We start from the raw sequence: 71,210 nt of genomic DNA, 5'->3' as shown, positions 1-71,210 counted from the left end.
CGGGTCGTCTTCTCCGTTCTGGGGGTTCCTTTGAGCTCTTTCTCGATTCGGTTCGATTTGTTGGCGGATAAAGCTCCCAGCCTGCGACTCTTCGTGTTTTATTATTTCAATCGGGAAAAAAATCATCCTTTTTTCGATTCCTAGCTGAAATTTTCGTTCATCGTTCTCGGTTTGTTGATCTTTATTGTCTTAATTTTTCTGGCTTCAGATTATCCAAAAAAAAATCTCCTTTTTCTTGTTCCCGCTTCGATTTTCGCCAGAAAGTTCATATTTTTCCCGATCCTTAGTCTTAAAAATCTCTTTTTTCTACGATTTGTAAGACTTTCTGGTGTTAATTTATATTTCTGTGATCCAGTTCAAACTTCAGTTCCCTTCGATCTGTTCTCCTTTCGAGCTATAAATTTTTGGGATCTTTTCTGTCTACTTTAGAGCAATCAAATGGCTCGAGAAAGCTGTAATCTTAACAAAGATGAGGCCGAGATCCTCAAACCCTCGTCATCTTCTTCCCCTTCTCCTTCTCCACCCTCCCCTCCTCCGTCCTCATCATCGCCGCCTTCTTTATTCGTCAAACCTTGCGAAGAATTACCTCTTCAGAGGCCCGAGAGGCCGGAGACTGCGGCCACCGAGGCCTCGGCAGCGGCCGCCGTCGCCGTGGCCTCGGCAGCGGCCGCCGTGGTCTCGAGCACACCAAAGCCCGAAGAGGAATCTCAGTCGCCCGTTCGGTTTTGTAACCGGTGCTCCACCTGCCGGAAAAGGGTGGGGCTGACTGGATTCCGGTGCCGATGCGGCGATCTCTTCTGCGGCCGCCACCGATACTCCGACACCCATAACTGTTCTTTCGATTACAAGGCAGCTGGTAGAGAGGAGATTGCGAAGGCCAACCCTGTTGTCAGAGCTGCTAAGATCATCAAGATCTAAGGTCTAAAATTTTGTATTCCTAATATTTTTTTTTCTTTCAGTTTCGATCCTTAAATCAACTTGTTTTGCTCTGTAATCAGTTGTTGGGATTAGATATCTAGCTGTTTACACATCAACTATTAGCTTGCAGTAGCAGTTAAATTTGGATGTATGAATTTTAATATGTGCTTGTCTCCTTGAATTATATTGGCAGTTGGATTATATAGATTTGATGTTAGTTGAATTATTGTTCCTGGAATTAAGCCTTTTTCCCCCTGTTTGTTGCATTTTTTAAAAGTTTTGTTTGGTTGAATTAAGCTTTTTTGTTGCACTGTTTTTTTAAAATCTGTATAAGTTTTGTGGATTGATCTCTTTTTCCTTTTTGCTATCATCTTCACTGTTGGGGCATTGAAGCTTTGAAAGAGGATGTGTCGGAAAAGATGCTGTGGCTCAGGTTTCTGTTGTATGGTAGAAAAGATAGCTTTGTTATTGTGGAGGAACCCTTACGTCTTTGCTAATTCCTTCTTGGCAATATTTGGCTTTGGATTCTCTGTGGGTTGTGGGATTGGATGTCTCTAAAGGTTGCAGTTTTGAAGCTAATATTCTGATAACTTTTGTTTAGGCGATTGCTTTCGAGAGCTAAAGGTTGCGGTTTTGAAGCTAATATTCTGAAAACTTTTGTTTAGGCGATTGCTTTAGAGAGGATTGGATTTTTGGATTGCTTAAAATAGTCAAGTGGTGCAAGGGCTTTGCGGTTAAACATTTTGATGGAGATACAAGATCTTGGTGTGATATCTCTCGCAAGAACACTTAATTTCGTCACTTTGCAGAAGAATATATGAGTTTCGGGGTGAAAGGAGTAATTGATTTGATGATCCACAGACCCAGTATCGTCAATTACTGATCTACAAATGAAATTGTTTTAACGAACAAATGAATATCTGTAATCTCGTTCTGTAGTTGCTGTTTTTAATGCTTTTTCTGGGTTTCTTATGTGTGTCAAGAAACATAATTCATTTGATTACAAAGAGTTGCTTGTTTTTACCATAAAGTGATCCGGGCATTTGTTTTGAAATGTTCTTCAGTCCATTAATCTGATTTATTGGCAAAGCGATGTAATTTTATATCAGTTATTTATTTATTATTCAACCAAGATATATCTTTTCTCATCTTTCTTTCAGTTTTGCTGAAGGAAAGATTCATTAGAAACTCTTTCTTTTTTTTGCATCAAAACTGTCTTAAACACAATTAGGAGAGTGGAGTCTCTGCGCGTCCTTCAATTAGTTTGGCTTGCATGGAATTGATGCTGTTTCCTCTAATCACGAAAGCATTTGTAGATGTTTTACTATAATCAAACAATACAAATGATTTGTTGAGTTCTTTGGTCTGTTTTCTTCACCTTTTCAAGGGTGTAGCTTGCATGGAATTGATGCTGATTCCTCTAATCACGAAAACATTTGTAGATGTTTTACCATAATCAAACAATACAAATGATTTGTTGAGTTCTTTGGTCTGTTTTCTTTACCTTTTCAAGGGTGTAGCTTGCATGGAATTGATGCTGATTCCTCTAATCACTAAAACATTTGTAGATGTTTTACCATGATCAAACAATACAGATGATTTGTTGAGTTCTTTGGTCTGTTTTCTTCACCTTTTCAAGGGTGTAGCTTGCGTGGAATTGATGCTGATTCCTCTAATCACTAAAACATTTGTAGATAGTTTTACCATAATCAAACAATACAAATGATTTGTTGAGTTCTTTGGTCTGTTTTCTTCACCTTTTCAGGGGTGTAGCTTGCATGGAATTGATGCTGATTCCTCTAATCACTAAAACATTTGTAGATGTTTTACCATGATCAAACAATACAGATGATTTGTTGAGTTCTTTGGTCTGTTTTCTTGACCTTTTCAAGGGTGTAGCTTGCGTGGAATTGATGCTGATTCCTCTAATCACTAAAACATTTGTGGATAGTTTTACCATGATCAAACAATACAAATGATTTGTTGAGTTCTTTGGTCTGTTTTCTTCACCTTTTCAAGGGTATAGCTTGCATGTAATTGATGCTGATTCCTCTAATCACGAAAACATTTGTAGATGTTTTACCATAATCAAACAATACAAATGATTTGTTAAGTTCTTTGGTCTGTTTTCCTCACTTTTTCAAGGGTGTAGCTTGGAATCCAAGCTTTTGTTGATATTGCCCATCTTTTGCATTTCTTATGATTATGTAGGTGGGTATGTGATTATGAAGTTTGTGGAAGGCCAGTCTGGAAATGTCTGCAGGTGGATACATGCATGAATCTGGTGACCAAAACAAAGGCTTTTTAAAAAGCATGGCTTCTAAGTGGCCCCGAGATTAGCTCTTGTTTGCAGTCCAATATGGAGGCTTTGAGAATGAGAGCGACCTTCTGGTCAGCAAATGCTCTGTCAATCTAGTCCATCCATCTTCAATCTCCCTTATTGGATTTCAGATTATTCGCACTTGTGATAATTGAAGTCATTGCACTTGGTGTGTTCTTTTCATTAGCTTTTCCTTATGTTTTCATTAGATTTTCCTTATCATCGGCTATATTGTCAATTCTGCAACATAATCAAATACAGTTACTGGATTATACTCTTTTTTCTGACTCCTAACAAGGTTTTAATATCAAGCACTAGGTGACCTTTATGATTATGCCCATGATGTTGTTTGAGAGGTGTTTGATCGAAGAGAAGAAAAGGTGGCATCAAAGAGTGGTCCGTTCTTTTGGTGTATAAAAAATTTATCCGGAAATCTGTTTTTCTTTGGATAAGTGTTTCCGAAGTAACATTTATACAGAAAAATAATTTATTCATTTTTTTATATATTGAAAAATACTTGCAGAATCTATTATTTATATTTTTTGCATCACTATTTGTGCTCGAGTAAATTACTAAAATCTATTCATTTTCTAATATATAGAAGATAAGTCTCTGAATATTGTTATATATAATAATAATATATCATATTGTATGATATTATATTATATACAACATAGTATATTGTGTATAATATATATTATATTATATTATTATTATAGGATTAGGAGAATTTTAGGAATAAAACAAAAAAGTTATTTTACTGGCCGGTGAGAAAATAGTTTGTCCATCTTGTAACAGAGTAACGTCGAGAAGTATAAAAATATGAGCGAGTTGGTCGATGAAATAGTTGACTAGTTTTTTCATAATAATTCTGAGGAGCAGCTTATTGGATTAAACTAGAAATTTTATTGGGTGTTTCCTTCAGAGAATTTGTGTTGGGAGCTTAGAAAATTAATTGAGGGCTGAGGTGTGGCATTGATCATGATAAAAAGAGTGCATTGCCTTCTGGCTTCTTCTTAATGGATTGTTAATCATGTCTATTGCCCTGTGACTGATAACAATCAGAATTTTTTAACAATAAAGGAATTGGTTCATGTTGCAAATTACACCATTCATGAAGCTATGAAGTCTCCATTCCTCCACCAAAATCCAAACATGAGAGCTGAGGAACATCCATTGGAAGAAGAGAACACATGGTTCCAGAGATCAAGCTATTTTTCTTGTTCTTTTCTATCTATGTACATTTTCCCCCCTTCAGCTCCCTGCATCTTAACTAGAGTCAAAGCTGTGATGGATTCAGTTGAAAACAGTCAACTGTAGATGTTATGGTTGTGCTTGCTTGTTCCTCTGCAGCAGACTGAATAAGTTGTGCTTTGAGCAGTTGTAAGGTTGAAATGGAATTGGATATTAGAATATTTGTATCTATATTTATTTTATTTAACAAATATAGATATAGATACGTTGGATTATTCATATTTATTTTAAACGGATATGAATATAAATTGGATATCGAAAATATGGATATAAATACGGATATAAATCTGATAATTAAATTTTATGAATACGAAATTAAAGATATTATTAAGTGGATAATAAATCAAGTTAATAGCATACTAATATGGTTATTTATTTTTCTTAAAAGTCCATGAGTACTACATAAAATTAAATAGAGATATAAATGGAATCAGATATTCAGATATGGATTGGATAGTTGTCTATCCATATTCATATTCTTTTTTTTTTTGACAGATATGGATACAAATATGAATATTAGTCGGATGCTAAAATTTTTATCCATATTCGGATAATTTCGGATACGAAAATGAATTGGGTCGGATATTGTCTGATCCATTTTCACCCCCTAGCTTACAACAACAGTAACAACATTAACTACTACAAAAATATATGGGAAACAAAGGACAAGATTATAGCAGCATAAAGCTTATTTAGATCTTCCATATGATGATGATTAAGGAACAAACAGTCCCCTTATGGGTACTTTACATATAGTGCGAGTATCCTTTTGCATATGAACAGTGCTAAATAATGTGCCTCAATTTGGATAGCTGAAGGGGCAATATTGGTTTTGAAGCCCTGATGCAAAATTTAGATTGATTTCGTTATTCTTAGGTGGATTAACCATAGTCACAGGATCCACAACAGGGTACAGTTCAGCTAGAGAAAAAGATTCAGAATTGCCAAAAATTTAGGAATAATTTGGATAACTGAAAGATTAGAAGATATTGATAAAATAAAGATTAAAATGATACTGGCATGCTTGTATGTTTGTTCAAACAAACATGTAAAAGAAAACAAAATCTGGGAACAATAATGACAAACACTACCAACATCACCAATGGATACATCATTTACCCACTAATCCATGATCCCTCGTAGAATAAGTCCTAAATAATTCATGAATAAATCATAAAGTTGTGAATTATCAAACACTTTAAAATAATTGGCATGTGAGGGAATAACGTAGAATTATTTGTCCCAAAAAAACTTAGAATTATTTGAATTTAATATAGTTGGTTTAAGACTTTTGAATTTAGAAAGAGAGGTTATTAAAAGTCCAGAGATTTGTTTATAATCCACTTTTTAGTATGTCCAGAGAGAGAGAGAGAGAGAGAGAGAGAGAGAGAGAGAGAGATAGTGATATGAGATATATCATGAATTGCTTCTAAAAGAATAAAAAGGAGAATGTGACCCAAAAAAGGGTTTATTAAGAAGGGAGGGCATCTTCCTTAGCAAACTGAAAACATGAAGGATATCAATAACAAAAGAAGAAAAAAAGGAGAGATAACTAATGGAGAAAGGGGTATATTAGAAACTTACTTTTTGGGTTAGGGTGGGGATGGGGTGAGGATAGAACTTTTAAATTACGACACCTATATTTACAAGAGAAAAAGTTCAACAACAAACTATAAAAGATCAAGCATAATATTTTTCAAAGCTTGTAGTTTTGGGAGGGAGAGAGCACCCTTATTTCTGTTAAAAAGATAATATCATCTTCGTTCAGAGAAAAATATAATGTAATTAAGGAGGCAGAGGGGAAAAATAAATGGAAGAGGTCCTAGCTTTGTAATATAGAAGTAAGATGGCGGGAAGGGGGAAGCTATGACGAGGATAAGAAGAAATGATCGATGAACAATATTTGCACCAATTTTAATTTGGGTATACATTAAGAGAATGATTGTTGTTACGGGGGAACTTAGCCACCATGCCCCACGTGACCAGCACGCGCGCCCAGGAAGACTACGGCTGCCCCTTGATCCAGCAATCCGACCTCGGGTCGGATATCTTCGGCTCCGCAGCCCGACCCCGAGTCGGCTGCCCCTTGGTCCAGCAATCCGACCTCGGGTCGGATATCTTCGGCTCCGCAGCCCGACCCCGGGTCGGCTGCCCCTTGATCCAGCAATCCGACCTCGGGTCGGATATCTTCGGCTCCGCAGCCCGACCTCGAGTCGGGTGCCCCTTGATCCAGCAATCCGACCTCGGGTCGGATATCTTCGGCTCCGCAGCCCGACCCCGAGTCGGGTGCCCCTTGATCCAGCAATCCGACCCCAAGTCGGCAATCTCTTGACAACAACAGACTGTTCCCCTGAGGCACGCCGCGGCCCCCTGCTCCACTACTCCCTGCAACGGCCGAATCCGGCGCTGCCCCACGATCCCCTGTAACAGCCGTACAAAGCGGAGCTCCACTACGCCCTGTCATGGCCGTACCCAGCGCTGCCCCACGACGCCCTGTAACGACCATGTCAGTGGCAACCCCATCGTGCCACACGATGACCAATCTCCAGAAAAACCCCCCAGCCTGATATATATGCGGCTGGGGGGGAAGGGGAGGGTAAGCAAGATTTTCCAGAGTATTATCTTACCTGCTACCTCTTCTTCTCCTTCGATCTCCCCTAACTTGATCGTCGGAGGGCCCCCACTACCCCGGTGGTGGTGCGAGGCTTGCTTGCAGGTTTTCCGGCGGAAGGTGGAGCGCAACCGAAGTAATTCCAAGGGAACCCCGTTCATACCGCTGTGCCAATCGTTCTCGGTTTGGACCCCCAACAACAGTTGGCGCTAGAGGAAGGGCCCGGATCTCAGAGCGATCGTAATGGCACGGCGAGGTGGTCGTGGAGCTTCCAATGCTTCCGGTCGCGGGGCCTCTCGCGCCTCTGGCCGGAGGGCCGCTGCATCTCCAACACACTCTCAGCAACACTCCACCTTCCCACCGCCCGTTCAGACGGTCGAAGCCGCCCAGTTCGACCAGCTAACCCAGCAGGTTCGCACCCTCGCGGAGGCAGTGCAGAATCTGCAGGGTGCGATGTCCCGGGCGCCGCAGCGGGTTCAGGAGCCGCCGCTGCCTGAGCATTCGCCTGTCCTCCTCAACCCGCGCTCCTTCCTCTCCCATGGGGAGGAGCGCCGGCGCGAGGAGGATTCTCGAGCACGCTCCATTCTGCCGGGACCTTCCCGCCGGAGCTGCGCGGGGTCCGAGAGGCGGGCCCGGGCGCGTTCCCAGACCCCCCAGTCCTCGAGGAACCCGCGCTCCAGTCGGTCCCCCTCTCGCCGCCCCTTGTCTCCCACCCACCGGTCGCGCTCCCTGGACCGGCGGGTGGACGATCTCCACCGACAACTCCAGGTCCTGAAGGGCCATTCCAAAGATCCCTTCGCCGACTTAGAGATCTCCTCCCAGCCGGCGCTTGCCTCGAGAATCCTGCGGACCCCGAATTCGCCGGGGTTCAAAATGCCGGCGATCGAGCCCTATGACGGGGCGGCGGACCCGCGGGATCACGTCGAGAGTTTCAGGACCCTTATGCTCCTCCACGGAGCATCAGATCTCCTTCTCTGCAAGGCTTTCCCGGCAACCCTCCGTGGCCCGGCGAGGGCGTGGTTCGCCGGGCTGGAGGCTGACTCAATCCGGTCCTTCGACCAGTTCACTCGCCTCTTCGTCACTTATTTCGCCGTCAGTAGCCGGCGGCGACTGGTCTCCGACTCCCTCTTTGATGTCCGGCAAAACGAGGGAGAAAGCCTGCGGGATTATCTTACCCGATTCAACAGGGTTACGCTGGAGGTCCGGAACCTGAGTCAGGAGGTAGCTCTTTCAGCCCTGAAGCGTGGCTTCCGGAAAGGCAGACTCACCTTCTCCCTGGACAAACGCCTGCCGCGGAGCTTTCCAGAGCTGTTGTCCCGGGCGAACCAGTATGCGGACGCCGAGGAGGCGGCCGCCCACCGGAGCAAGGAGGCCGCCGAGATCCCTCCAAAGCTTGGGAAGAAAAGGCGGAAAGAGGCACGCCAGAGGAGGAGCCCGACGCCCCAGCGTCGGCGCAGAAGCCCGTCGCCGGCGAAGAACCACGGTGCCCCACGCCCTCGTTCTCCGCCCCGACGTTTCAACCGGTACACCCCTCTCCTGACTCCCCGGGCCCAGATCCTTATGGAGATCAAGGGGCGGGAGGACCTCCCGGCCCCGAGACAGATGCGGAAGATCCCTGGAAAGAGGCCCTCCCGGGCGTACTGTGAGTACCACCGAGACCACGGCCACGACACAGAAGACTGCTTCCAGCTTCGGGACGAGATCGAGGCTCTCATCCGCCGGGGGCGTCTCGGTCGATATGTGAGCGACCGACGTCCCCCCGCAGACCCGCGTCCGGCCGACCCGGCTCCTCCGGAGCCTCGGGAGCAGAATCGACCCGTTGCGGGCGTGATCTACACTATCACTGGGGGCTGCCCCCGGCCCGTGAGGAACGCAGGGGGCTCGACGGAGGCGTCAGGTGCGGCCGTCGCAAAGAGGCAGAGGGTCGGCAATGTAATCACCTTTTGTGATGAGGATGTAAAGGGGGTTCAGACCCCCCACGATGACGCCATGGTAATCTCCCTCACTATGGCAAACTATGATGTAAGGCGTGTTCTTGTGGATAGTGGAAGCTCAGCTGATATCTTGTTTTACGAGGCCTTCCAAAAGCTGGGCTTGTCCAGACAATCGTTGCGCAAAATATCCACCCCCCTCATAGGATTCACCGGCGACGCTGTCCCGGTGGAAGGTGTCGTTGAGCTGCCTGTGACTGCGGGCGTCGCACCCGCAGAAGCCACGGTGCGACTCAGGTTCTTGGTCGTCCGTGTTCCCTCGGCCTACAACGCTATCCTCGGACAACCCGGGTTGAACGCCCTTCGCGCGGTGGTCTCCACGTACCACTTGCTCATGCGGTTCCCCACGACGGTCGGGATCGGGGAGGTCCGAGGTGACCAACCGACCGCACGGCAATGTTTCTTAGCGACCCTCAAAGGGAAGAAGCCCGCAGAAGCCCTCAACGTCGAGTCCCTTGATGCCAGAGACGAGGTGGCCTTGCGGCAGGGGGAGCCGGCCGAGGGTGTGGTCGAAGTTCCCCTCGAGGAAGGCCGCCGGGACCGGGCGGTCCGGGTCGGCGCCAATCTCGACCCGGGAGCTCGGGCCCAGTTGGTGGAATTCCTCCGAGCCAATGCCGATGTATTTGCCTGGTCGGCGGCCGATGTACCTGGGATCGACCCGGAGGTCATTTCTCACGCCCTCAATGTCGACCCGACCCACCGGCCAGTGAAGCAGAAGAAGAGACACTGTGCCCCGGATCGGATCCGGGTGGTCGAGCAGGAGGTAGACAAGCTCTTGGAGGCAGGATTCATAAGGGAGGTGAGTTACCCCGAGTGGCTGGCAAATGTCGTACTTGTCCGAAAGGCGAGCGGAAAGTGGAGGATGTGCGTCGACTATACCGACCTGAACAAGGCGTGCCCTAAGGATAGCTTTCCGCTTCCGCGGATAGACCAACTGGTCGACGCGACTTCCGGATATCAGCTGCTGTCTTTCATTGACGCCTTCTCCGGTTACAACCAGATAATGATGGCCCCACAGGACGAGGAGAAAACTGCCTTTATAACAGACCGGGGCTGTACTGCTACAAGGTAATGCCCTTCGGTCTGAAGAATGCTGGCGCCACTTACCAGCGCCTCGTCAACAAAATCTTCAAAGAGCAAATCGGCCGGAACATGGAGGTGTACGTGGACGATATGCTGGTGAAGAGCCGCCAGGCAGACCAGCACATCGTGGATCTGGAGGAGACTTTCACCACCTTGCGGAAGTTTCGCATGAAGCTGAACCCAGCGAAGTGCGCCTTTGGCGCTTCGGCCGGGAGGTTCCTCGGTTTCATTGTCAACCAGCGGGGTATCGAAGCCAACCCGGATAAAATCAAGGCCATCCAAGGTATGTCCCCTCCGACCAAAGTGAAGGAGGTTCAGGAGCTCGCTGGAAGGGTCGCCGCGCTTGGACGATTTGTGCCAAAATCGGCCGAACGCTGCCAACCATTCTTCAAGATGTTAAAACGCCCGAAAGACTTCCTCTGGACGGCCGAATGTCAAGCAGCATTCGACCAGCTCAAGGAATACCTGGCGTCTCCTCCCCTGCTGTCCAAGCCGCAAGAAGGGGAGATGCTCTACCTCTATCTGGCGGTCTCCCCAACCGCGGTCAGTGCGGTGCTGGTTCGGGAAGAGGCAAAGCTCCAGAAGCCCGTGTACTACATCAGCCGGGTCCTACGGGATGCCGAGACGCGGTATACGAAGGCTGAAAAGATCGCCTTCGCGCTGCTGACCGCGACCAGGAGGCTCCGCCCCTATTTCCAGGCCCATTCTGTCACCCTCTTAACTGATCAACCACTACGACAGATCCTCAGCAACCCCGAGAATGCGGGACGGCTGGTGAAGTGGGCAGTAGAACTCGGTGAGTTCGACATCCGCTACCAGCCTCGACCCGCCATCAAGGCCCAGGTGCTCGCGGACTTCCTCGCTGAGTGCACGGTGCAGGAGGCGGAGCCTAGACCGTCGGAAACGCCCAGCCTCGACCTCCCGATCTGGACGCTTCACATCGATGGGTCGTCGAACCCCGAGGGTGGAGGAGCCGGGCTGGTCCTTACCAGTCCTGATGGAGTGATAGCCGAGTATGCCTTGAGGTTTGGATTTCCAGTGACCAACAACGAGGCGGAGTACGAGGCCCTAGTCGCGGGACTCAAACTCACCGGGGAGCTCGGCATCCGGCGTTTGAAGGTTTTCACCGACTCCCAGCTGGTGGTCGGGCAGGTCCGTGGGGAGTTCGAGGCCCGGAGCCCGACCATGCAAAACTACGTCCGGAAGGTGCAAGCACTCATTCCCGACCTCGGCAGCGTCGACCTCCAGCAGGTCCCCAGAAGCGAAAATGCCAGGGCCGACAGGTTGTCCCGCTTGGTGGGCGCAGAGGCGCACAACTTGTCGAGGGCAATCTACCTGGAGACCCTGGATGCCCCGAGCATCGGCGAGGCTGGAGCGGTGATGGCGATTGATCCGGAGCCGTCTTGGATGGACCCGCTCGTCGCCTACCTCGCCGAAGGGATCCTCCCTGAAGACGAAGATCAAGCTCGGCGACTTGTCAGGAAGTCCGCCCACTACGTACTCTATGAAGGGAGGCTGTATCGGACCTCGTTTACCGCCCCCCTCTTAAGGTGCCTCCGCCCCTCGGAGGCGGCCTACGTCCTCGGCGAAGTCCACGAGGGCGTCTGCGGATCGCACTCGGGGGCTAGGTCCTTGGCGCACAAGATCATGAGGCAAGGCTATTATTGGCCTACCTTGTTGGAGGACTCAAAGGATCACGTACGGAAATGCGACGCCTGCCAGCGCCACGCCAACGTCCAGAGAGTCCCTTCTGTCCCCTTGGCACCAATCACCGCACCCTGGCCCTTCGCACAGTGGGGAATGGATATCCTCGGACCATTCCCCGTCGCTTCCGCCCAGCGGAAATTCTTGATTGTTGCAATCGACTACTTCACCAAGTGGGTGGAGGCAAAGCCGCTGGCCACTATCACGGAGGCGCAAGTCCGGAAGTTCGTGAAGAAAAACATCATTGTCCGATTTGGGGTACCCCGGGTCCTCATCTCGGATAATGGTCGACAGTTCGACAACAAGCATTTCCGTGACTTCTGCGAGGAGTTCGGGATCGAGCATCGGTTCACATCTGTGTCGCATCCCCAAACCAACGGCGAGGCCGAGGTGACAAATCGGACAATCCTCCAAGGAATTAAGGCGCGAATCGGTCGGACGAGGCAAGCTTGGGTCGAAGAACTCGAGAACGTCCTTTGGGCGTATCGGACCACGCATCGGACCCCTACCGGGGAGACGCCTTTCAGCCTAACCTATGGCACGGAAGCGGTTGTCCCCGTGGAGCTCGGACTCCCCTCGCCCCGGGTGGCCGCGCACCGACCCGAGGCCAATTCGGAGCAACTCCGAGGGAACCTGGACCTCTTGGAAGAAGCGAGGGAAATGGCGCGGTTCGGATGGCGATGTATCAGCGGAGGGTGGCCCGATATTATAACTCCAAGGTCCGACCAAAACTTTTCAGAATCGGAGATCTGGTGCTAAGGCGAACCAAAGCATCTCAACCCGCGGAAGGTGGGAAGCTGGCGCCAAATTGGGAAGGCCCGTATAGGGTTCGCTGGGTAAACCGACCTGGCTCCTACCAGTTGGAGGCCCTAGATGGTCGAGAACTAAGGAGCTGGAATTCCGCTAACCTGCGGGTATATTACCAGTAGAAAGACAAAGCCAGAAGGACAGTTCAAAAAAATATATAGTTCTTTTCATTTCAATAATTCCTGGTTACAATGGCGTGTTCGTGTGATTACAAAGAATTCCCAGAGGGGGATTGGGGAGTAAAGAAAGTAAGGAAGAGGTGGAAACTCCGTGGAGCTGAAGATCTGGGATCCCGAACCCTCCGCCCGAAGCAGCTACAATCCCACTGGCCGTGGGTGCTTCCCCCCGGAGGCGCCATCGACGCCTCACGCAAAAGACGAAGAGCCGGCACGGACGAAGAAGAAGTTCACACTGCTTCTAGAGGAACGCCACCTCCAAGGGATATTCCGGTCTTCCCCAGGAGAAGGGGAGGAAAGGAATACAAGGGAGAAGAGCGCGAGGAGGCGCGATCCCGGATGAAGCGTCTAGCGCAGAGCTCAATCTGGAGGTGGGACTGAAAAGAGGGGGGATGTGATCCCGGATGAAACGCCTAGAGCGGAGTTCCACCGGGGAGAATCTTCCCGTTGATCCCAGATGAAACGGCTAGTTGGCGGAAGTCGCGAGGGGCGCGCCTCCCGTTCCTCTGGCAGGGATTTCTCAGCCACGCGCCGGAGAGGAGGTCCACGACCCATGGCAACCTGAACAGCTCCGGCTTGGCAGGCTCCACCGCACCTACGCTTATATTTATAGCCAAACTGTGGCCCCCCGGTCGTTCCGATGCGGGTGGCTCCAATAAATGCGGGCACATCGAATCCGGAGCCGTTCCGGCTCTCGAGGCTTATCCCCCCACGATCTCCTAAGCGTCGTTCTCCTTAATTGTATTCTTCGTGCAGGACACTCCGGACGGCGTGTATCCCGCGGCCCCCGTATCTCCGCATGCGCCCAGGCCGCATCCGCCTCGAAGAACGCGCGTATCGCGGCCGCTTAACTGGCACTCCTCACAAGCAGCAACTGGTCGGTCCGATTTCCCAGGTAACGCCTCAATTAGCATTTAATGGCCTTCTGGTGTTCCCCAGGTGACACTTCGAGAGGAGGAGAAACACGATCGCAGCTGGCCACGGAGAAACCCCGTCGAGCGGCAAGTGATAGGCGCGCGACCAACGAGCGGAATTTCCTGAGGCTCGGCCCTCGGATGCCAGGCTAACCCGATGATCATCCCGGGAGCAGACTAGCCTAAAGCCCCGACCGGTCGTCTCGGCTTGCGCCAGCCTTGGCCGACCAACGAGCGGAATTCTCCGAGGCTCGGCCCTCGGATGCCAGGCTAACCCGATGATCATCCCGGGAGCAGACTAGCCTGAAGCCCCGACCGGTCGCCTCGGCTTGCGCCAGCCTTGGCCGACCAACGAGCGGAATTCCCCGAGGCTCGGCCCTCGGATGCCAGGCTAACCCGATGATCATCTCGGGAGCAGACTAGCCTGAAGCCCCGACCAGTCGCCTCGGCTTGCGCCAGCCTTGGCCGACCAACGAGCGGAATTTTCCGAGGCTCGGCACTCAGATGCCAGGCTAACCCGATGATCATCCCGAGAGCAGACTAGCCTGAAGCCCCGACCGGTCGCCTCGGCTTGCGCCAGCCTTGGCCGACCAACGAGCGGAATTCCCCGAGGCTCGGCCCTCGGATGCCAGGCTAACCCGATGATCATCCCGGGAGCAGACTAGCCTGAAGCCCCGACCGGTCGCCTCGGCTTGCGCCAGCCTTGGCCGACCAATGAGCGGAATTCCCCGAGGCTCGGCCCTCGGATGCCAGGCTAACCCGATGATCATCCCGGGAGCAGACTAGCCTGAAGCCCCGACCGGTCGCCTCGGCTTGCGCCAGCCTTGGCCGACCAACGAGCGGAATTCTCCGAGGCTCGGCCCTCAGATGCCAGGCTAACCCGATGATCATCCCGGGAGCAGACTAGCCTGAAGCCCCGACCGGTCGCCTCGGCTTGCGCCAGCCTTGGCCGACCAACGAGCGGAATTCTTCGAGGCTCGGCCCTCGGATGCCAGGCTAATCCGATGATCATCCCGGGAGCAGACTAGCCTGAAGCCCCGACCGGTCGCCTCGGCTTGCGCCAGCCTTGGCCGACCAACGAGCGAAATTCTCCGAGGCTCGGCCCTCGGATGCCAGGCTAACCCGATGATCATCCCGGGAGCAGACTAGCCTGAAGCCCCGATCGGTCGCCTCGGCTTGCGCCAGCCTTGGCCGACCAACGAGCGGAATTCTCCGAGGCTCGGCCCTCGGATGCCAGGCTAACCCGATGACCATCCCGGAAGCAGACTAGCCTGAAGCCCCGACCGGTCGCCTCGGCTTGCGCCAGCCTTGGCCGACCAACGAGCGGAATTCTCCGAGGCTCGGCCCTCGGATGCCAGGCTAACCTGATGACCCAAAGATTGATTCATAGATTAATTTTGATGATCACAAAACCTTGAAGTATAGATACTAATGTTTATGTTGCAAGGAGAAAGATATTTATTTTGCAAGGAACATAGCAAGTTGGGAGAACACAAGAAGGCCTCCAAAGCTCTCAAGTTGGAAGAAAGCTACAATTTATTGGCCCAAGCTTAAAGTTCAAAGGATTCAAATTGGAGGAGTAAAATCAAAGAAAAAAATTCAAAAGAATAGTCTTCGAGTCGACTCCTGAGGAATTCGAGTCGACTCCAATGTTTACCGAGTCGACTCCGGGGAAGTATGAGTCGACTCCTAGGAGTCACAGGCAGAAAAGTTAGAGAGCAGTTTTCGGGTCTGAGATTTGAGTCGACTCCAGTGGAACGCGAGTCGACTCCGATGGTTGGTAGGGTCGACTCCAAAGAAAGCAAGAGTCGACTCTCAGCGGAACACAAGGAAAAAGTCAGAGAGCATTTTTGGGACTCTGAGCTTCGAGTCGACTCCCGCATTGCACGAGTCGACTCCGAGACTCCGCGACCATCAACAGACAGAAAATCAAGTTACTGCCTCTGAGATTCGAGTCGACTCCCAGACAGCTCGAGTCGACTCCAAGGCAGCGCTACACCAAGATGGCAGAAGGCTGTATTTCGCAAACTGAGAGCCGAGTCGACTCCAAGGAAGTTCGAGTCGACTCCAAGACTGGACGAGCCAAAAGACAGAGGATCGGAAGTTCGGGCTCTGAGATTCAAGTCGACTCCCAGGACAGTCGAGTCGACTCGAGAGGACAAAATTCAAAATTGGATCCACGGACTTCAGTGGATGAGCCGACTCCGAAATTGCCAGGTCAGCTCCAGAAGTTGGCGAGTCGACTCCAGGTTAAGCCGAGTCGACTCCCAGTCAAGGCATGCACTTTAATTCAAATTTGGAACAGTGGGCGAGTCGTCTCCGGTAAAACACGAGCCGACTCCTGCAACAGGCGAGCCGACTCCTGATCGCGTGAGTCGACTCCGATCCCAACGGTAATATTGTCAGGAAGTGCAGACTGTGTCCAACGGCTCTATTTTTGTCTCTAACGGCTATATTCTTGTTTCCACGCCATCTAAAGCTATAAAAACAAGAAGAGAGCTAGGGGAGAAATCATGGAAGTGGGAGAGATCATCTAGGAAAGAGATCTCAAAGAGATTACAAAGGAAATCTCCCACAAGCACAAAAGGGCCATCCAAAACGAAATAGAGAGAAGAAGAGCATCCAAGTGAATCCGAAAGCTTCCTCTCCATCCGTGTGCTGCCTCGGGGATCCTCTACTTCATGCCAAATCAGAGGAGGATCAAGTAAAGAAGAAGCCGAGCTCCTCCATCTTCAAAACTCGTTTGAGGGCTTCTCTTTACTCTATTTGTTTATATTGTCATATCTGCTTGTTTAAGAAGCTTTGATTTGTTTTTATTCTTTGTTTTAATATCTTGTAACTTGATTCAATCAAGGGATTGAATCAAGGGGTTAAAGGTTTGTTGGTGAGCCAAAGGGAAAACCAACGGGGTTAAGGTTTGTTGGTGAGCCAAAGGAAAAACCAACGGGGTTTAGGTTTGTTGGTGAGCCGAGGGTAAAACCAACGTGTAAGGGTTTGATTGTGAGCCCGGGAAAACAATCGGGGTTGGTTCTAGTCGGTGAGCCTGGGAAAACCGACCGAGTTCGTTGTACGCTCGTAAAACAACAAGTTGGGTTGTGAGCTTGTAAAACAACCGGCTGTAATCGGTAGGATTATAGTGAAATTCCCAAGAGGTCTCGGGGAGTGGATGTAGGTGCTGGGGTGCACCGAACCACTATATGTCCTTTGTGTTTGTAATGCCTCTAGTTATTGTCTAACTAACACACTTACTTACTTAGATAAATTGCTTGCTTAATTCTTATCCGCACATCCTTTAGTTGCAAGCATATTTAATCAAGTCGAAGTCTATACATCAAACCCTTGCTAAGTTTAACTTTCACTGTGCATCTATACAACTTAGCATAGTTAATCATAAAGTTTTAGAAGTAGCATAAAAGTTTTAAAAGACCCAATTCACCCCCCCCTCTTGGGTTGTATCTACTGGGCAACATAACCCGATGACCATCCCGGGAGCAGACTAGCCTGAAGCCCCGACCGGTCGCCTCGACTTGCGCCAGCCTTGGCCGACCAACGAGCGGAATTCCCCGAGGCTCGGCCCTCGGATGCCAGGCTAACCCGATGATCATCCCGGGAGCAGACTAGCCTGAAGCCCCGACCGGTCGCCTCGGCTTGCGCCAGCCTTGGCCGACCAACGAGCGGAATTCCCCGAGGCTCGGCCCTCGGATGCCAGGCTAATCCGATGATCATCCCGGGAGCAGACTAGCCTGAAGCCCCGACCGGTCGCCTCGGCTTGCGCCAGCCTTGGCCGACCAACGAGAGGAATTTCCCGAGGCTCGGCCCTCGGATGCCAGGCTAACCCGATGATCATCCCGGGAGCAGACTAGCCTGAAGCCCCGACCGGTCGCCTCGGCTTGCGCCAGCCTTGGCCGACCAACGAGCGGAATTCCCCGAGGCTCGGCCCTCGGATGCCAGGCTAACCCGATGACCATCCCGGAAGCAGACTAGCCTGAAGCCCCGACCGGTCGCCTCGGCTTGCGCCAGCCTTGGCCGACCAACGAGCGGAATTCTCCGAGGCTCGGTCCTCGGATGCCAGGCTAACCTGATGACCATCCCGGAAGCAGACTAGCCTGAAGCCCCGACCGGTCGCCTCGGCTTGCGCCAGCCTTGGCCGACCAACGAGCGGAATTCCCCGAGACTCGGCCCTCGGATGCCAGGCTAACCCGATGACCATCCCGGGAGCAGACTAGCCTGAAGCCCCGACCGGTCGCCTCGGCTTGCGCCATCCTTGGCCGACCAACGAGCGGAATTCCCCGAGGCTCGGCCCTCGGATGCCAGGCTAACCCGATGATCATCCCGGGAGCAGACTAGCCTGAAGCCCCGACCAGTCGCCTCGGCTTGCGCCAGCCTTGGCCGACCAACGAGCGGAATTCCCCGAGGCTCGGCCCTCAGATGCCAGGCTAATCCGATGATCATCCCGGGAGCAGACTAGCCTAAAGCCCCGACCGGTCGCCTCGGCTTGCACCAGCCTTGGCCGACCAACGAACGGAATTTCCCGAGGCTCGGCCCTCGGATGCCAGGCTAACCCGATGATCATCCCGGGAGCAGACTAGCCTAAAGCCCCGACCGGTCGCCTCGGCTTGCGCCAGCCTTGGCCGACCAACGAGCGGAATTCCCCGAGGCTCGGCCCTCGGATGCCAGGCTAACCCGATGACCATCCCGGAAGCAGACTAGCCTGAAGCCCCGACCGGTCGCCTCGGCTTGCGCCAGCCTTGGCCGACCAACGAGCGGAATTCCCCGAGGCTCGGCCCTCGGATGCCAGGCTAACCCGATGATCATCCCGGGAGCAGACTAGCCTGAAGCCCCGACCGGTCGCCTCGGCTTGCGCCAGCCTTGGCCGACCAACGAGCGGAATTCTCCGAGGCTCGGCCCTCGGATGCCAGGCTAATCCGATGATCATCCCGGGAGCAGACTAGCCTGAAGCCCCGACCGGTCACCTCGGCTTGCGCCAGCCTTGGCCGACCAACGAGCGGAATTCCCCGAGGCTCGGCCCTCGGATGCCAGGCTAATCCGATGATCATCCCGGGAGCAGACTAGCCTGAAGCCCCGACCGGTCGCCTCGGCTTGCGCCAGCCTTGGCCGACTAACGAGCGGAATTCCCCGAGGCTCGGCCCTCGGATGCCAGGCTAACCCGATGATCATCCCGGGAGCAGACTAGCCTGAAGCCCCGACCGGTCGCCTCGGCTTGCGCCAGCCTTGGCCGACCAACGAGCGGAATTCCCCGAGGCTCGGCCCTCGGATGCCAGGCTAACCCGATGATCATCCCGGGAGCAGACTAGCCTGAAGCCCCGACCGGTCGCCTCGGCTTGCGCCAGCCTTGGCCGACCAACGAGCGGAATTCTCCGAGGCTCGGCCCTCGGATGCCGCTAATCCGATGATCATCCCGGGAGCAGACTAGCCTGAAGCCCCGACCGGTCGCCTCGGCTTGCGCCAGCCTTGGCCGACCAACGAGCGGAATTCCCCGAGGCTCGGCCCTCGGATGCCAGGCTGACCCGATGATCATCCCGGGAGCAGACTAGCCTGAAGCCCCGACCGGTCGCCTCGGCTTGCGCCAGCCTTGGCCGACCAACGAGCGGAATTCTCCGAGGCTCGGCCCTCGGATGCCAGGCTAACCCGATGACCATCCCGGAAGCAGACTAGCCTGAAGCCCCGACCGGTCGCCTCGGCTTGCGCCAGCCTTGGCCGACCAACGAGCGGAATTCCCCGAGGCTCGGCCCTCGGATGCCAGGCTAACCCGATGATCATCCCGGGAGCAGACTAGCCTGAAGCCCCGACCGGTCGCCTCGGCTTGCGCCAGCCTTGGCCGACCAACGAGCGGAATTCTCCGAGGCTCGGCCCTCGGATGCCAGGCTAATCCGATGATCATCCCGGGAGCAGACTAGCCTGAAGCCCCGACCGGTCGCCTCGGCTTGCGCCAGCCTTGGCCGACCAACGAGCGGAATTCCCCGAGGCTCGGCCCTCGGATGCCAGGCAAACCCGATGATCATCCCGGGAGCAGACTAGCCTGAAGCGCCGACCGGTCGCCTCGGCTTGCGCCAGCCTTGGCCGACCAACGAGCAGAATTCCCCGAGGCTCGGCCCTCGGATGCCAGGCTAACCCGATGACCATCCCGGAAGCAGACTAGCCTGAAGCCCCGACCGGTCGCCTCGGCTTGCGCCAGCCTTGGCCGACCAACGAGCGGAATTCCCCGAGGCTCGGCCCTCGGATGCCAGGCTAACCCGATGACCATCTCGGGAGCAGACTAGCCTGAAGCCCCGACCGGTCGCCTCGACTTGCGCCAGCCTTGGCCGACCAACGAGCGGAATTCTCCGAGGCTCGGCCCTCGGATGCCAGGCTAACCCGATGATCATCCCGGGAGCAGACTAGCCTGAAGCCCTGACCGGTCGCCTCGGCTTGCGCCAGCCTTGGCCGACCAAAGAGCGGAATTCTCCGAGGCTCGGCCCTCGGATGCCAGGATAATCCGATGATCATCCCGGGAGCAGACTAGCCTGAAGCCCCGACCGGTCGCCTCGGCTTGCGCCAGCCTTGGCCGACCAACGAGCGGAATTCCCCGAGGCTCGGCCCTCGGATGCCAGGCTAACCCGATGATCATCCCGGGAGCAGACTAGCCTGAAGCCCCGACCGGTCGCCTCGGCTTGCGCCAGCCTTGGCCGACCAACGAGCGGAATTCCCCGAGGCTCGGCCCTCGGATGCCAGGCTAACCCGATGACCATCCCGGAAGCAGACTAGCCTGAAGCCCCGACCGGTCGCCTCGGCTTGCGCCAGCCTTGGCCGACCAACGAGCGGAATTCCCCGAGGCTCGGCCCTCGGATGCCAGGCTAACCCGATGACCATCCCGGGAGTAGACTAGCCTGAAGCCCCGACCGGTCGCCTCGACTTGCGCCAGCCTTGGCCGACCAACGAGCGGAATTTCCCGAGGCTCGGCCCTCGGATGCCAGGCTAACCCGATGACCATCCCGGGAGCAGACTAGCCTGAAGCCCCGACCGGTCGCCTCGGCTTGCGCCAGCCTTGGCCGACCAACGAGCGGAATTCCCCGAGGCTCGGCCCTCGGATGCCCGGCTAACCCGATGATTATCCCGGGAGCAGACTAGCCTGAAGCCCCGACCGGTCGCCTCGGCTTGCGCCAGCCTTGGCCGACCAGCGGAAGAATTTCCTGAGGCCTAACCCTCGGATGCCTGGCCTAGCGCCGGAAGAATTTCCTGAGGCCTAACCCTCGGATGCCTGGCCTGGCGCCGGAAGAATTTTCTGAGGCCTAACCCTCGGATGCCTGGCCTGGCGCCGGAAGAATTTCCTGAGGCCTAACCCTCGGATGCCTGGCCTAGCGCCGGAAGAATTTCCTGAGGCCTAACCCTCGGATGCCTGGCCTAGCGCCGGAGGAACTTCAAGAGTCAGGAGTCGGCGAGACGCTACCAGGAGTTAAAAAGAGGAAGGACGAAAGTGAAATGAGGAAACACTTTGTTTGCATTAACTTTCGTTGCATCAGGGCCGAGACCCATACAACATGGCAAAATGCCAACGTACAAAGAAAAGAACAAAGAAAAGTACAGAGAGTCAGCTTGGAGGAACCCCTGGGTCTGGAACGGCGAGCACGTCCGCGAAGGGAAGGGAGAACGGCTCCGAGAGCGTCAAAGGAGGAGCGAACGAACAGTCCGACGGCAACGGCAGCAGCACAAGGGAGAAACTCGAGGATGCCTGTGAAAAGAAAGGCGGACGGGGGAGGGCCCCCGGTTAAATAGGCGGAAAGGCGGGTGACGCCTCGGTGACGCCAGAGGACGCCTGGCTGCCGAAGGATCGTTCGCGCCCCAAAGGCGAATCGACGCCATTAAGGAAGGATGTCCGCCGAAATCCGCAGACCGCCAGATCAGCGACAACCGCCATACGCCATAAAGAAGGTGGAGAGCTCGGAGCGCGCGCGCCTTTCCGAGGGATGGCGGCAATCTCGAAGCATCACTCCCTTCACCCGTTCCCCTCCTGGTTCCAGGCTCGGAAGTGGGGGGCTACTGTTACGGGGGAACTTAGCCACCATGCCCCACGTGACCAGCACGCGCGCCCAGGAAGACTACGGCTGCCCCTTGATCCAGCAATCCGACCTCGGGTCGGATATCTTCGGCTCCGCAGCCCGACCCCGAGTCGGCTGCCCCTTGGTCCAGCAATCCGACCTCGGGTCGGATATCTTCGGCTCCGCAGCCCGACCCCGGGTCGGCTGCCCCTTGATCCAGCAATCCGACCTCGGGTCGGATATCTTCGGCTCCGCAGCCTGACCCCGAGTCGGGTGCCCCTTGATCCAGCAATCCGACCTCGGGTCGGATATCTTCGGCTCCGCAGCCCGACCCCGAGTCGGGTGCCCCTTGATCCAGCAATCCGACCCCAAGTCGGCAATCTCTTGACAACAACAGACTGTTCCCCTGAGGCACGCCGCGGCCCCCTGCTCCACTACTCCCTGCAACGGCCGAATCCGGCGCTGCCCCACGATCCCCTGTAACAGCCGTACAAAGCGGAGCTCCACTACGCCCTGCCATGGCCGTACCCAGCGCTGCCCCATGACGCCCTGTAACGACCATGTCAGTGGCAACCCCATCGTGCCACACGATGACCAATCCCCAGAAAAACCCCCCAGCCTGATATATATGCGGCTGGGGGGGAAGGGGAGGGTAAGCAAGATTTTCCAGAGTATTATCTTACCTGCTACCTCTTCTTCTCCTTCGATCTCCCCTAACTTGATCGTCGGAGGGCCCCCACTACCCCGGTGGTGGTGCGAGGCTTGCTTGCAGGTTTTCCGGCGGAAGGTGGAGCGCAACCGAAGTAATTCCAAGGGAACCCCGTTCATACCGCTGTGCCAATCGTTCTCGGTTTGGACCCCCAGCAACAATTGTCATGCCCACGTAAGGCCCATATAAGAGGAGAACACAAGGCTCTTCTGCAAGATACTGTCCGGTTCCGAGGCTCGTATACACGCGCGCACGCCGCTTAGACTCCTCTTCGATTTTGTTTTTCACTCAAAATGCGTCTATAAAATTTGGAGACACACGCCTCATATGCCCAAGCTCTAAAACGAGTCCAGCCAATGTGGGATCTTTCATTCACCCACCCTCGGACTAGAGCCGTCCTCGGTTCTGATACCAAATATCACGCCCCTACCTGCAATGTCACGTCCCCGCCTGTACGGGGCACGTGAAGCACCCAGTGCCCACATGGGGGCCACATGAGGGAAGAAGACGAGGCTCTCCTACTAGATATTATCCGGTTTCGGGGCCCGCACGCGCACGTGTGCGTCGCTGAGACCCCTCTCCGATTTTGTTTTCCATCCAAAACGCATCTGCAGTATTTGAAGACACCCGCCTCATGTGCCCAAGCTCTGAAACAAGTCTACCCGATGTGGGATCTTTTATTCACCCACCCTCGGACTAGAGTCATCCTCAGCTCTGATACCAAATGTCACGCCCCACCTGCACGGGGCACGTGAGGCACCTAGTGCCCACGTGGGGGCCATATGACACTACAGGAAAAGTGAGATTTCCCGATGGAAAAATTTTAGTTCAGCGCCAGACTTTGCCGACGCTTCTAAAAAGCGTCGGTAAATTTTGAGAATCGACGACGCTTTTAAAGTGTCGGGAAAAGTTTAGACCTTCGACGACGCTTATAAGCGTCGTCGAAGGCCAAATCCCTTCAAAACCGCTCACTTCCCTCCCATCGATGCTCTAGCTGATCCTGCGCCGACATAATCCCTTAAAAATCTCTCCTCTCCTCTTCTCTCCCTCATCCGAGGAGCGGATCCGCGGAAGACAACGGAGGGCGCCTCGGAGGAGCTCGAGCGCTGAAGCCGCTACCTCAGCTCCCGACGAGAGAGGAGCAGAAGATGATGGAGGGTGCCTCGGAGGAGCTCGACCGCCGAAGCCGCTACCTCAGCTCCCTCATCCAGCACACCAAGCTCAAGCCCGACGGCGAGCTGCAGAAGCGCCGCCCGCAGCCGGCGAAGCCCGACAAGGAGAAGCATCGCCCCACCGTCAGCGGCGGGAGAAGAAGGAGGAAAGGGATGGGGTTGTCGATGGTGGCGAGGATGATGCGCAGGAGCAGTGGCAGAACGTGCAGGTGAGGGTCGCGCTAGCCTTCAAGAAGGCATGCTATCTCCCCCTCCTCTATTTCTCAGATTCGTTTTTCCGCAGGAATTTGCTAGCCAGCTTTTACCTCCGCTTCCCAAACCTTAATCCTCTGTGGGGACTGAGAGTGTTACATAAGGTTCTTGTTTTGTGGGGACTCTGATTCTTTGTTTTTTTGGTTACTAATCATGTTTGGATTAGCAGCTGAGGATGAAATTGGTTACTAATCAAGTGGCTCGGAGGCAGCTGGAGAAGGAGATCGTGAGAGAGGAGAGGGAGTTGGGTCCTCTCCAGAGAAAGAAGGGGAGCCAGAGAGCTGAGAGAGAGAGAGAGGCTTTTCATTTCTGAGAGAGACTTTCCTCTCTCGGCAGGAGCCGCAGGACATCTCCCTTCGGGGCCGGGGCGCGACTCGCAAGGGCGAACCGGCGAAGACGCTTCTGGTGTCGGTAGGTGGAAGTAGCTGTTCTTGGCCTCTTGGGCGAAGCCTTTGTCGGCTCCTCTTCCCGTAGGCCCCCGCCGGCGACTTCTTCTCCCAGTCCATTGCCAAGTATGTTCTGATTCTTTATGAAAAATAATTTTTTTAAAAAAATTTAAGGCTAACGCCAATGCTTTGAAGCGTCGGCTTTGAGGTTTTTAACAATGCTTAAAAGCGTCGCTAGGAGGCGTCGCTAAAAATCGAGATTTTACGACGCTTTTCAAAAGCGTCGGAATAAATTTTTCCCACTCAGGTATCGCCGACGCTTCGGCGACGCTTTACGTAGCGTCGGGTGGATCTTTACCGATGCTTATAAAAGTCGGTAAAGGATGTAAAAAACGTCGGCAAAGATCACTTTTTTTGTAGTGTGAGGGGGGAACACGGAGCTCCCCTGCCAGATATTGTCTGGTTTCGGGGCCCACACGCGCACGCACACGCCGCTCAAATTCCTCTCCGGTTTTGTTTTCCATCTAAAACACGTCTATAGAATTTGGAGACATCCGCCTCATATGCTCATGCTCTGAAATGAGTATAACCGATATGAGATCTTTCAATAATCATCTTATTTATTTTATTTTTTGAAAAAATAAAAATAATATGATATCTAACAATTCTTACATATTTAACACCAGTAACACTATGCGATTCATACTAAAACCTCCTCAATATGTAGGCATTATGTGTGCATATGCTCGTGTGCAAACATGCGCATGCATGTATGTATCTTTACATTCACAACGAAAAGAAGGAATCGGAAATTCTTCCTCCAAATATGACAAAAGGATGTGAAATAGATCGAGGAAAGGATGAGACTGCACTTAATTTTATTTGTTATGTGCAAGATTGTGTATTGCCAAGATTGATCACAGTAATTTTATTTTATTTTTCAATGATGTCAAATCCTCCTACCAATAGTAAGCTGGCCCTTCTCTTCTTTCTAGTCATGAACTTGGTAGGGAGCAACTTCAGAATTTCGTGGCTGCAAGAAGAGAGGGACCTAAACCCATTCATATAAAATTTTCTATACCAGCCCGTACGTCCATCATAGAATTCTTAAGGATATTTCTAACCTCAAGGATTGTAGGCCAATTAACTAGAACAAAAATTTATGAAGATCATCTTTTTTGAAGGGCTTGTTTTAACTTGCTATATCTTATGGTTGAGCCTACAATCCAAGTTTTATAAAATATAAGTTATCGTTAGAGCACATAAAATCTAAAAATATGTTCCATCTATTAGACCCTTAGAGAAGGGTAGTGGAGAAGGGACCCCTAGAGAAAGAAAAAGAAAGCGACTGAAAGAGAAATCTATTAGACTTGAGTTCTAAGAGATGGAGGGAGGACAACCAAATTTTATGCATTCCATGTCACAAAGGGAATACGCAAAGGAACTTTATTGGATTGAACCTCTCTCTTTTAGGTAGAAAGGATGATTTTCACTTTTTTAAATGTTACAAAGAAGGATGATTTTTCAAAGAAGAGGAAGATGTCAAGGTGGTAGAAAAGTCCACTTATTTTAGTAAGTAATACATATTTTGCACCACAGAGGATAGTACAACCCTTAGTTGGTTGTTGAAGGGAGAAAAAGATAGTGCTTGTTGGGTTCGTTAAAAATACATGATACAACTAGAAAAGATGGAGAAAAGTGTAAAGTGAGTGTAGGTTTGGACTTCAGCTCCTAAATCAATGAATCAACAAAAAAAATGCATGCACGATCTCCTCTAAGATCTGGTTGTATCTTCCGTGCAAAAGAAAGGTTCGCCCTCCTTCTTCATGCACGATCATCTCTGAGATCAGGTTGTATCTTTCACACGAAAGAAGGATTACTTTTCTTCGCATGAGTCCACCATTAGATCATCCACTGCACAAATCTCAAAACTCTCCAAACTTCATTACTTATTCATCTACACATATCTTCAAGCGATATGTAGATGATCCAATGGTGGATTCATGCGAAGGAAGGTAAATCCTTCCTTCTCATAAAAGATACACCCCCAAACCCTCACCTGAAGCAAAACTTTAGAAAAGTAAGGGGGATATGTCTCCTTGTTTGCTATATCGGATACATATGAAAACCATTCACGCATCTATATATTAAAAAAATATTTTTTTAAGAGAATAATAGTAGGGCATCACTAAATATGGTTGTTTGGCCAAGATACTTGAGAACCAATAAGGCCGAAATTCAAATAGAGAACCTCATGTCACATAACAAACAGGTGCAATCACTCGGTTGTAGCGGATCATTGTTAGTTTTTTTCAGGTAGATATATTACGACAATCACACTTATGCTTAGTTCATTAACGAACTTCTAAGCAGCAAGCTTAATTCTCTAGTATATTACATTGCACATCAGTATAAGTCCCCACTTTTCTTGGACAATTTTTTTGTATGAATATTTACTTTTTTCAAATAAATTTACTTTCTAGTTCAGGTCACATTTCTCTTTTTGGAGAAAATAAAATAAAAAGTATACCTTGAAAATATGAATTCATTTATGCACTTTGTTCATGTATTCTTTGGACATTTAGGATGGAAATCAGTCTACCTCAACTCAAAATGAGGCTGAACAATATTAACAATCGATTCTCAAGATCCAAATCCATCCAAATAATTACTAATCGATTTTAAGTAAAAAGAATTCAATTAATAAATACTTTTTTAAGATCTATCAAAAATTACAGCATGCAAAGGTGGTGGAAATTTTATAAGGCCGGCGGTTAATTTACAAACCTGGTCCCCCAAACGGCGCGTTAAGCAACTCACAGCTTCCCGCTTTCTCGTTACTTCGAATAGAATGTAAAAAGACCAAACTACCCCTCTCCGCACCACGCGCCGTATTACGCGACCCGAAGGCGGCCCCGCTTTCCATCGCATTAATCCCCACCGTCTGTTCCTTCCCCCGCGCCCGTTTCCAAGTCCACATCACACCGTCAAGAGCCATCATCATCCCATGTCGAGACTAATTCAACGGTCTAGATTGCGTTAACCAACTCCGGGGCCCTTCTAGAAGGCCAGATCTAGTGGGGAGTACATTTTCCTGGAAGGAACTCGGATGAAACGGTGTCAGGTACCTCCCTTTCCCTCCGTACATTCGCATAAAACTTCCGTGCGGGACCGATCCGTTTTTCGTTTCCAAATTTTCTGCTTAAGCGGGCGGATTAGTTGGAGTTTTAAGTTGTCCGGTATGACATTTAAATAGCCGTTAAGTATCCATTTTTTCAGTAGTGATTTAAAATTATTTAATGTTAAAATAATGATGGCTATAGCAGTTGTAAGAACATACCAATGTAACCAAAAGTTATGTATAATCACGGATTTCAAGTGTAGATGGAAATTTCAAATTTTGAAAAGAAAAGATTATTTTCAATATAATAATACAAATTACATATATTTCTTAAAAAAAATATCAAACAATGACTGTTATTTTATTATATAATGGTAAATACATCAAAATGATGATCACAATAATGATATTTATAAGTTAACAAAAGTTCCATTAATAGAATTATTTCATTCAATAATTATCATTTTCCTCGTTCCATATGATTTAGAAATTTTAATATTAAAGCAATAAATATTATAATGACCATTGTAATAACATTATAAATTAAAAAGAAAATAATATAAAATTTATAATGACATATATTATTATAATATATATTATTGTTTACTTATTAAAAAATAATTTTTAGATGGTACAAAATTTTGTGGAGGAAAAAAAAAGTAAAAAAACTATTTCATTAAGAGTACATTGCAAATGCCAAATAATGATTATTATTTGCATTATAACAAATTATTATAATACTAAATAATATACTATAATAACTATTATCATCAATTGTTTATGGTTATTTACATCTAATTCAACCTAATAGCGAAGAGATATGTGTTGGTTAACTGCAAATTTTATAATGTCACTAAAGAAACTGAGAAATGGTAAATTGGAGAAAGTGTAAAAACTACCACATACTTGAAGATTTTGTTCATAGTATAGAAAGTGATTTGAGAGTCAAAGATGCAACTCAAAGGACAGGCTGAGCAAAAAATGTGTCCAAGATGAGAGCAAAAAATGGACTACAACCCAAGCATGGACCAATTATAGATTGAGCACTGATTGAATCCTAAATAGGAGATCGAGCATAAATCAAACATCAAATGATAAACTCAAGCTGAAGCGTTGAAATGCAGCCCAAGCATGGAAAAGTATTAAAGTGTAGGTTGAGTGCATACTAAGCGATAGGATATATAACAATTCCCAAAAGGATCTACATTACAAAGAATACAAATCTTCAATATAGAACAACGGTATCTCGATCAGCTAAGAATAAAGTCTCCTAGTAGAATAAAGTAACTAACAAACGTTTAGGATTAGGGAGTAACACCTGCATAAGCAATGGGGACCTGAAATGATAAGATAAATGGCAAAATAGAATGGATTATCCGTCTTAACATTTATAGAAAAGAATGTATAAATGTAAAGTTATAATTACAAAAGAGGAACTTTTTTTCTCATATCATCAATTACCTAAACTTTTATTCTTATTTTCCTGACAAGTTTATGTTTGTTTTAAATGGGATCATCAATTAATAGAACTTTTATTCTTATTTTTAGATAAGTTTATGTTTATCTTCCTACAAGCTTCTAATATCGAAATTCTTTGAAAATTCAAGATGGTAGAACCCATAAATTCTTTATCCTTTGTAACATAATTCAACCAATTAATTTGTTGCACTTTTATTTGGAGAAAGGATGGGTTATAACGCCGTTACTTTAAACTAACGGGATAATGGGATTACAGGGAGGGTGATAATATCTTTTCCTTTTGTCCGCATACAAATTTCTACAAAATCGTCCGCATAAAAAACCGCCGTCACGGGATTCGGTGGTGTTGTCCGACGCAATTGGTGTTTACTCTCCCTCCGATTCTTGCTCGCCAAGTAATGATACATCCGATAAAATTAAAAAATAAAATATTACGATTTCGAAACAGCTGATAGATCGATTCAAAGCATCCCTCTCCAGGGAGCTCCGCCACGAAACCCGCGGGTAGTTCTATATACACCCCCCCTATTGCTCAGGACACCCCCCAAAAACCAAAAAAAAAATACCCAAACTAACCTTTAGTGTAATTACCATATTGCCCTTGAAATTTTCTCATACACCCCCCTTCCTCCTCCTCCGTTTTGTTTTGAAAAGAAAAAAAAAAACACCCCTCAAACCCCCCTTAAACCCCTCCTCCCCCGTTCCCCCTTCTCCCTCTCGTCGCCGGCATTCTCCCGATCTCCGACCACCTCGCCGGCTTCTCCCGAATTTTTTTTTTCACGGTTCGTGCTCCGTTCGGCACTGGATCGCCGAACAAAAGGCTTCTGTTCGGCTGAACAGTGCCGAACAGAAGCCTTCTGTTCGGCAACCCTCAACCGAACAGATCTGTTCGGCTGCACAGTGCCGAACAGAAGGCTTCTGTCCGGCACTGTTCAGCCGAACAGAAGCCTTTTGTTCGGCGATCCAGTGCCGAACGGAGCACGAACCGTGAAAAAAAAAAATTTCGGGAGAAGCCGGCGAGGTGGTTCCGGGAGAAGCCGGCGAGGTGGTCGGAGATCGGGAGAATGCCGGCGACGAGAGGGAGAAGGGGGAACGGGGGGGTTTTGGGCGTTGGCGAGGTGTTTTGGAGGGGAAGAGCGGGGTGGGGGGGGTTTGGGGGGTGTAGAGAGCAATTTAGGTGAGGGGGTGGGGAGGGTGGGGGGTAATTTAGGAATTTTTAATTTTTTAGGGGTGTCCTTAGCAAATGGGGGGTGTAGAGAGTATTTAATTTTTTTTTAATTTTTGGGGGGTGTCCTGAGCAATAGGGGGGGTGTATATAGAACCACCCGAAACCCGCTCTATAAATATAAATAGAAGCCCTAGCTTTTTCTTCTATGTTTTATCTGTGCGCCTATTACGAGAAATCCCTTCGGCAATGGCTAACTCGCCGCCGGCGCCGGCGCCGCCGCTGGACCTTGGCGACCTGAAGGCCGTCGCTGTCCTTGGCCGCGGCGCGAAGGGCGTCGTCTTCCTCGTCCGCTCCCCTACCTACCCGGAGGCCCTCGCCCTCAAGGCTATCTCCCGCTCCTCCATCGAGAACAAGAACACCGCCGACGCCTACCGCCGGATCTGGTTTGAGCGCGACGTCCTCCTCGCCCTCCGACATCCCTTGCTCCCTTCCCTCCGTGGCGTCGTCTCCACCGACAAGATCGTCGGGGTCGTCATCCAGCGCTGCTCCGGCGGCGATCTCAACTCGATACGCCGGCGGCAGACGGAGAAGATGTTCTCTGACGATGCAATCCGGTAGGGTTTCCTGTTCTCCGTCTCCCAATCGGCGGATCTATTCGATTTGCTCCGAAATTTTCCCTGATTTTTAACCTAAATCTGCTGCTCTCTTCATGTTCTTCAGGTTCTACGCGGCGGAGCTGGTGCTCGCGTTGGAGTACTTGCACGGATTGGGGATTGTCTACAGAGATCTGAAGCCCGAGAACGTTTTGATCCAAGAAAACGGCCACCTGATGCTCATCGACTTCGACCTCTCCACCAAGCTCCCGGCGAGATCGCCGGAGCCTCTCAAACCCTCCGACAAGAAACCCGGCCCTCGCCCCTGCGATCCGCCGCCCGCAAAGAAGGAACTCTTCCCGGGCTGCTTCTCTTGCAATGCTGGCGTGTCGCCCGATAGCTCCGACTCGCTGGAGGACTCCGTCCCCGGCTGCGAATCCACCTCGAAGTCGTCGGCGTCGGGGAAGTCGAACTCGTTCGTGGGGACGGAGGACTACGTGGCGCCGGAGATCATCCAAGGGGACGGTCACGATTTCGCCGTCGACTGGTGGAGCCTCGGCGTCGTCCTCTACGAGATGCTGTACGGCCGGACGCCGTTCCGGGGGCAAAACCGGAAGGAAACTTTCTACCGGATCCTACTGATGGAGCCTGAGCTGACGGGAGAGCAGACGCCGTTACGCGATTTGCTGCGCCGGCTTCTCGAGAAGGACCCCGGTAGAAGAATCTCGCTTGACGGCGTCAAGCAGCACGAATTTTTCAGAGGGATAGACTGGGAATCCGTCCTCCGGATTCCGCGGCCCCCCTATATCCCGGCGGCGCCAGAATGGGAAGCGGAGGAGGACACGGAGGGAAATAACTCGATCGACGTCGAAAAGTTGGTCCAAGAGGTATTCGGCAACGTTGACGGTAACGGAAATCTCGCCGAGGAGGCGAGCGATAAAAACTCGGCCGTGAACCGGGAGGAAGGATTGAGAGATCCTTCCAAAACTGTTGATTTTTCTGTTTTCTGATATATTTTTTTTCCTTCTGATATTTTTTTTGGAAGGGGAAGAGAAATATTTCTCCTTATTATAATTTTGGGTAATTATTATTCTTATAATAGAGAAAGAGAAACTGTAACAAGCTACTAAGTTAGGAACATGACAGTATCATGTTGTTGTTATTTTTGTATTAGTCTTTGCTATTTATTGTATAGATCGAGGAAATTAAATATTTTTAAGTAAATGTAGAAATAATTAATCTATCTTGTGTATAGTTTGTATGGATGATGTTATGGTGTTTATTCCTTTTATTGTGTTCCATGATTTTCTTTTATTGGTGGCATCCTTAATTAAGGAGCTTCAAATAAAAAAAAGTATTTAAGGGAATAGTATTGCAATTGCATTACAGGCCCTGCGTTGCTTTGGAGCTTCCCTCATGCTCCCAAATCTCAAAGTATGACGTCCACAAATAGAGATGGTGTTAGATCTTGGAAGTAGATTTTGTGCATCCGCGAAGCTTTTGGTTCCTAGATTGCTCCAACACTTTCTTTCTTTCTTTCTTTTTTTTTTTTTGGGTGCAACGGCAACTTACAGGCGCCGGGTGTGGGTGCAACCAATAAAATCAGAAAAGAGAAAATGACCAAAAGACTGGGGCACTGATGCACCCTTGTTCCAGATGAACCTTTCCGAGTGGTAATGCTCCAACACTTTTCAAAACCCAATAGCTTGACTACTAAATGCCAGCATCTTATTTTTGTTTATCAATTCATCTCCCAAGTTGGGTCTTTGGTCAAGGATGTTAAAATTTAGGTATTTAAAGAAAACTTCCTCCGCATGCAACTTTTGATTGCTACCGGTTATTAGGTTTAATTGCCGTCGCTTATTAGTTTTTTGAGACTGTGTGGAAGCTTTCGTGTATTAATTTTTTAGTTTGAAAAACTTTAGAAACAATGGATGAAAGAAGGGACTCGCCCACCAATTTGCATCCTCCTAATTTGGGATGAAAAAAAGAAGGGATAAGATAGTTTAATAAAAATATTGTACAAATACTATCCATCCTTTCTTTTATTTCTACTATTTATTTTTTAATATTTCACCAAATATATTGGAGGATGTCTATCTATCCTCGTTCTGTACCAAACAGAAAAGTTAAAGTCTCTTCTTAGTAACAATGATTTTTACAATAGTAGGTGATCATAGCCATTCCGTTTCTCGCCAAGTGCACTGCATGGGCATAGACCACAAACCAGCATCTTAGTTGTCCCGATCAAAAGAACTACAATTAGGAGATGATCTAGGATTCTAGCCACTAAGCAATGCTACAAATCTCACAAAACTGTGACACAATTGATTTGTAACTTTCATATTCCTCTAGTTACTCACAATCTATATTATAGCCGATTAGCTATCTGTAACAATTCAGAATCTCACCCAAAACAGCTATTCGGAAGGTATTATTTGGGTTCCTATATAAGTATCCAAGATCTACCTAACAAATAATCGATGTGGGACTAAACACATGCTCGCACGGATTCTAATACTATCAATGCGAAGAATAATAGGAGAGTTACACATCAGTAATGTAACTCTCTTGCAAGAGATTTTGTGTGTTTAATGTTCTTGCAGGGCAGGAGGAGAAATAGGTGTAAGAAAGAGTTGAGAGGGTCTTCTCAGGACTTAAATATGGTGGGACTCACATGCCATGTGGTGAAGCAGTTTGCAGTTTTATCTCATGTGTGATTGAGATAAGTTGCTTTATGGGATATATCTTCAGGCCAATGATACCTAACATGACCTCCCCCAAAGTGTCATCATGGAGCAGCACTACTATAGAGTGTGCACCAAAAAAGTGATACAAGAAAGAAGTCACATGAAATGTTTGTGTGCACCCAAAAAAAGTTGTGCAACAAAGAAGTCACATGAAATGTTTTGAGTTAGGTTAGCATTGTAGTGGTTGGTACTGCATGGGAATGGAAGATTGACACTTGGACAGACACCAAACCATCCGGCAAACTAGAAACGAAGAAGCAAACAAAAACAGATGGTATTAAAAATGAGGCCATTTGACATTTTAATAAGGGTTTAAATGTAACGTGTGCAAGGCATGTAGTCTCACCATCACTAGTAACATGGGCTGAAACCATATGCTAACTTGTATTGATAAATGTGCTTTGATAAATGTAACTATTTAATTAGCAATTAGATGTAGATTCGAACTTGATGAGTTTGATGGAGTTAGGTAAAAAACTATAGGTTGTCCGCATCTTCCTTTTATTGTTTTTCAATCATAAAAACAAGCTATGTCGACAACTACATTGGAATTTGCCCTATATATTATGTAAAACAGATCTTAGACATAGGCTTATATAATCTCAAATTTTTCCATTTGTTGACATTTTAAATGAGGGCAATTCTCGGGACACAATGTTTGACGGTCGTTATTCATAACATTACTGTGCACAAAAACAATCCATCAAGCCCAACCATAGTACCAAAATAGAAAAATACTTTGTTACATCCCTCCATTCCCTACTCTTGTGTAAACTTTTCTCTCCCTCCCCTCTTGAGGATACATTGGATTCTGTCGAGCTCGAGCTAAAATGCCAACTTAGCTTTGGCAATTGATAGACAAAACATGAATTGAATTGCAGCCATCCTACGAAGGTTTGGACAAGATATAATATTTAGGATGCATTAGGTTCGTGACCTTGAAATCGGAATTAATTAGAATCAGAATCAGAATGACAATATTTTCTAATACATTTGATTCGTTACTGAAATCAGAATCGAAATTAAAATAGAAATCAGTATGGGACTTGAATACTATAAAAGGATCGAGATTGGGACATTTTCGATCTCTTCTGAAATTAGAATGGGAGTGCAATTTACCCCAACTAAATAGTTAGAATGTGAACCACTTATCTATATTCCTATTTTAGAATCTAACTCCTTCGAACCAAATATACTTTTATTTTTTAAAATTTTAAGGTTTGGAGTCCAAAATATTTTTAAAAAATTAATAAAAAAATAAAAATTATTAGAGAAAAAAATATATATTTTTCTGCCCTAGGCCGGCTGCAGGAACCCCGGGAAGAAGATGCCCAATGCATTAGGAAATGTGCCCTCCGTTCTCCACGTGCGGTTCCTGTTCGAAACCTTTTGCATGATGCCTTAAAAGAAGACGTGCCGTCTCCTATTCAATAATTTAGTAACACGTTCCGTATCTTGGAGGCCTCACCCTTACACGACAAAGCAAAGATTTCATGAATCCTTTGAGAGGAACCACATTTGTTTCCCAAGTAATCCATGTCAAGAAGTAAGCGCTGCATGCTTGGATTGTAGGCCACTGTGTGACCAAAGTTTACAATGATGGGAGAGGTCATGACTTGCTGCAATGCATAGGGCCAATGTGCTTGAATTATATTATATCTATTAGTGATGGATATTGGATAATGGCAGTAATTTGAGCATTAGCTAGATGATCATTATATAGTACAAATAATAGCTATTATTTTACATTTTATCGAGAGAAGAATAGTTTTAACATTATGTTTTGGGTTTAAAAAAAAAAATCTGCATTTTGTATGAAATTGCAAAAACTTCTTTGCATTTCATATTGCTGTATGCCAAATCGGCTCACCGAAAGTGCTTACTTATCAACTGAAGGTAGTTTTGTGATGTAGATTTTATTTTATTTTTTTTTAACAAACTATTGTGGATCGACAGGCGTGGACTAGGATTTCTGTAACTGAGGATGCCACTGTCTAGGGACTCACAAGAAACAAGAACAGAGCTTGCTTACACCAACCCTAGTGGTGGCTTCTACATTGGCAGCAGTATTGGGGCTTCCAGTGGTGCCCTTGAGGACCTCCTGTAGCTGATAGTAGCACTTCAACTGCATGCAGTCTTCTCAATGTGTTGGCTTTGATGCTTTCCCCTCTGATATAATGGTAGATTTAGGTCAAACTCGATAGATTCATCAACCTTGGAATAACCTTTACAGAAGCACTGGGGTCTCTGGTAGTGCTCTTGGAGACCTCCTGCAGCTGGTATTAGTACTTCTTGAGAGGATCCATTACCTGACCAACCCTCTCTAGTTAAACCTTCATGCACTTTTGTTGGCGATTCACCACGGGTACGTACGTACGTATATAGCGATTTAATATGCCTACATCTCAGTTGCCACCTCGAAGCCGTGTCTTTCTTCCTCCAAAGGTTGGATGATGATCGAAAACTAGGCAGCCACCGAGGAGATCTTCTCAAATGAGGGCCAGTGAGGGAGATTTAGGAGATGGTTCATGAGCATCGGTGGTCATGGGAGATATCGATCCCCTTTGTCCCGGCCTCAGAAAGCCCTAACCGTACGTATGGCTAATGCCGGTGACGATGGTGATAGTGGGGGTGGTGAAGGTGTCAAGGAGAGAGCAGATGAGGATGGGGAAGAAGCGTAGGTCAGGAGAGCTACACGAGCGTTAACAGAGGAGAAGTTGAGGAGGCCTAGCTCCAGGGAGTCTGAAGGCTAGCCGCTTGCTGTGCGCAAAACACAGGATCTAAAAGGCAAACAGAATAATGCACAGAATTGAGAGAGAGAGAGAAAAATTGAACACATGAATTTGACGTGGTTCGGCAATGTGCCTATATTTACGGAAGCGAACGGCTATAACTTTCACTCTCTCTCATAATAACAAGGGTTACAAGATATTTATAGTTAAACCCTAGCTTCAGAATTCCAACCCCTATCAGCATTCCTGGTAGAATAAAATACTTTATGATTATCCCAAAGATAAACATATCCCGTCGCTTTACTCCGTTCCATTAGAATACTAGTGTACCACTTAAATAAGAATACCTCAATATGAGCTGCTTAACACTTGCCGACCTAAGCATCAGTGGAGGCCAAGGGGTCCATGGCTCTCTTCTAACTCATGCTTCCACCGAGTCAGCTGCCATCAGCTTAGGAGTGGAGGGACTGGAGTTTTGGCACGAGTTTTTGATAGTAGGCTTGTGCCTATACCTTTTCTAGGCAAGAAAAGGTGAGATATTGTGGCATTTTCAATGAAATAGTGTCCACTTTAGATTGCCTCTCCCTTAAAAAAAAAAAAAAAAAATCATCTCAGACAACTACCTCCATATCAGCTGATAATTAAGTAGGCACCTCCGATGAGCTCTGATCCAAATTAAGTGAATGGTCGGCCATATTGCAGCAGTGTGCAAAATGCAGAGTTGACTTGCATCAATTCAATATACACAAAGGATAGAGAGATATTTTTTAGCTTTACTTTCCATTATAATGCCATTAAAAAAATCAAAAGAACAATCACTATGATACATAAATAATTCTAACCACATACAATAGGGTATTGAATGTTTGTTATAACTATTACAGGGATCAATAATTGTTACGATTAGGGTTTGTGGTAACAGAATAATTGTGTTATTAAAATCTGCATACAAGTCAATAATTTGGTAGATATTTTGAATAGGAGAAACAGCCAACAAAGCATGTGGCCTTTCATACATAATTTAGATCACTTATGGCTAATGATTTCTCATGGAAGGCAAAATGGATCATTCTACCTCAGCGTGGGAGTTGGGACTACCCAATTTCAGCCAAATAGATCTCAGCACCAAGCAGGCCAGACCTCGGTCCCGTTAAGCACCAGTCCAACCTCGGACTTTACCAAAGGCCAAGCCGACCTCAGTCAGATCTCTCCGCTGCCATAAGTCCGCATGAACGACCGAGAGCCGAAAATGCTCCATCAACCGCCTGTAATATAACGACATCCCGAGCTCAAGCTTGGGGCGCCTGCAGGATCGATCAAGAGCCGAAGAGGTTCCGTCGACCACAGGTATCCACAATGACCTTTCATACATAGTTTAGATCACTTATGGCTAATGATTTCGTCAATAGATTTATTTAGAGATCATTTCATTTTATTGCCCTAATCGCAGTTTGAGGATCCCATATTCTAGTTGGGTGTCTCACGTTGTTCAGCCACATGTTTGAAGCTGATTTAAAAAGTTGTCCATGAAAGTCGCACGTACGTACTAGTTGGCTTGACTAGGATCGCATCAAGGATACAATTAATTAAGATATACTTAATGGGAAGCTACATTGCAGTGCTAAAACCAAACCTCTATTGTATGACTCACAGCTTTCCAAAAATTAAATAATCTTGGAGGTAGACAAAAAGTGATCTCACTTATAATGATCATTATTATAATAAATTGAAGGAGACATTTGGCATATGGGATAATGCTATGTGGCCCAACCATGGTACCTAAAAGGAAAAAGGAAAAAAAAAATCTCATTCCGTATGGCATGTTTGCAATTCACCAGCCTCCCTGTATCACACAGCAGTATTTTTTTTTTCTTTTCAATTTTTAAACCACAATTGGATCTGAAACAATTTTTTTGTGCAAGAAATTATATACAATATTTCTATCCATATTAGCATATTAGCATAAATACCTTAGAAATTAGAAGGGTTATAACCCTCTTAGAAATTATATATTACAAGCACTTCGAGTTGTAGAAAAGAAAAGAAAAACTTAGGTAATATATTCATGAGTTTTAATTTTTATTTTTTTCGCAGAAAGAAAAACCATGGTAAGGTTAGTTAGTATATAAATCTTATGGATTATATTTTATATTTGGACCTAACAAATATTTTTTTTTTGTAAATAAAACTAATTAAACAACTTGTTAGATCCCGTGCCAATCTAAGATCAAGAATGTTATTAAAAATAACACTGGACATAACAAAACTCAAAGAGCCATTTGGTTGCAATGGTTCTCTCCAAAAGGAAACACCAGTATGCCCCATTTTTTTTTATTAGCAGCAGGCCTATGCTATTAAAAATAGAAAAACTCTATTCTATGAGAAACAAGGAAAACCTTCCATCCGGGTGCACCTGTTTGATTTAAGATCCCAACTCGGAAGCAAGAGAAGCTTTGATTAATTGATATAGTACATTATTTTTTTATATTAGTAAAAATTTGTTCCTTTCTTAATTTATTACTCTCTATATATATTTTTCTTCTCACAATATCTTTCTATATAATTGTTGATCATGATTGTTCGTTATTCTCTTGGGCTAGTGTGTTGATTTACACCAAGTAGCATGTTGATTTGCAGGGTCCCCGGAGCTTAGGAGGCGCCACCCTTTCTCCGTCCCAGCCAGCGGCTCGCCCGACTCCTCCGGCGTGGTCACCCTCAGGCCAGATTTCAACCACAACAATAGGAAATGGAGATAATAGAGGAGGTTTGCCATGTATGAGAATTGATGCAATCTAGAGCTTGCTTAGATGAGATACTTGAGCGAAATAGTTGTGTTGGCCATTATAGTCCAACCTGCTAGCTTTGATATATCTATAAGCTGCTTTTGATTGGACCCCATTCTTGGGCAGGATCAGAAGGAAATTTTCTAAGGGGTTCTAGAGGCTGTTAATAATTATTTCTGCATGCTGCCACTTATATAGGTATAATGTTTTATTACTTATGCTAATGTTGCATGATTTTCTTATTCTATTGTTTATGAGAAATGATGTTCTTATAGTATTGTTACCAGCTAATTAAAGAGCACAGATTTTAAATCCAAATGGAGTGGCCAGTTTCTGGTCAAAGGTTTTTGAGTCCATCTACAGCACCAAGAAAGCTTTGCGGAGAAGTACTCATGAGCAACATGTACCCCACGCTGAAAAATTTAAAAGGAATAAACAATGGTGTTGAAATTCTATATTACTTAAATTAGTTATCAATGAGAATCCTATCTTTGGGTCAAGGGTCTCATATTTCGTCTAATATATTATAAAGTTAACTTTCTTGACCTGTGAGATAGTGCAGATAGATTGGAATGGGGCATTTCATCTAGGTTGTTGGTTAGAGTTACAGATTTTTACAAGCATCTAGCCGGAGCACATCGATATAACTGCCCTAAAGGGATCCTTGATAATTGGAGAAAATTATGGCTCTTATTATACAGGTTCTGGAATCCCACAGATGACTTACTTCATTTGGGAGCTACCATTCTTTGGTTTTCTCAAGATCAACTTTGATGGTAGCATTCAAATTAGAGAATATTCTAGTGGAGCAAGCTTCATCATTATAATTAGAAGTGCAAGTGGTGCGTTAATTATAGTAGATAGTATTAATAGACTGTTCGATATTACTGTTCCTATAGCAGACTTATATGTTGTATGGGAAGGTATGTTGTATGCTATAAAAATTCTGAAAGCTTTTTATATCATACTTGCAGAAAATTTTTTGATGGAGTTCACCATCTTTAGAGACCATCGACCATCCTTTGCGATAGGATTGTTGGAGCAACTCTATAGTCTTATGAAGCGACGTATATCTATAACAAAGCTCATGGTGCTGCAGACTAAATGGCGATATATATAGCCAATCACATTAGAACTACTATAATAGATATTTCTTTTAAACGGTAGGATATTTTATTTTCTAATTTTCACAAATATATTTATTGTAGACCGGTTTAATAAATTTAATTTATCTATAAAAAAAAGTTCTACAGCTTGTTTGATACACAATAGATGTTCTATTGTAGATATGATGCTGAAAAATTAAAAAAGAATAAACATTAACTTTCTTGACCTGTGACTAGGAAATTGTTTGTAGCTCATGTCCAGTCTACGAGCTTGATTGGTACAAAGATATTCTATCATAAGTGGTGGAGTGGAAAGATACTTTTTTTTTTTTTTTTTTTTGTTAAATGGAAAGATACTTCAGTAGCATCCAAATGACACATAAAATGGTTACATTCATATTGCGTCTCAATAGGACAGTCTATGCGGTGAGAATTACACTTGCAGCTTCAATATCTCTAAACATAAAAAGGTATACAATAATATCCATTTTTCAGTCATTTGCCACAACTATTATATATTTTAGAACACAAGGATTGGATGCACCTATGGTGTGAAATAAATATATCATATATGGCACCAAAAATTTAATCATAATATCATGCTGTTATGAGGAGTAAATATGAATTCATATAGTCTCCTAAATGTTTATCAATATTCTTGACTTGCTATTTGTAGTCATAGTTTGTAGTCTACATAATTTTTGATCTAAAAAATTCTTAAAGGAAAATTTAGAGAAATTTAGTTGCACAATTTTTTTTCCAATCAACAGGTGGAGAGATAAATTTGCCTCCCATTGGTGAGGGGGATCCACAGGTTTGTGTTTCATTTTAGATGGGCTGGACTCATGTTGGACCTAATCAAAAGGTCTTGGAGTTAATTCAACCAATGTTTTAAATGAAAATTTAAAATAATGGTTATTAAAATATTGAAATGATTATTACATATTTTTAAATTTTAATCATTGATATAAATATGTTTTCTAGTTTTGTTATAAAATATTTTATTAACATCCTGGTTCGATATTTAAATAATATAAGATAAAATTTCTAAATTCTGCAAATAAGGAAGGCCCTCTAGAGTCCCCTCACTCTATGTGTGTGGCTACTTCCTCCACTCGTTGCCTAGGCAAAAGGTGAATAATTTTTCTTTTTTCCTTTTTTTTCATAGGTTGGATCATTGTTGTGACATCTTATATATGTATGCATGCATGCATATATATATTAGGTAAATTATTTTTAAATAAAATTGGTTTCAGATCTATAAGATTTGTGAAATAAAAAAAAAAGATGCTCTGCATGGAAAAATAACAAGTGCTGAGAAAATTTAAATGTTTTTTTTCCTTTTCCCATTATATATTTGTAAATAATAATAATAATAATAATATTTTTGTCTCTTTTATATTATATCAAATAATAGAAAAAGGTAATGTTTACTATAATAGATTATTTAGTATTATAATAATATACTATAATATATATGTCGTCTATTCTTTAATTACATTTTTAAAATTTAATTTTCAACCCGTTTCCGTTTAACAGAGATTGTATGGCCTGAAAAATAACATAACTATTTTTTTCCATTACAATATTGTTCAAATAGTTATTATTTTAATATTAAAATTTTTAAAACCATATACTGTAGGCAAATATTGGCAACCATAATTATTGTAAAGATGGATAATGGGTGCTACAACCAGTCAAATAAATTTAGCCACATGCACCATACCACCATTTCATGGACAACTTATATGGGGCAGGCACTAGAGAAAAAATATAGGGTGGGCTTCCTATTTTGCCATATTTTTTATAGTGATCATCTTAAAGAAAAAAAATCAAAAGTTAGTGGTTTATCCAACTAATGAAGTCATGGGTCCATGATAAAAAACCAAAAAAGGAAAGAAAATTACACGACATCTTTTTCCTTCATCACTTTTATAATATTTTTTGCTAATACACACTATATGACCATGTGATACATACCAAAAAAATTAGTTATCTAGTAAGTTAATGCACATCTCTAGGTAAATCAATACAAAATTTTCAGAATACGATATTTACTAATCCATAGTACATGATCAAGTGATACACATTTGATAAATTAGTTATCTAGTAACCGAGTACACATTTTTAGGCATATTGATACACAGTTTACAGAATATCATATTCACCAATACATCCTGCATGACCAATATACCTCTAAAAATCGATAAACAGTTTTTAGAACATACTTTTTATGAGTGCATACTACATAATCAGGTGATACACACCAAATAAATTAGCTATTTAGCAAGCTAATATATACCTTTAGGTAAATCGATATATAATTTCTAAAATCTGATATTTATTAGTAACAATACATAGTATATAGTTTTCTAAGTTTTTCTAATATAAAAAATTATATACATACAAACTTTTAGATTCTATGAGATTTAGATATTGAAAAACAGAGAAAGTTTTAGAGGACGAGAAAAGGACTTGAAAAGAAGAAACTGATCTCATGAACGGGAGAGATAGCTTGGCGAGAAAGATGATGAACGAAAAAGCTGTAAAAAAAAAAGAAGCACATAATTTTTCTTATTTTTGATTTTTTTATTTAATCATGAGATTGATGTCATCGGTAAAAAAAAAAAAAATTCTGACTTTCAGATTTTTTTTTTTTTAGGATGGGCATTAGGAAGATAGGTGACAAAATAGGAAGGCTTTAGGCCCAGGCCATATGATTCACAGTTTGGCTAGAGAAAGGATAATAGGATAAAAAGCCAAGACCTGATAACCGAAGTAGGAGAACTCCAGACTCCCACCGCTTGGAATAATCGCTTGACCTCCTTATCTGTGCAAGATATATTACTGAGCTCGCTCTCCGTGGACGCACAAAAAAACAAGCTTTTTCTCTGATGGCCAGGGGAGGCCGCGAGAACTCGGTCGCGGTCGCCGATCTCGCCTAGATGGCGGAGCGCCGCCTCGCCGTCCTCTGCTCCCACCTCCGCCCAACCGATCTCGGCCGCCCTCTGCCGCTGCACCGACGGCCGGGATCCTCCGAGCCCCCGGCGGTCTCCGTTTCTTGCTGCCGTGGAAGCAGGGGCGAGGCGGGCGGGGAGGAAGGGATCGCGAAGAAGCGCTGCGTCTTCTGCGAGATCATCCGAGGTGAATCCCCTGCGTTCAAGGTATCAGCTCGTCTGTTCTCTTTTTTTGGTCAATCTTTTATGCTATTTAATGCGATTTTTGATTAAAAAGTTCGTTTTTTTGTGGATTTTGTTGCTTAAAGTTTGTTTTTTTTGGTCAAATTTGCAATCTTTTTGCTAAAGGGGAAAACCATTAGACTTGAAAAATCTATAGAAAAGTCGGTTTTTTGTTTTTTAAATTTAAATTAGTGCCGCCCTGTTTCTTTTCTTGACGCTATGGTAATTTAGTTTCCTGCTCTAGGATTATGGTCGCGAATGAAACATGAAGATGAGAACTCGTTTCTTGGACTGAGATCTTTTTGTTGATTTCCATGGTATTATGTAGAACTGATGGTGCAAATTTGCATCAACCGGAAAGAACTAAGTTGGTGAATCCAAACTCATCTGACCAATGGAGTTAGGATCGGCAGTATTGATTCTTGAAATATTGCTACTCTAATGAGAAGTAATGGTGAAGTAGCTGTCACAATTGTTGAAAATATTTTGCTTAAAAATTGTTATATCTTTATTAAATAAAAGTATTATAAAGAAATAATCTACTAGAATAAAATCAGTACATTGAAAAGAGCTTGTCTGGGTCGAGGCGTGTGATATATACTGCCCTACGAATGTGATTCGTCTTCTACATGTGATCTGCAGTGATCTTGTCTCCAAGATATAACAATCCGGCTCAACCTGCTCCTCCTCCTACGAGCATGATTACTAGGGAGCCTTAACCTGGCCGACTTCTTCAGATGTTTACAAAATAAAAAAGATAGAAAACATAAAGCTGAAGGTTGGAAAAATTTTATTTGAGAAAAAAAACTCTCAAGAGGAGATAAAGCGCTAATGAATGAAAGAGATCGGATTGCTTTTGAATTAATTTTGGAGGAGTCTATTTATAGTCTCTATCTGGAAGATCGAATAGACATGATGGTTCCGAAGATATGTATTATTTTGAAAATACTGTATCTTTTTGGAAACCAACATTTTCTTTCGAAGAGTTACAACTTTTTTGAAAGAAACGTTTCACAAAAAAGTATTTTAAAATATTTAAAACAACTAAAGTTTAGGAGATAAAAAAATTTAATTTCTTTAATTAAACTCCAACATCTTCCATAAAAGATTTAAATTTTTGAAATCATAAAGTAGAATATCTGGGCAACTTATACTATGCAATGTGAGATGTCCTGTGGATTTGAATCTCACTTAGTGTTGATAGTATCTATCTGAAGGAACCATAGTAAATTAGACCTTTACTAGGTCCTTTAACTCAGACTTCTACTTATCATACATATAGTACAAATCAATTAGATTTTTATGCGGTCAGCATCATCTAAAGGCTTTGTGCTTAGTTTCTTGATTTTTTATGAGAATTTTGTTAGGACTAGCCCAAACTCCTAGTCGCTGCCTATACGACAATTCTCACATAGGTAAGTCCTCCAAAGGTATTTGTGACCTAATGCCCTGTAGATCTTCTATCTTGAACTCATTAAGAGTATAACTCAACCTTTTCAAAATATTTTTTTGTCACTGATAAGAGGACTCATCATAGGAATGGGAAGAGATATACTTCGAAAAATGTGCTCTGACACAATTACTCAACCAGTTTCGTTTTTACCATATTGAACCTTCTTTATGGGATCTCCAATCACAGATTGGGTATCCACTATCAATGACCAAATAGTGGGCTTAAGCCCTATCTCCCTTGATGATTCTAGGACTCCACTTCTAGACAAATTCTTGATTAATTGATATGCCAAGCTTTTCTCAGACTTGACAAATTCCAAGAAAATGTCATTACTCGTTTTGAGTTGTCTTACAAATTTATGATAAATCCAGATATGTCGGTTCCTCTTTTCGTTAGTACTCTTTTGATTTGTCAGTTCTATTGCGGCCTTTTTATCATGGTAATTTGATATGGTCGGAACTGGCTTAGGTATTAAAGGTAGCTATGGGATAAGATTTTTAATTCACTTTGCCTCAATATAAGTGGTATCTAGAGCAATCAACTCGGCGTTCATGGTGCTCCGAGATATAATAGTTTGCCTGGAGGATCTCCAAACAACAGCAGCACTAAGAAAAAGATATCGGGTGGTTGATTTAAGATCAAGAGAAATGGTAATCCAATTTGCATCACTGTAATCCTCAACCACCTTAGGGTATCCAGTGTAAAAGAGAATAAATTAAGGGTTTCTTTAAAATATCAGAATATTTTTTTAACGGCTGACCAATGAGATTGATTTGAATTTTGAGTGCATCTACTTAGCCTCTCTACAGTACATTTAATATCAGGTCTTGTCCTATTCACCATATATAGGAGAGAACCTATGATTTGGGAGTATCTGATTTGATCAACTGGTTGATCTAAATTCTTTTTGAGATGAATACTTGGATCATAAGGGGTATATATAGATTTTTGATTAGAGTAACCAAATTTTTGAATTATTTCTTGATGGAATGAGCAAGGAAGAGAGCGATCCCTTCAGGAGATTTGATCAGCTTCATCCTGTATGTATGATGGTTATGATTTTTATTTAGTTGGAAAATATGTCACGATGCTATTGAAGTTTAATGGGTAGTGAAAATAATCCTTTGAAGAGGTATGTAATGATCATGGATGCAATCATATTCTGAAGAAGCAATAGCAGGTCTTTTGGTTAGCCCTTTGCAAGATCATGAACGGTGGTGGTAGGATCTTATGAAAAATTTAACCTTAAGGCTTTATCTCATTATGCTTCTAAATGAACTGATTGTTAATATAGTTGCTGATGAGATGGAAATGGAGTACATTCTCATTTAAACTCATGGAAGAAAGTTTTGGAAAATAGAAGTCTAAAAGGGAGCAAATTAGAAAGCATATCATGCAATTTATATGGTAATTGAAATGTGATTGAAGCCTTAGAAAAAACTGATTGCAATGGATTCATTGATGTAAGCATTTTTACAATCTTGGGTCTGCAATACATATAACAGCAAGACAGGTCAAATCGTTAGAGAAATGATACTGGCTGGATGGAATTATAAGATGCTTGTTTATCTTGTGATGCCTTATGACATATTTGAAAGTTATATAAGACAAAGGAGGTCCATTTATGTGTTTGGAAATGAAGATAATCCGGATGCATGTAATACGAATCTTGTGGAGATGAGAACATTTAGGTGAATGTTAGTTATAGCTAGGAAAGATGGCTTGATTACATGTGACTGAAACATAAACATATTGTTTCAAATGGCCTTGCATTACGAACTAATTCCCAAGTGTTCGTGCTGGTGCTGTGCCAGATTGCCATTGGCATGGTATGTACCATGATATTGCCATGCTTGGCATGCACTGGCACAATACATGGTGGTTCATGCCTACCAGATTGGGCAGCATTTTAGTCCTTGATAACTGAAAAATTCTTGCCCTAAACTGACACTGGGACAATTTTGGCATGGTTTAGGGTGATTCAAGAGAATTCATTATGCTTGTCCAAAGGCTTTTTATCTAGAAATATTGTCATTCAAGGTGAACTTCATGAAAAAGAATCTTGATTTACATCAATGTTAGCTAGTTTTGGTTCCAGCCAGTATTCATTGAAATATTCCACCTTGTAGTGGTTAAAACTTGTGCTGAAACAGAAATATTAATAGCTACCAAGAGCTTAAACAATAATTGGATGTGAGAGCACTAGAAGAAGCATTTAGAATTATATGAATTGAGGGTTAGATCGTGGAGAACCACAAAAAGACAACCAATAATATTTGAACTCTAGGTGTCTATCCAAAATAAGAGGAGATGCGGTGAGTTGAAAAGTGTCAGCTTGCCAGACTTGCAAATTCAAATCCTAGAAATGTATATACCTTTAAATAGATATCATCGTAAATAATGAAGATGATGAAACTATGTAGTTTATTAGATTTGAGAAAATCATTGAACTCAGCTCCTTTTCTTAATACTTGAAGACTTATGCACATATAGTAGTGAACTTCTGCTTTTGTTTCTTCCTTCTATTCATCATGAAATTGTTTTTGTTCGTTATCTAATATTTCTTATTTTCCACATGGTATGTCAACATGATTAGGATTCCATATCTTGGGTTTGCATCATCAGATTACGGATTAAGAATTTTTATTTTGAAATTGGTATATTGCAACAGAAGTGGGTTGTCTTCATACTGATTGCTTACTGAAATTTTTCTATTTGCAGCTTTATGAAGATGATGTATGCCTATGCATTTTGGATTCCAATCCATTGAGTTATGGGTAAAGTGCTTTCTAGTTTATTGTTTTAGAATTTTTATTTTTTAAAAAGCAAAATAAGTAACTATTGGAGGACGATCTAGTGTCATTGCTGAAAGGCATTGGAAGCCCTTCATCAAGTGAAATGATATTATTGGTTCTGTCTTATGTAGTTCTTCATTTCCTAATTATAAATCAGTAAAAACATTTCATGTTGAATCTGTATGGAATAATTCGAAACATAGTAAATTAAATGTTTCTTCTATATGCACCATCTAACTTTCATCTTGTTCTAGTTTTTGTGTGATTTGTAAAATTAGTTTTTTTTGGATTTTTTTTCCTTCTCGGTCCTTGATAGATAATCTAAAGCTTGTTTGTCATGCTGAAGTTTGATGTGGATTTCTTAGAATAAGCTCTTATTGCAAGTATTAATCAATTTTTCTTTTGAAAAACTGGACTTTCAGTTTAGTCAAAAAACAGGAAGGGAAGGGGGTGGACTGGGGGCTTTGGGTTTTCTTTTTATTAATCTCATAGTAATGATATTTAACTTTTTATGAGAATTAGGCTCAACATCTCTAAGAGACTAAATTTTAGGTTGTTTTTGTGAATCTATTTTCATAACATGGAAAACCAACAACTAAACAAGCATCAATATTAATAGCAGATGTTTCATATTGTGATAAAGGAAAATATGCACTGTAAACTTGGTTCGATTTGTTTTCTAATATCTGAAATCTATTGGAATATCTACTCGTTGTGATTATATTTCTTGATTGTTTCTCATATTTCCTTTTGTAGGCACTCTCTTATCATTCCAAAATCACATTTTCCTTCTCTCGAAGCAACTCCTCCTCCTGTGAGTCTTTCCCATCATTCATATAAGAGCTTGCTACATTTGTCAGTGCACAACACTTGATTTCGGACACTGTCAACTTTTCACTTGTGAGAATTTTATGCAATCTATGAAATTAACTTCTTGAATGAGGTTGAACAAGACAGTAATTAAGTTTATGCTTTCACTGAGCATACTATAGAAAAAAAGAAAACCATATCAAGTTACTTAAATGTTCTCTATGTACATCAGTAAATAAACTCTCTCTGACTTTCATTTGTTTTCTTTCTGCGTGTATTTGCATAGATATCGCTTCAGTATGCTGCTGGACCCTGTCATATGCTTTTCCTAATTCAATAAATTAATGTCTATATAAAAAAGAAATCATGGGATATGGTCATGAGGATCCGTATCTTTCACTTCATGGACTAGCTGCTCTAGCACCCACATTAATTGAATGAAGGCAAATTATAATTTGGGTGATGATGTGTCAAGCTTTTCTATTTTTATCAGCCCACTTGAGGAGAATATTGAGTTGTCACCTAAATTGTGGAGGAAAACTTTGGATATATATAGGTAAACTTGGCTACACTTTAGTAGATCTCTACTCAGATCCAACCAGATCTAGATTGGATGATGAGGATCTCACGTCAATGATCCAAGCTGCTAGATATGATCTAATACCTCCAAATTGCTTACACACCAAAAGTCATGTGATTTGAAGACCCTTAGCCTATGCATCAAATGGTCAAAAAACATATATTAGTTCTTATTATGGATGAACATATATATGTATTTACGTACATGTATATGTATTTTCAGGCTTGTGAGTGTGCATGTGCTTTAGCATGCCTTAGAGTTGTGGTTGAAAAAGAGGTAGGTACAACAAAATGTCTGCCTGATGTAGTCTCTATTAATTATGGTGGTGGAAGTTTTGGACGAACCTTTAGTATAGATTTCACTGTCATCATATGGAATTTCTGAAGAGGATAATCATATTTTTGTTCTGAAACTATGATAAGAAAACTAATTTGAAAATGGGAGATAACAAGAATTTGAAAGGAATTTTAGCGGCTACAAAATTGTTTCTTCTGCCAATGCAAATATATGTCATATGTGATATAGATGTGTCAAGCTAACTATATCAGCTTTTACTGCTCTTTTTTGACTGCTGGATGTTAAATTTTTAATTTATAAAAATGAGACACTGGAGTTAGATTTTGAATGATCCGGGTTACAATTCTGACTTATGTTGAACACTCTAGATGTAATTTTCTTTCTATTCTCTCAAACTTTCCTTTCTTTTCTTAACTTAATGAATTCTCTCAAATATGAGATGCTAAGCTACTTGGAAGTGAAAGTTTCAAAATCTATTCTCCCTAGGAGCATTCATATCATGAAATGCTGTAGATTAGAATGAGGTTTTTAGGGAGAAAGCATACTACTAGGGACATCTGCAGTTTGATGCAGTGTCAACTGCTTGGTTATTCACATCACTGGGGAAGGTTTTTTGATGTGCCATTGCAGCATGGGTTACAACAGGACCTATTTGCTGCAATTTGGGTTTTTCTGCTATAACAATTGTGGCAGCTTGCATATTGCGTATGGGAAAAAATGTTCTTATGCTTGCTATGCAAATATGCTTCTAATTATTGCTAAAAAGAGGGTTTATCCTTTGTTAGAAGAGTTACTTATGACAAACTCCTTGAGTCCTTGTTCATACTGCCTATAACTTCTGTTCTATCAACTGAGGTGATGAGTGAAGAGGTTTATTCTCGGGTGCACCTTATGGCTAGTCTTGATGTTGATAATTGATGGCAAACTGATGAAACTGGGTGAGGTTTTGGAGGCTTCAAGATGTTGGCGACTAAGAGCTCTTTAGGGGGTTTAATATGACAGGATAGCGGACTTCCATATATGTTACTAAACTCTAGGGAAGTGAGAGTGATGGATATGGTGAAGGGAGAAAAGAAAGAATTGGAAGCAAGGTTCGCTGTACCGGTACCGGTAGGCGTACTAGTCGCCTACTGGACCGGTATGGTTCCCGTTTGTACCGGTTTAAACCAGTACCGAACCGGAACACTCTTCTCCGCCGGAGCCAGGGAAGAAGAAGAGAACGAAAGAGCGAGCGGGGGCGGGAGGGAGGAGAGGAGAGGCCGTCCGCGGAGGGCTGTGGGGGGGGTGGCGGAGGCTGGGGTGCGGTGGAGCCCGCAGAGGCTGAGGCTGCGGCCGCAGAAAAAAATATAGAATTTTTAAGTGAAGTCGGCAAATCGACTTAAAAATTCTATATTTTTTTCTGCGGTCTCCACTGGGCCCCCGCGAGCTCCCCCGCCCCCCTTGGCCTCCGCCGGCCTCTCACGGCCCTCCGCGGGCGGCGGAGGCCTCTCCTCCCTCCCTCTCTTCCCCGCTCTCTCTCTCCTCATCGTCTTCTCCGGCTCCGGCTGGGTTCGGTCTGTACCAATTTCTACGGCTCCGGTGTACCCGTTACTTGCCGGACCAGTCCGATACGGCCCTATCCGGCCGGTACAGGTCGGTTCGTCAGACCATGGTTAGAAGGTGATGAACAGGGTAAAGGGATACTATTTTAATGGGTCATAATTTTGGGTTCTGAACCTTCTAGAACATTTATTGAAGTAAGAAATGCATACAAATTTATTAATGAGACAAGGGACTACAAAGTTTGGGGTAGGAGGAGACCTCCAGTAATAGATGCATGTTATTATTTTGATCAAGTCATAACAGTAGATACTTATCAATGAGCATCTTATTTAGCTTGTATGAAGAATGTGAACTTTCTTCTTTCGTTTTGATGCTTTTGAATATTTAGAAAGATTAGTTTTGAATGTCTGTGGGTCCTTGAGTATGCTAATATTTCAGATCATCACTTACAAACTGATCATATGCATGATCAGATCCTCTTTGAATTAAATATACTCATTTTATTCTAGATCTGCTGAAGACAAGTTCCCCTTATTCATCCATTGGTCATCCAACTTTAATTGCTTGTCATGCCCATTGCTGAATTCCCTTACATATGTCCTCAGTATAGAAGATTTCAGGATATTTTTTGTCATGTCACTATGATAAGCTGGTTATGTATAAACACACTTTGGCTTGTTAATCAGATGGTAATATTTGGTCATCCTTCAGAATAAGTATCACATGCACCACAGTAAAAGGTGGTACTTCCTAAACTGTTCTCTTAAAAAGTGAATGGATAATCTTTTTTATCTATATAAACTTTGCATTCACAATCTGCTTAGATAATCAACATTCTGGGTCAGTATTTATAGATCAACTACATCATAATATGTAGTTCATTGTCCTGTATCTTATCAAGTTTGCAGGGCAGATAACTACAAACAATTGTTGGTTAATCCCCATTTTAATTTTTTATACTTCTTTCTTAGCAAATACATTATTAAGAATTGTATTTGTATTTGGTTCTGTCTGAAATAAATAATAATGTCAAAATAAACCTGGTTTAGGAATTGCTTGTTAGATAGTTTTCCATTATCATGACTGCATGTTGTTTAACTGAATTTAATTCTTTCTTTATTGGCTAGTACTTCATGGATAGTTTCTTTCTTTTTCATTGATTTTGCTGTTCTAAACCCTCTTCTCAATATTAATATTATATAATCAACTCTTTTAACCTCTGTTACATGGTTAGATCCAAGATCTTGTTGCCATAAGTCTGCAATTAATAATCATCAATAAAGAAAAAGGAAATGAAAAATGGATACCTGTAGCGAATTGTTGAGGTCACATTTAGTATTTCAAATGCAGGTAATAGCAGCCATGTGTTCCAAGATACCATTTCTTGGCAATGCAATTATGAAAGCTACTCAATGCGGTAGGTCAAATTTAATATATCTGTCTAAGGTTATGCTTGCCATGTTAGAATTTGTTTCCTGTTGCGATTATGAGTACTACTTTTAGTATGTTTGCCTCTTTTATATTTGATGAAATAGAGAATGAAGGTTTCCATGTAATATCCTGTCTGATTATTTCTCTAGATGAGATAAGACAAGTGGCAAAGTGGGGAACAACTTCAGCTCTTCTGGCATTCGAATCTTTGATTGTTATCCTAATAAAAGCTCGTTGACTGGAAAATTTTAAGTTCTTTACAAACACAGTAAACAGTGTAAGAAACGTCTTTATTGTTAATTATCCTCCTTATTGTACTGATGGTTGGCTGACTGCCCGGGCAGAATTGAGATGTAGCCCGGGCGATTGGCTAGGCATTTGACTTAATATAAGAGTTACTCGTGCATCCTTTCATTCACCTTCTTCATTCCATTATCAAATTTGTGTTATTATCAAATGGACACTCCAATTTAAAGCAATACAAAGTGAACATATTGTATAAGTTTTTGTTAACAATTAAAAAATACATTGTAATTTTTAGAATCTTCTGTAAACTAATAAAAGAAGGGAGTAATAACATATTTGTCATTGAACTTAGCTATTACTAATCTTCCTTGGTTGTTTGATTTGTTGGTTTTGGGTTTCAAATATGGTGTCTTGATTAAAGGCCTATTGGCACCACTTGTTCAGCACTTAAAAGTTATTGTTGCTCTTGTCCAATGCAAGATGATTTGTCTTTGTAATCCAGTTTGGTTTCATTAACCTCACGATGAATGGATGCTAATGTGAACGAGGATACATCTTATTGGACCTAATGAAAATGAAGATTGCATGCATGTCTACATATATACTCGCATACAAACAGACAGGCATACAGACAGATATGTGCATTCACACCCACACGTACATGTGAAAAATCATGCTTTCTCTCATGGTTCGCCTAGGCATTTGGAGGCGCATCTGACAAATGTAACAACAAACAATATGCTTAGTTTGTACATTATCAACATACTTGTATATTTTATAATATAGTGACTTCGGTTCTTATTAGTGGACTTTCATTGCATGCCTGCAGCCCTTTCAACTTTGCATCAATATTTGCTCGGTGTCATGATCATGTTGTTGCAATGTCACCATGCACTGGAGATTGATCATGATATATTTTGGTATATTGACTCATTATTAACCTATCTCCAGCATTGCATGCAACTTGCATCTTCCTAAATTAAAATACTGTCATCAACATATCTTATCAAATTTCGAGAATTTGAGCTGCTCAATCATGCTATCCAGTATTGGGAAGATCATTAATTTCAGTATCATTGGTTTTTATTTTTATTTTTATTTAATATCTACACAAGGTATTTCTGAATCTTGTTAACTTAGAGCATAGGATGATAGGGATTATCTACCTTCCTTGATGGTTGCCTTGTCAAAGGGGTACATTGTACCAGTTTAGATCTTGCCATCATCCTTTGGATGGAAAGTTTCTACTATGTATGGCCTTTGAGAGTACAGGCCCCTTTGCCACTCAGATATCTTTTTATCAGCCTGGCACAACCGCAAGCCCTAACATTTTTCCAAAATCGGGGTGTAAACTGCAACCAGGTGATTTGAGGTCTCTATTGATTCCCTTCTTCAGTCTTCTTTTAACATTATTTGAAGTCATGTTTTATGTCATTGGTTGTTTTTCTTTCCTAAGGGTTGGGTCTTTTCTTTTCCTAAGCTATGTTTCTTCCATCTCCCTCTGACAGATTTTGTGTACTGTAACTCTTGAGGGACAAAATTTCTTCCGTTTGGCTTTCCTTCTTTGCGCTGAACTAGATTTTGGTTGTTCTTCATGCTCCTATTCTTCCATGCCATAGTGTTTAAAAATGGCACTATGTGAAAACTTTACAAATCACAAGTGATAGGGACCAGCAGCTTTGGCCAAACTAGTTCTTCAAAATCTTAATAACAGCAAAGCCTCCCCCTGAAGCCATTTTCTTAGGAAAATGGTTAAATTAAGGGGGAAAAGTATATGGATTATCCTCGATCAGAATACTCTTGAATATCCATCAATTGCTTGTTTTTAAGAGTTTGGTTTTCCTTGAACGTGGTTACGTGATTTTGCAGATTCTTTCAATTTGCTGGTCAACAACGGGTTAGCTGCAGGACAAGTAATATTTCATGTATGTTGATATTTTTTTAATTCAATTTTAAACAGGAGAGCACGATAATTGTAATATATTTTTCATCTATCTGATGCATCTCACACAATGTATCATAACTGCAGACTCATTTCCACATAATTCCTCGTAAAGCAGGCGACCATCTATGGTCTTCTGAGGTAAGAGGATTGACGCTACGCTCATCTTGGCTTAAGTTAATCCACTGATTTTGACTCATAAAATTTTCAGAGCTGTAGAAGGCAGCCCTTACAATGGAACCAGGAAACTGTCAATCTTGTGAACTGCATTCAAGAACGGCTTTCTCCTGTTTCTAGTGATAGTTGTAGAACTCTTGGACTCATGCTCCCAAGGTGTGTGCAAGAAGATTAGGGGCCTCCCTTTGTATTTTATGTACACTAGGCTCTTCTATATTAGTTCAAATAATATCTATTCAAGTTAATTTTAGCAAATAAATTATTTCCTAAACTTGTGCGACCGCGGCTGTGAGTCTCACAATGATCAACATTGTAATATTATGACATTTCAGCAAGCTTTTCCATTGTAATTTTCCAAGTTTATTGTTATCATGGTAAAATGGACAGTCTACAAGCCATGTTTCTTGAGAATTGGTCTGAACCCAAACTATACTAATTAAGAAGTTTGAATTTCTAATCTAGGCTTTAGATTTTCTACTCATAAGTATGTTAAGGCTTGACTTTTCTAAAACATTCCTAGGACAAATGACTATCCAATCTATTTCAATGCTTTTTAAAAACTCCCTCTTTTGCTAGCCTTCTGGGCAGCACTGCCTTGGATAGGATCAGTCCTTGAGGCCGGAGCAGGGAGAAGTTTCAAACTAGTTATGCAATGAAAGCCTTTACATTGGCTCCACTGAACCAACAAGACAGAGGTTTTAATGCTTGGATATATACTAGACTACCAATTGCAGTGAGGATCTCAATGTACTCTTTGCTGCAGAAAATTTAAGTGATATTTATGAACAAGGTACTACTAAATGGAAATCAGCAGTTGCTAGACTTTATCTGAACAGGAGGCTTTCCACATCTCTGACTTATTATTAGTTTCCATTTGGTCTCTGTCCTACTGAGACACCAATGATCTATCTGAAGTCATAACTTTTTGGTACTTCATTAAATAGGGAAAAAATGGCTACTTGTATTATTATCATCAACCTTTTATGTTTTCACTATGGTGGTGAGTATGGCTTTAAAAAATTGTTGTATGGATGTGCCCTTGCAGCTAGCTTTTCTTTGAAAAAAAAAAAATGTTTCTTGCACTGGGCATCTCCTGTTTTCATAGCTTAAACATGCTTAATTAAGTTCATATTAATGCTTGTATAGTATAAGTTTTATTAAAAATATATTTTTTATTTGAATAATTTGCAAAATGCACTTTTGCTGCGCTCTATTGTTTCTTTCTGTCGATGCGTTCAAAACCTAAGCAAAATATATTTTTTTTTTTTGCTAAAAACGGAAGTATCATATATAACGTGTACGAATACAGCCAAGATAAAATGATTTATTTTCAGAAATATCATAAGACTATAGATCTAGAGAGGAGTTTGTGTCACAGCAATGGATGCCTACAACTCGTATATGAGGGTGATCGTTTGACCCATGCTCCATGAAGTGGTGCGTCACCTTTATCATGTGGTTGATGTGATATGGTGCATTGGGACATGGCTCAAGGAATGCAGTTGGGTGTAGTCTCCTAGTCATTTAGGGCCTTTGGTTGGTGATCCACTCAACTTGCTTTGGTGTTGAGACAGCATCAGATCATGTTGTCTTCTACTTACCTAAGAAGAGACAAATACTCAATATAAGAAGTTTTAAATAATTATATCGGTGCAATTACCTTTTCGCAATTCGTTTAACTTGGCTCAACCTTCTCTAGACCGAATTAGATTATTTATTTATAAAATAATCAGATTTAAGTTTGCATTTTTGTCCAGTTAATTAAAAGATCGGATTTGGGTTGATAAATTTTTGACTTATCATATCCGACATCATCCGTATCTGGTCTGACCTAACTTGATTATTCCCCTACTTTTATTTCTCCTATATGCACTCAAGCTAACACTTTTGGTTACAGAAGTTGCAGGTTAGACCAAGGCAACATGTAGAATAATTTAGATTCGCTCTTGGGAGATTACTTTAGTGAGGTTCATGTAGAATGTGGAACTAACTTAAGAATTGATTCCTTTTTCTTGAGACAAGGCAGAAAGGGGTCTTTTTTTATAGCCAAATCTTGCATGCAAAGCCCCAGCTCAGAATCTCAGCTTTATTCTCAACACTGACGAGCCACAACTTTTGTCCTTCTCACCATTTGGAAAAGGTGAAAGAAACTACATCATGTGACCCCTCGCTTCACGCCATAGCCTGGTCAAACTTGGGAGCATTCAAACCAGAAACAGCCCCTTAACAATAATAAAAAAGAAAGAACCCAGAGAGCCTGAGGGTATCATCTTTGCAGAGATAAAACTCTCAGTTTGAAACCGGACCTTCCTTCGCCTAAAATTCTTTGTTGTATACTCTGCTAACATTATGACTACCACATGCATCCTTACTGTTAACACCAAAAGAAAAATGTCAAGTAGGAGACCAACTTGGCCACGGCCGACAAACCGACCGCTGCGGAGACTAGATTGGTGCATGAACACCATAATAATCCTCCAACTTGGTTAAGGTTTTAAAGTAATCAAAATGTGATTTTAATGTCGGCTGTTCAGTACTCAAAAGAATTTTGGAACTGCATGCAAACTTAATTAGTATTAAGCTTATGTTTGTTATTTTGTCAATTTTGATTTTTGTCAAAAAGTTTAGGTTTGTATGTTAATTGTAGGCTTATATGAGTATCTTAACTTGAGTGGGATGTGCAGGTTTTAAAATCATGCTACTGTATTTATTAAACTAAGTCAATACCTGCAACATACCTGAGTTGTAGGAATTTTATATGGCTACATATGGAGATAAACTTGCAATCCGGTTCTCTGGACTTTATTTAACATAGTTGTAGCTTCTCTTCGAAAGTGGGTGCCTACAATAATTGGGTTCTTATAAAAGGTTGGGATTTGGTTTAGTAGATCTTTGGGTTGATGATGGAACCCCACCCTCTCCTAATTTCACCAGCAATTACACTTGAGAAATTTTGCTCTCTAACCGATCAACCAGAATCAGGTCGATAGAAAAATCAAAGAATTAACTTCTATACAGCATGTTCTCAATCCATGAATGAAAGATATATTGATGTTGAGGATTAAGTCCGGCATGAACTTGCCTATATATTACAAAGGAGCATGTATATCTATCTCTAGCTACTATTATAATGGAAACTTGGGGGTTTGACACCACCTCCAAATTCGACGCCACTTCAATCTTTCTATTCTTTGAATAGCGGATAGAGTACTAGAAGTTCTAAAATTCCAACATGATCTTTCAATTGACTCTCACTCCATGTTTTCTTGTTTTTCTTTTTTTTTTTTCTTGCTCCAAAATTTTCAAGACCATCTATTCCTGATAATCTCTCCAACAACTTTTATATGCATAGTTACATTGCAGTGCATACTTCAAGGTGGTGCATCTCCAACCCTGAATTCAATTCCACCCACTCCACATGCATAGAGGCTTTGCTTTTGGTGCCCTTTGTCCTAGCTCTCAACTTTCAATTGACCCAATTAGAGAAAGAATGACTTCCCTAAATCCCATTAACTTAAATATCTTTCGGAACTAAAGAATAATATACTAACATGAGTTTTTGTAGGAAGGTGGAACATAGGGCAAGAGGCTGAATTTTTGTACAAAAAAAAATTGCTAATTGTCTGGAGGTGGCATCTAAACCTTTATATCAACTTTATTTTATTGTTATGTCATGAATCTTATGAGTTATTAGATGGTTGCCATGCTAGAGAACTCAAAATGTTTCCCAGTTAAAAAAAAAAAAAAATCAAAAATAGGCATTGTATATGTAATTATGCCCATCAAAATCTTTGTTGTGTGACTTGACTCTAAATGTGGTGGATCTTGCTTCAGAACCCTATCTGGACCTATTTGAAGTGACTTACCAGGTCCCCGGTAGTTATGAGATCCTCCTGCGAGTATGGCCTCCTCTTCATCCTACTCAGTCAAGGGTTTTGCATGCATTGATGTCTAGTACAAGTTTTATACAGCTAATACCTATACATGCAACTGCACTACAATAGAAGAAGGCTCTAGCGATATTTACATGCCAATGCTACTAAGAAGCGTCGGTAATTTTGGCTCTACACTAAAATTTGCCGACACTTCTTAGTAGCATCGGCCGATATAAAACTACGACGACGCTTTTAAGCACGACGCTTATTAACGTCATCGGAGGCCAAATGCAACAGGAGGAAAGGGATTAGACGACGCTTAAAAGTATCATCGGAGTCCAAACCGAGCCGAGCTAAGGACGATGCTTAGAAGCATCATAAGGCAACCCCTAAGACGATGCTTATAAGCGTCGTCAGAGGTTGGGAGTAAGATGACGCTTATAAGCATCGACAAAGGCCAACTCCCAACTTAACCAGTGCTTGATCGTCCTGTAGCCCTCATTTTCCAAGCCCTAGCCCCCTTTTCCTTCTCTCCGGTGCCCAGCTACCGACCCGATCGATCTCCTCTCTGGAGCCCTAGCCCGATCGATCTCCTGCTCCCTCCTCTTCGGCGCAAGCTCGGCCTCTTCTCCGACACCGATCGACCTTCCTCCTCCCTCCTCCTCCTTCCTCTCTAGCGCCGATCGACCTCCCCTCAAGCCTCGATCGAGCTTTGCCTCCGCCCGAAGATCTTGTTCGGTTGCTTTTTTTTGGGAGCCGGCAAGGACAAGGATAAGGCCAGGTTTAGGATCTTCTTCTCTTGCTTCGATCTTTAAATTCTGGATTGTACCTACATATATTTTCAGATGTTGCATCTTTTCGGTTCTTCTCTAGAAACTACTGATTTGTTGCCACTGATGCTTCTTTAGTTGTTTCGTTTTTATGCCCTAGTTTTAGGTTTCAGCCCATTTTCAGTCTATGGAGAAATTATATTCACTTAGCTATTAATTAAAATATGTTTAAGATTAGGTGATGGTAACATATTCCCAATCTCACAGATTTAGGATTATTCTTCTCCTTGCCTTGAGCCCATATGGGAAGGTTGTAACTATTCAACCTTCCCAATCTCACGAATGGCAGCTCCCTTGGACTACTATTCAACCTTGACAACTTCCTTATCCTGAGCACCATCCTTTTACTGAAGTAACTAGAGACAGTCTTATTTTGTTAAGAATTCAAAATATAAAAACATAATTTGTTAGCAAGATGTTGTTGAGACTTGAGCTATATATGTTACCTCGTATATAGTTTATTTAGAAGTTCGATATGTTTGTGTTTTATGTTTTTGAAGCACATTGTAAATGCAAAATGACAATGTAAATGTCATCATATATGATAATATAAATGTTTTGAATGATATGTTTGTTTGCGACATGTGATTGTTGTTATCAATGGGATGTTTATTATGTCTATGTTTGGTAAATAATGTGTACAGGATTTACAAGCTTTTTTGAATTTTATTTTTTATAAAAATAATTCTAACAACGCTTTAAAGCGTTGTTAGTATCAGTATTGCCGACGCAAATAAGTGTCAGCAATACCCAAGCCGTTGACTAGTCTTGGGCCATTGCCAGCGCTTATAAATATCGACGGAAACCCAAGCCATTGCCGACACTTGTAAACATCGGCGTGAGCCCAAGCTTTGCTGACGCTAATAAGCATCGATGGAAACTCCAGCATTGTCGACGCTTGTAAACGTTAGCGTGAGCTCAAGCTTTGCCGACGCTACTAAGCATTGGTGAAAATAGAAGTTTTGCCGATGCTTATTAACGTCGGTGGAAACCGAAGTATACCGACGCTTATAACTGTTGGTAAAGGTTCGCATTTTGCTAGCACTTTCAATAAGCGTCGGCAAAAAATATTTCCACCTTACACCTACCAACGATTTGCGACACTTATTAGAGCGTCTGCATGGAAATTACCGATGCTTATAAGCGTCAGAAAATGCTCTAAAAAGCATCGGTAAATATAAGTTTTTTTGTAGTGTAAATCTTGGTTGATTATAGATAGCATTGAGAGTTTGTGAATGAGAACACAAGATATTGCAGTTGTATGTGAAGCCTCGTGAAAATTGCAAATGAGGTTGAGACAAACAATACTATGTTTGTTTGCTTATGTAAAAGTTGGATATCAACAATCTGGATGGCACTTTGATTATAACCTAAAGAAGTGCCAATGTAGTGGTAGAGATACCCATATCTAGCACGCATCACAACTAGACGACCTCAGCTACAACATCTGCTATAGCATGGTACTAAGCCTTAGCATTGGATTGTGATACAATAACCAACTTAGTCTACTCCAGGAGATCAATTCACTTTGAGGGTTTCAAAAGCTCTTTACCCATCTCCAAAGAAAATATGGTAAAAATATTCACAACAAACATAACATTTAGATGATGAAAAAGATGTAAAATATAAAGACACATGGACTCCAACCACCAACACAACTACCCAAACCTACTTCACATATATATTTATAATAACTGATCACACTTTTTCCACACCTAATTAACTATCCTTAACAATTAAACTACAAACATTCAACATATATATTTTTCCAGCAACCGTGCAACGAATAACAAATACCGAGCATAAAAAGAAAACCAGATCCTTGTGCATAGCTTATGTGTCAATATATACGACCCATTTAGCATCTTCTTAAGAGATACTAATTAGGGTCTAAGGAGGCTCATGCATGTCGACCAACAGAACCTTTATGCGTTGGGTATTGTTATGATATCATACTGCTCTTATGCTCCTCCATCAATGAAGTTAGAGCCATAAAACTTTGAGAGTGGTGTGGTACATTGTGCATGTGTATTCCTTCACCTACGCAACCTTGCAGCTATCGCAGTAGTACGTTGTCAGTATTCTTCTGATCAACTTGAAAAATTAATTCCATTTGGTTTTAGGTTCCTTGACGTTACTTGCAACCTAAGGTGGAAATAACTGTTTAATTATATACCATTGGTCAATATTTAGCATTCTCCCTGGCCAAAGAAAAGGCTGTGAGAGCATGTGGGAGATTATAATTGCAAGAAAGAAAGGGAAGAGAAAGAAGCATGTGTTTTGGATTGATTCAATCCATCGGCAATTAAAATACAGCAAAGAGGACTGCAAGGAATGATGTGCTTCCATGCACACGTGTGCTCGCCCTCATTTCCACTCACAAGCTCACATGCCGGTATGCAGGCGGATCAACATAGGCCCATGGGTTCGAGGAATGCACACCCATTATGACTTGGCGATTTCTAGAATTAGGGTTCATGCCCCTTGCACCTTTCTTTCTTTCCTCACCCCCCCCGCTTCCCGTTCTTAACATGGGAAGTCTTCCAGGTCAAAAGGCCTGCATCCCAATCCCCCTGTTAGCACCAATTTCTTATTATAATTGTCTATTGAGCCTTTTTGGAAGTAATGGAATAAACTACTTGTAATGAGCATTCCTAGGGTTTTAGCAGGATTCGATTTGGAAAATGGGACGGGTCTATGTGAGACAAACCCAGACAGGCCTGCATTAAACTAATCCACCCCCACCCCCCAAATCTCTCTCTCCCTCTCCCTCTCCCTCTCCCTCTCTCTCTCTCTCTCAAACAAACCAAGCAAAAGAATGAGAATGGACTCTAAAGCCAAGTTCATGATAACCGAGTTCGCGCCAACAACAAAGGTTGCAACCTAAAATGAGGTCTTCGCACCCTAGTTGGCTAAGCGTAGCTAGTTCATAAAACCCGGGCTAAGGAAAGCGATGGATGTTGGATGAGTTTACCATCTTTTTGCCTCTTCCCTCCACTCTAAAGCCGACTCATCTTCTTCCTTTGAGTCTTTATGCTTCCTCTCTCTCTCTCTACTCTTGGCATTTGTGCATGGCTATATTCACGTATTCATACGGAGGAGGCACGGGTGCTCCGCCGATTTCTCCTAGGCCGAGCCAGTTCCTAGGGGTTTGAATAGCCCCCTCCCACCCCCCGTCTTCCTTCTCGAACCCCGTGCCAAGACCTCACTTACCGTCCCCTATTTTATATATTATCACTGTTTACCACTAACCCCTCTCATAGTAACTGTCGAACTCTATACAGAGTGTAAAATTAACACTAGATATATATATATATATACGTACGTACGTATGTGTATATATATATATATATTAATTATATATTAAAACTTAAGAGCCTGGATTATATTATTGGTGTAAAAGATGAGATATCTTAGTTGTGTCGGTTTATCTTTTTTTTTTAATTCTTTTTGTGGAGTCTAGGCTTTATATAATTTATATTTGTGTTTTTTTATTAAGAGTCGCTTGCTTTTTACTCTCCCTGGAAGGGACGTTGTTATCTCCCAGGCGCCAACGGTTGGCCACTCATGGCAGGGGCTGGTATTTTTTAATGAGGATTGGGTGGGCCCGACCAACCGGCACGTGTCGGTGGCCTCCCACCCCCAACCTCCCCCCGCCACCAATGGCTGCGCCCGCTCCATGAACACCGCCCCCCTTTCTCTCCTTTTTCTAATTTCCAATGCCTCTTAAACGGCAGGGAGAAGGAGAAGGATGATGGTGCTCCACAGCATTTAACCCTTTCTTTCTTTGCATTAGTTTCTTGTACTGCCATGTATGTAAAATATCTAGATGAGATATCCATGAGGTAGCACGTAGCTAAACGTGGCTCAGCGTGCATGCATGCATGGCCGGTGCATGCACGTACGTGAAAGTAGATGCACGTATGTGTGGCGCATGCACATCTCATCCAAGGATTATACTGTGCTATACACGTGCGATGTGGACAAAAATGGGGTGGGGGAATGGATGGATGCATGGATCCATGCTTAATTTGGCACCAACCTTGAGGGTGGTTCCGTATATGGAACTGGGAAGTAGTAGGGCCGGTTGGTCCACGCGAAGGCACACAAGGACGCAGGGAAAGCCACCATGGCATGTGCCCACGTGGGAACAGTGCGCGCGTGGTGCCCTGCTCCCGTACAAAAGTTCAGTGTTAGGAGCGCAGGAGGATCAGAACAGCCCTGCCAAAGCCTAGAACTGGTCCATTGTTTGGTTTGGCCTTTTGGATCCTTATTAGTAATTACTCTGTCTCTCCTCCCTCGTTCTCTCTCTCTCTCACACTTGTTCTCTCTCTGATTGTGATTAGATTACCGAGAGGCATTTATTTTTACAGTGGAGCAGGCTTTGTATAATAATATAGGAGAGAGATCAGAGAGAGAGGAAAGCCATGTGTTTTACCATCTTTGATTCCCTCTTGACGGTCAAACTTTCAGCAAGCTGTGCACCCACCGAGATAAAAACTACTCCTATCCTAGTCCCCTCCCCCTCCCCTTCTCTCTCTTCTGTTTCTCAGTGAGAGGAAAAAAAAGTTGTTTAGTCTTTGCCGTACTGTGATAAAGAAGGAAGAGGGGTGAGCAAGTGAAATTCCTGAAGTGGGGTCGAGCCTCCAAATTCGTTTTGTTAAGGGTTTGAGAATGAAATGAGATCAAGGTCCGGAAGACAAGGGTTCGTGTCCTCATATAGGGTGCAGGTGGCGAACCCATCTCTTTCACTTATATGCTTTTTGTTATTTTTTCTATATAGATATTTCTTGTTTTCGAGAGGTGATAGTTTCTCTCCTCAGTGGAAAATCTGTCATTGGTAAGGGAAAATGGCAGTGGGAGGCCCGAATGGAGGCTATGGAGCGCGGGGGGAGAGCGAGAGAGAGTCAGATCATTAGGACAAAAGGGGTAGTTCCAAAAATTATAGTTTGGACGAAAGGACAGAAATGAAGAGAAGTGATGGGCTCTCATCACTGAAAATCTGTCATTGGTAAGGGAAAATGGCAGTGGGAGGGCCCGAATGGAGGCTATGGAGCGCGGGGGAGAGCGAGAGAGAGTCAGATCATTAGGACAAAAGGGTAGTTCCAAAAATTATAGTTTGGACGAAAGGACAGAAATGAAGAGAAGTGATGGGCTCTCATGGCTTTTCACAGAGAGTGCAGAGAGAGAGAGAGAGAGAGAGAGAGAGCGAGAGAGGTGCTGACAAGATACGACTCATGGCCAACTGGGCTTGAATAAATGGGTTGATCAACTTCTACACGTGTGCCCCTAGCGTTTAGAAAAATAGAGACAAACCAAACTCTGAAGGTCAGGACTCAGGAGAGCTTAAGCTTTGCCTTTGAAATGAAAGGAATGAACTGTCACAAAAGCCTCATTTCTGTCGATTCCACAAAGTGTTAAACTACTTCTTTTCCTGTTCACATAGGTTCAAGTATTGGTCAAAAAACTTAGCAAAACCCAACCAATATACTAGCAGACTTGTAAATATAAACTAATATTCTTGTCACACATGCAGCTTAACCATCTCTAAGGCTTACCAAACTGACAAATAAAAATCTATCATCATTATATTTTGCTTAGATATTATTATCCTTTTATTTTCCTAGCTATTAGCCAGCCTGTCATATACCAGGCTACCATCAACTATCAACACCCTTGCATTGAGAGAGAGAAAGGGGAGTCTTATTTGTTTCCAGAGATATATATATGAAGCCACTGTGCTTGCTTGCGTTTGAATTAATTGTTACTTTCTTTCAGGTTCTTCTGACCTTTCTTCTTCTCTTCCAAAACCCAACACACCGGCCCCTCTGTGATTCACATATCACCGCAGCATCCCCTTCTCTTCTCCTCCCCCTCCCCAATTTTCACCCTCTACAGCCACTGACCCCACATCCCCTCCCCTTTTCCCTTCCTTCCCCTTAGCACTGAGAGAAAATACTCCCCGTTAAAACGACAACTCCCACCTCCCCCTCTCTTGCCCTCTCAATATCTATAATAGCCTGTGTGCCACCCCAACCCATCTTTTTAATGGCCTCTATGAACAACTGTTAGGCTTCTCCTTGTCTCCCCAAGAGCTTCCACCCTCACAGCCTCACCAATCCCCCACCCTTATCTCTGGCGACGAGGTCTCCGCTGATTGCTATGGTCTCTCCACCGACCCTGCATCGGTCCTCCCCTCGGCATCCCAACCCCTCAGGTCAGATGGCCTTTTTGGCATCCTGGAAGCCCTCAAACCGACCTAACTCTCATCCCCAAGGTCAGCTTGCTTTTCATTCACATATCTTGGATATGGATATTCTATATCTCATCTCTTCTTATTCCTCGTATTTCTCTCCCTTCCTTCTTTCTAATTTATAGACTGGAGCATGAAGAGTTTGGACTTCAAAGGAAGCTCTTCAGAGCTATCCATACTGGTGGGATCGAGCAGCAATCAGAACAACATGGATCATGACGAGCCAAAGCTCGAAGACTTCCTTGGTGGCAACTCGTTTTCTGACCACGATCAGAAGCCCCCCGGGTGCAGCTCGATTCCTGGACCTATGACAATTCAGGCGACTACATGTTCTCCAATTGCTCCCTCCAGCTCCCTGCAGCAGCATCAATGACCTCCAATGTGGGAATAATGGGGGCTAATGAACAGCACTGGCACCGGCAGCAGCAGCAACTCCATCGGGCTCTCGATGATCAAGACTTGCTGCGCAACCAGCCAGCCCCACTGCAGCAGCCAGAAGGAAACAGCAACATGGACTCAGCTGGGACTAGCAATTGCGGTCGGGCACCTTGGAGGGAGGTGTCGGAGGGCCGATGGCGAGTTCGCAGAGCTTGTCGCTGTCGATGAGTACAGGCTCACAATCCAGCTCTGCGTTGCCACTCTTGGCAGCAGCAGCAAGCGGGGGAGGAGAGCTCTTCCTCGGAGAACACAGCAAGGGTAGTGGGAGTAGTCTTGATGCGCAGAGTGGTTCAATAGAAGCAGTGCCGAGGAGTCCATTGATACCTTCGGCAAAGGACCTCCATTTACCGGGGCGTGACGAGGTTCGACGTGCCCTCAGTAGAATATTTTACTTCCTCTATGTTATTGATAATACGCTTAGGTATCATCACATTTATAGATGATCCGCAGATACTTTTGCCATCAACGGTAGCAACCCAAATCTGCAAGGACAATCTGAGAAGAAGGACGACATATATATATTAGAGTACTTAGAATGGTTCGATCTGTTGATTTGAGCGGATTGAAGAGCCTAAATGGCCCACGGATATATTCATATCATGCAATCTTAGTTAACAAAGCAAATAGAATTAAAATAATGATTAATTATTGCTGCAAATATAGATGTGGAGCATGTTCTATTTTTTTTCTTTCTTTTGTAGTTCTTTTAGGAATGGAAACGTGAAGATCACTTTTACCATTTCATGCAAATCTTTTTTAAATATGCTTTCCTTTGCTAAGCACTAATCAAAAATGATCATTCGTGGGGTGATTGTAATTACAGATCTTGAAAACACTTGTGGTTACCTTTTTTTTCTTTGTTTGTTGTATAGATCTCATGAAATTACATTATAACATTTTGAAAAGATTAGCTAGATTCATCATCATCTACGGTGAAACAGAATCCAAATGTCCAGTCTTGGATGTATGCAAGTTATGATCTGTTTGTAACTTACGACACGAAGCTATATTAATATATATATATATATATATATATATATATATATATATATATATATATTTATATATATGTAGTTAGAATATGAACTGGAGAATTTATTTGCTTTTTAGCCTTGTTTGTTATTTCTTACGTTTTTTTAAAGGCTAAACCTTTGATTCTATTTTTCTTTCTTTCTTTTTTTTAACAGACATAGATGAGGACCGGAAGGTATGAGGCCCATCTATGGATAACAGTTGCAGAAGAAGAAGGTCAAACTCGTAAGGGCAGGCAAGGTACATTAAGTTGCGCCATCGATATGTTTCATCTTCTTTCCGACATGCACTAGATTTACAACCCCTCAGTTTTACTTTTGTCTAACTTTCCCTCTCTCTTTTCCTTCTGGGCATTGTCACATTTTATGGAAATGGGTCTTGTTTCAATTACATGCAGTCTATTTGGGTAAGTAAAATATGCTGCCCTCCCACTTCTTTCAGTATATATCTCTTTGTATCATTACAGGCTTTCTTTTCGTTCACTGTTATTCAAGTGATAGGCTCAGGGAAATCCTGATTCCTTTTCAATCTCTTGTTATCTCTACTTCTTTGTAACTTTTAACAGGTGGATATGACAAAGAAGAAAAGGCTGCTAGAGCTTATGATTTGGCTGCTCTCAAATACTGGGGTCCTACTACAACAACCAATTTTCCTGTAAGTTAAATTATTTACCCACTCTTACAAGGGTGGCTGCTTCTAAGTAAACCTCTTGGCTGTCTCTGCACCCCTACCTTCTTTATCACTGAGCGGTCATTTAGGGACCTTAGCTTGTGATCCAGGCTGTTTCCTCTCGACGATGTAGCTTATCCCCATCATCTCACTGGCCGACCTTGACCCCAGTTATTTTCTTTTCTTTTCTTTTCTTTTCAATGACATCTGAGCTAAAAATTTATTACGCTCATCAATTTCTCCTATATTTATATTTTCCATGAGTGCTTAAGTGCATACTCTGCACATATTCAGATTAGCAACTACGAAAAAGAGCTGGAAGAGATGAAGCACATGACTAGGCAAGAGTATGTTGCATCGCTAAGAAGGTAAATTTTGAACTCTATGATATACTTTTTAGTTGACAAAAATGATCAGCTAACCTTGGAGTTAACATATTATTTTTAAATGATGCAGAAAGAGTAGTGGATTTTCTCGGGGTGCCTCCATTTATCGTGGAGTTACAAGGTATTTTTGCGTGCTCTTTTTGCTACATCAACAGACTGAAAAAAGATCTTTTTTTTTTAAGTGAATACTGTAGGATTCAAATGTTATCACAAACTGCATTTTGATTTGATATTTGCAAGTACAAACTTAACCTGAGCTCTTTCCAGACTAATACTTTTGCAAGATTGTGTCAGAAGAATAATACTTATCCACGAAACAAGCTTATATATTTGGTTTATAATACTGACAGACATCATCAACATGGAAGATGGCAAGCACGGATAGGAAGGGTGGCAGGGAATAAGGATCTCTACTTGGGCACGTTCAGTAAGTCTTTCTCATTTAATTGAACTGCTTTGAAGATGTCTTTGAACTTTTTTCGAATCAGAACAATGTCATTGATGATCACATGCCAACCAATTATTGTAAGCACCAATTTTATCACCTCTTTTATCATTTTTATATAGGTACCCAAGAGGAAGCAGCAGAGGCCTATGACATTGCTGCGATAAAATTCCGAGGACTGAATGCCGTTACTAACTTCGACATGAGCCGCTACGACGTCAAGAGCATCCTTGAGAGCAGCACACTTCCGATAGGTGGGGCTGCGAAGCGCCTCAAGGATGTGTCTGAGCACGCAGAGGCAAGTGTGGATGGCCGTCGGACTGACGACGACAACCTCACCTCCCAACTCACCGATGGGATCAGCAGCAGCTATGCCTCCCATGCTCACCACCACGGCTGGCCCCCCTTCGCCTTCCCGCAGGCGCAGCCCCTCGCCATGCATTACCCTTACAGTCAGCAGCGTGGCTGGTGCAAGCAAGAACAAGACAGCGTCATGGCCACAGCCCATACCTTGCAGGACCTCCAGCAGCTCCACCTGGGGAACAACACTCACAACTTCTTTCAGCCATCTGTGATCCACAACCTCATCAGCATGGATTCCTCTTCGATGGAACATAGCACGGGTTCTAACTCGGTGATCTACAACGGGAGCATGGGCGGGAGTAGCGGAGGCTATCAAGGTGTTGTTGGGGGGAGTGGCAGGTACGCTTTGCCTGTAAGCACAATGGTGGTGGATCAGGGCCAGGGCAATCAAGGGAGCAGTAGCTTTGGAGAGAATGAGGGGAAGGCAATCGGTTATGAGAACATGTTGGGCTCCACTGATCCTTATGGTGGTAGGAGTGTTTATTATCTCTCGCAGCAGTCATCGGGTGGGGTTGTGAAGGATAACGGGTATGATCAGAGTGGTGGGTGTAACACTTGGATGCAACCTTCAGTGCAGGCTGTTGCACCCAGGGCCAACAATGTGGCTGTTTGCCATGGAGCTCCTCTTTTCACTGTGTGGAATGATGCTTAGGTGTTAGGTAGGGAGGGATGGGTGGTAGGAGTGGTGGACAGAAGGGATGGTGGTCTTAGAGAAGAAAAAAAATGAACAAAAGATATAGAACTTAGCTCCTAATTTTGAATTTTTTTTTTCTTGTACGGGTTTTCCTTCAGGAAGGAACTAAGAAGAGTCACTTATTTTTAGGTTCACTGAACTCTTCTTCTAACATAAGGATTCTTCTGAAGTTTTGGTGATGGCTTGTGAGGGTTGGTGGATGTGATCATCATTTCTCATCTGCTGTCAATTTTGGGGAACTTCGTTTCGATGAATCCTTGCAAAAAGGAGCTTTGCAACTTCAAATAATATTATGTTTGGTGCATCAAATCGATCATGATTTATCTCTACGCACATTGAAAGGAATAGCTTTGAGCTTTCAAACCTCGTTCATGCTTAATATTTATCTGTTTTTTCAGAGAAATGAATGCTGATTATTTTTCTCGAAGAAAGTCCCTTTGAACTTTATATTCATCTGTTACCGTTTCTAATATATATGCTTGTGGATGCTAATTTTTGAGGTCCGGCATGACAATGCTAGGACGTCCGTCACTATATCTTCCTCTACCATTTTTAAATGATAACAGTGAGGAATCAGATACTCAACACCATTACGAAGTAATGACTGGATAACACTAATTGAAATGCCTTTTGAGCATACTGCATGCAACGAGTAATCTCTCAGATGGTATTTTTTGAAGAAAGCTTACATATATGACAACTGACATTCTTTAATACAAATTTTCTAAATGTCTTTTTTATACCATTTCTTTGTGGTATGTCATGCTCTCGTCTCTAGAATTGTGGTGCAACTATACGTTATCGTGTGTATATATAGTTGCATGTGGATATCTGACGTTGCAATATTTTTGGAAAACTATTAGGAGACTGCAGTAGCCTAAAAGTAAAGCCTTAAGAGACTGCATGTTTCATTCAGTCAATTGTTGCTGGAAAGATTGCTTCATCTGCACCCTTTGGCATTTTTGAATGGTCTCTTCCCATGTGAGTTATTTTTTTGCTCTCTTCCCAAGTGCTATTTTTTGCGAGTCAGCATCTATAATTTACCAGGAGAGCACCAGTTCTGTACTATGTATCCGAGACCTTTGGATCATTGACTTGGATCGAGTTAATCTACAAGTCACTTTTCTCATATTTTACAGGGAATGACTTGAGATCTAGGTATATACTTAAGATAGTCTTAAATACTTTTTTTAATCTTTTGAACTTGCATCCTACGTATCCTAATCCTTGAGAATGGGACCTACCCTTTACAAATTAATATAGCAGCTAACAATCCAATTCAGAAAGCTTTTGACTGTCAGCACTGTGATGGCAGTATTAGAAGTAGATATGCTAAAGAAGGGAGATAAAATGTCCCCCACAGCTACCTAGAATTAATCCCTTAAGGAGGGAGTACAGTATAATGAACATATGTTCATGGAGTGAGACACGAGGACGTAGCAGGTTAATGCTTTAGATATCATTGAGCAATTGTCATGTGGTGCAACGAACAAATCTAACACACGAGCAAACTTTGCATGGTTCTAGAAGAGGATTCTTTCAAGGCCGCATGTAGGTGATCATTAACATAGTTCATCTTGAAATGGGTCCAGCTCATTTTTTTTGTTTGCATGGCGCCTTAGTTGCCACAAAAGAGCCCCGAGCTAAAAGGATCCCTGAGATATATAGCTTCTTACATTATCTTGCATGCCTCTTACTTTGTTCTTAC

General features: G+C 43.6%; 4 protein-coding genes and 2 long non-coding RNA genes across 6 annotated transcripts in view; 5 read left to right on the top strand and 1 right to left on the bottom strand.

Moving 5' to 3' along the window:
* LOC103708544 (zinc finger AN1 domain-containing stress-associated protein 15-like) overlaps positions 1–1,156 on the top strand; it is a 1,418-nt gene extending 262 nt beyond the window's left edge. Inside the window, exon 1 of the mRNA XM_008793511.4 lies at positions 1–1,156. This exon is cut by the window's left edge and continues 262 nt beyond it. Coding sequence (XP_008791733.1) covers positions 439–918 — 480 coding nt within the window. The 5' untranslated portion in view covers positions 1–438 and the 3' untranslated portion in view covers positions 919–1,156.
* Positions 1,157–1,270: 114 nt separating this feature from the next.
* On the top strand, positions 1,271–2,007 carry LOC120112167. The gene is made up of 2 exons (XR_005513666.1): positions 1,271–1,478; positions 1,584–2,007. It is a non-coding gene; the product is annotated as an uncharacterized LOC120112167 (long non-coding RNA).
* A 480-nt stretch (positions 2,008–2,487) lies between these two features.
* LOC120112166 lies at positions 2,488–3,110 on the bottom strand. The gene is made up of 2 exons (XR_005513665.1): positions 3,055–3,110; positions 2,488–2,928 (listed from the first exon to the last, which is right to left on the bottom strand). It is a non-coding gene; the product is annotated as an uncharacterized LOC120112166 (long non-coding RNA).
* A 20,561-nt stretch (positions 3,111–23,671) lies between these two features.
* Positions 23,672–31,937, top strand: LOC103708546 (serine/threonine-protein kinase OXI1-like). The gene is made up of 5 exons (XM_039131095.1): positions 23,672–23,904; positions 23,979–24,051; positions 24,117–24,195; positions 30,253–30,715; positions 30,822–31,937. Exons 1-5 carry the CDS (start codon positions 23,672–23,674, stop codon positions 31,702–31,704), a joined length of 1,731 nt encoding a protein of 576 aa, XP_038987023.1. The 3' UTR covers positions 31,705–31,937.
* Positions 31,938–42,841: 10,904 nt separating this feature from the next.
* LOC103708549 (adenylylsulfatase HINT3) lies at positions 42,842–54,906 on the top strand. The gene is made up of 7 exons (XM_008793515.4): positions 42,842–43,229; positions 47,419–47,474; positions 48,249–48,306; positions 52,072–52,138; positions 54,268–54,323; positions 54,428–54,481; positions 54,552–54,906. The coding sequence occupies exons 1-7, from the start codon at positions 43,011–43,013 to the stop codon at positions 54,690–54,692; spliced, it is 651 nt and encodes a 216-aa protein (XP_008791737.1). The 5' UTR covers positions 42,842–43,010; the 3' UTR covers positions 54,693–54,906.
* Positions 54,907–67,106: 12,200 nt separating this feature from the next.
* On the top strand, positions 67,107–69,811 carry LOC120112230 (AP2-like ethylene-responsive transcription factor PLT1). Its single transcript, XM_039131094.1, has 7 exons — positions 67,107–67,185; positions 67,343–67,351; positions 67,511–67,599; positions 67,909–67,982; positions 68,071–68,121; positions 68,351–68,427; positions 68,568–69,811. The coding sequence occupies exons 1-7, from the start codon at positions 67,107–67,109 to the stop codon at positions 69,458–69,460; spliced, it is 1,272 nt and encodes a 423-aa protein (XP_038987022.1). The 3' UTR covers positions 69,461–69,811.
* The last annotated feature ends 1,399 nt before the right edge of the window (positions 69,812–71,210 follow it).

The sequence above is a fragment of the Phoenix dactylifera genome, chromosome 10 (assembly GCF_009389715.1).
Source record: "Phoenix dactylifera cultivar Barhee BC4 chromosome 10, palm_55x_up_171113_PBpolish2nd_filt_p, whole genome shotgun sequence".
In the NCBI taxonomy this organism is placed as follows: domain Eukaryota; kingdom Viridiplantae; phylum Streptophyta; class Magnoliopsida; order Arecales; family Arecaceae; genus Phoenix; species Phoenix dactylifera.
This window is presented reverse-complemented; position numbering and strand designations above follow the sequence as displayed.

Coding starts and splice junctions, on each gene's coding strand:
- LOC103708546 (XM_039131095.1), top strand. CDS start 23,672: ATGATGGAGGGTGCCTCGGAGGAGCTCGACCGCCGAAGCCGCTACCTC. Junction 24,196..30,252: donor GAGAGAGGAGAGGGAGTTGG/GTCCTCTCCAGA, acceptor GGGTGTATATAG/AACCACCCGAAACCCGCTCT. Junction 30,716..30,821: donor TTCTCTGACGATGCAATCCG/GTAGGGTTTCCT, acceptor CATGTTCTTCAG/GTTCTACGCGGCGGAGCTGG.
- LOC103708549 (XM_008793515.4), top strand. CDS start 43,011: ATGGCGGAGCGCCGCCTCGCCGTCCTCTGCTCCCACCTCCGCCCAACC. Junction 54,324..54,427: donor CAGGACAAGTAATATTTCAT/GTATGTTGATAT, acceptor TCATAACTGCAG/ACTCATTTCCACATAATTCC. Junction 54,482..54,551: donor ACCATCTATGGTCTTCTGAG/GTAAGAGGATTG, acceptor TAAAATTTTCAG/AGCTGTAGAAGGCAGCCCTT.
- LOC120112230 (XM_039131094.1), top strand. CDS start 67,107: ATGAGGACCGGAAGGTATGAGGCCCATCTATGGATAACAGTTGCAGAA. Junction 67,983..68,070: donor TATGTTGCATCGCTAAGAAG/GTAAATTTTGAA, acceptor TAAATGATGCAG/AAAGAGTAGTGGATTTTCTC. Junction 68,428..68,567: donor TCTCTACTTGGGCACGTTCA/GTAAGTCTTTCT, acceptor ATTTTTATATAG/GTACCCAAGAGGAAGCAGCA.